General features: G+C 35.6%; 1 protein-coding gene across 4 annotated transcripts; it reads left to right on the top strand.

The window, feature by feature from the left end:
• Positions 1-22,438: 22,438 nt before the first annotated feature.
• Positions 22,439-45,476, top strand: LOC131167313 (uncharacterized protein At2g39795, mitochondrial). Of its 4 annotated transcripts, XR_009140092.1 has the most exons (5): positions 22,439-22,651; positions 24,503-24,834; positions 37,475-37,671; positions 37,743-37,857; positions 45,254-45,476. XR_009140092.1 is itself a non-coding variant. In XM_058126073.1 (4 exons), exons 1-3 carry the CDS (start codon positions 22,538-22,540, stop codon positions 37,638-37,640), a joined length of 612 nt encoding a protein of 203 aa, XP_057982056.1. In that variant the 5' UTR covers positions 22,448-22,537; the 3' UTR covers positions 37,641-37,671; positions 37,743-37,980. The 4 variants fall into 4 exon arrangements, 2 of the variants coding, with proteins under 2 accessions (XP_057982056.1, XP_057982055.1); XM_058126073.1 differs by lacking the exon at positions 45,254-45,476 and having other exon boundaries at positions 22,448-22,651; positions 37,743-37,980; XR_009140091.1 differs by having other exon boundaries at positions 22,486-22,651; positions 37,475-37,857.
• The last annotated feature ends 26,613 nt before the right edge of the window (positions 45,477-72,089 follow it).

The raw sequence follows: 72,089 nt of genomic DNA, 5'->3' as shown, positions 1-72,089 counted from the left end.
TAATTTCTTAAAGCAAAATATCATCTTACACGCCAAGCACCGCTAATTTTCATATGTTTTAATCCTCAGAAATCTTGTAAAGCTGGTTTGGAACTTGGAAAATATATATAAAAAAAAAAAGGAAAGAAAAATATAAAGGAATCTAATTTTTTCATGTTTAATTGTCGGCAAAAATAAGGACTAAAATAAAATACATAACAAGTGGAAGAATAAAATTTTGATTTTACACATGAATTACATTTTATTTTTCTTAAATTTTAAACTTACTAGGACAATTTTTCATTTTTAATTAATACTATTTGATGTAAAAAGAAAATACAACAAAAAAATGCATTTTCAAAAATTTATCTTTCCTTTTCTTTCCCCTAACTAACTCTTTAAACCAAACATACCCTTAGAAACTAACCAAATTGTAGAGAAGTTTGGTTTGTGGAATGAAATTGAAGTAGGAAAGGAATCAGGTGAGGAATGGAATTAAGGTAAGAATGAAATTGTTTTTAAGAAAATGTAATTATTTTGTTTGTTTAGTAATATGGAATGATTATAATAATCTAATTTCAATTTCCTTCCAACATTTGGTATTTTTTATTGACTTCTATAATGGAATGAAAAATAAGTTATTTTTTAATTAAATTCATAATAACTATGAATTACGGTATTATCCCAAGAGTGGGGTAAATTGGGTATTTTTAAAAATTAAATCCTTCAAGTTATAATTTTGAAAACTATCAATTACAAACTTACAATCTACTTGATAACTAGCTCAATGTTTCACAATTAATCAATTTAATGTGTCTTTGTCAAACATACAATTTTACTCAATTACTCACAAACTTTTCAAATGCCTAACTCATACACAATAATAGATAATTTAAATGCAAGCGGAAATTAAAAGGAGTTAAGGGAAGAGAGAAGACAAACACAATTTTTACAAGGTTCGGCCTACCCCAGCTTATGTCCTCATCTTGAGCAACCCATTCAAGGATTCCGCTAAAAATCCGCTCATTTAATTGGGACAGAGTTTCCCTTACAATCCGACGTTTACAAAAGGCGTAACTTCCTCCTCAATCCCGGTTCACAGCCCGAACTGTGAATACAATAAAAAAATGCAATTTCTGCAAAACTCAAATTGTTTTTAGTCAAACTAGTGAGTACAATATAAATTCTAGTACATATATGATAAAAAAATGTTTTGGAGAAAGTTAGAGTTGGATTTTAAAGTACTTTATGCAAGAATATAAACTAAGATCATTTTTAAAAATAATCTTGAATAATACGCAAATCTATGTTCTTGCCATCAAATAATTAGTAAACTTAAATCTTTGAATAAAAATATAACTTTAATTCTTGCAAAGATTTAAACAAACTACTTAAAAGATACTCCAAAAAATATGTATTTTAGAAGCTCTAAAAATTTAATCAAATAGTTTCTACAATAACAAAATATTGAGTCTTTGAATGAAAATAAAAACTTGAATATCACAAATATTCAACCTTTAGCAAAATCTTTTCTCAAATAAAATTTTCAAGTAATAACACACGGATTTTTCTTCTCAATAAAAATAGTAGATCTATGAGTATGAAAAACAACTTTTGAGGTATATATATATTGTAATCACAAACCAACCACTTATTTTTCAAACCTCAATCACCAAGGAATGCTTGCAAGATTTGTAAATGAAATTCCTTTGAAAAGCTGAGATGATTTGTCCAAAGAGTATAGATGCAGTAGGGTATTGGCAAATTCTTTAGAGTGGAGGCACACTTAGCACAAGATCACAAGATTAATCTCTAAAGTGTTCTTCTTCTTGTGTCTCTAGGGTTTAGGGTGTGTTTAAATAGTGTTCTCACTCTCATATTAAATCTTGGCCGTCAGATCATTTAAAAATAAAGATTTTATGTCCATGTCCGCGTTGAAACATCATTCTGCATTGCGACCTTTGTCGATAAATGGGTACGTTCGTCGACGAGTGTACAACACTCATTTATCTACGAGGCCATGAGTTCCTCGACGAGAGCAATGTTTGAACTTTTTGGGCTCTCGATATTTTTTCGTTGACGAAACAACATTGTTCATCGTTGAGTGACCTTCATACGTTCGTCGTCTCGTCGACGAGGCCGTCAAAATTTGCCTCGAAAAATTTATTTAACCTAGAACTAATGTAAATAAATATGTCACGCCCCAAATCCGGAAATGGGATCCAAGGGTGAAAATGTAACCTAACCTGTCCCTGTATCATACAAACCTTCCACAGATACAGTACAAAGGATAAGGGTCCGACCCCGTGGAGTTCCCAGGCACCCAAAACACATCCAAACACAACAGAATGTACGCAGCGGAAAAAGGTCGTTATATATATAAATACAGTACCATACCAGAGTCTATACAAGAGCAGAACAGACTCTATCATACAACATACAACTCGGTGCCCAACACATCCCAAAATGGTAACCCATCAAAACACAGTCCTAACACTTACCCAAGCGCTAACTGCAGTACACCGGCCACTACGCTCCCCACACAAGGACACTCGTTCCGGTTACTCGAAGGACCTATAAAAATGTACGTACAGTAGGGGTGAGACACCTCTCAGTAAGGAAGAACACATGTTATAATGGTGTGTGACATTTGAGTATTATCGTGATACAACATACACGCAGTTAAATGCAGTTCCAGTACTAATTTCACAACAGTGCATACACGCACACACACATGATTAGCAATCCCGGTGTCGTCACACCCATTGGCCCGTAGCCGGCCTGCGACATACGGCGTTGGCCGGTAACCAACCCACAAACATGGCGCCACCGACACATGGCTAGTCCCCAACCCCCATGCCATCGTACCGGCGCTAAACTGGTGGATCCACACCCTTCGGCTCGATCTACCGGAATAGGCTCATGCCCTCGGATATAGAGCCAGACCTCTGACAATCTATGTCCAGCGATTTCATACGCCCTCGGATATAAAGTCAGACACTCTCAGTACTTGGATCAATTCAGAACCGCATTCCTACTAGCATTTAAACCAATCACACACACATGCATGCTCATATAACCAAACAAACTACACTCATTTGGTAATTTAAAATCATGGTTTTTCCAAACGCATTCAGTTTAAACAAGTAAAGGCATGACCATCCTTATAACACAATATAAATCAACATATACGTTCGGTTTTCAACAAAACCAGGGATGCAGCCCGTCGCCCCCTTTTTCCCAAAACTATAATCATGAAAAACCCATAGTTTTCCCCATTAGATCCCCCCAAATGAGTAGTCAAAACACACACAGGACCGTGGACCATAGTTCCACCAAGTCCGATTTCAAAAATAACCGATATAAACATAATTCTCCTTACCTTTTCCCAAATAGCAAATCCTGAACTCTAAGGTCCCTAAACAGCGAACCGAGTTCCAAAACCTACAAATCACAGTACAGAAGATACTTATAACACTGTTCTCTACAAAACTACCGGATCAAAATTGAAAACCGAGTCTTACCTCAATTTTACGCCAAAACCTGAAAATCTCCGAAACGAGATTTTGATCCGTAGAACTTGTAGAGAATCCTTCCACAATCCTCATGGTAACTTCAGATTCATGATTCCAGAGACAAACAGTGAAGAAATCTAGAGAGATAGAGAGTAGGGAGAGTTATAGAGAGAGAGATATGATTTTGTTTTCTTAATGGTTAAGTAATGAGAAATGATATTTATGGCCCTTTGACTCAGGCAAACTTGTTGACGAAATGGTGTCCTCGTTGACGAGGCTCTATAGTCTTCTCCTCGACGAGACGGTGAATTCGTCGAAGAATCTTGATATCACCGTTTTCCCGAAACTCCTCGGCTTCTCCTTGTCAACGAGCCTCTGACTTTCATCGATAAGAGATGCATGGTCTTCATCGACGAACTCTGGCTTCGTCGATGAAGCATGTTCAAATACCATTTCTACCCCTCTCTTATATATTTAAACTCATTTATCACGGTTCAGGTTTTTACAGAATATTTCATGAAATGCATGAGTCCTAGGGTTAGTCTATGGAATGTTTGAGTTTTGAAGTATATCATATAAAATATATAAATACATTCAATTCTAAATACTCATTCCCATTGAAGGTCTTGAACTTAAAGCTTACTTTTTCATCCTTTTATTCTTCTAGTTCTATGAATTGAGTCAAGTGATATGTACATTAAGTTCCTCGTGGCTTCTTATCAAGCTTACTGTCCGTGCCTTTTAAATCACGATCCTATTCACAAACTCAATTGCACAGGTCAAATATCAAAGTGATTTGTCATTATCAAAACAAGATTGGACTTATAGAGTCAACAATAACTAATTATTTAATTTTTTATTTTTATTTTTATTTGATAACAATGCTTTTGTTTGTGTTAATATTGTTTTTTAATTGTTGTTGTTGTTGTTATTATTATTATTATTATTATTATTATTATTATTATTTTCTATACTGATTATCATACTTTAAATAATAACTACTTTTTTCCATTTTATTATTATTTTTTTAGAGTGAGAATTATTATTAGTTCTTATTTTTATTTTTATAATACTTATTGTCTTGAAAGTAATAATATTATTTTTATTTTTCTTGTTATTATTTTAATAGTAGTAAATGTTATTATCAGTTGTTATTATTTTTATTGTAGTTGTTATTGCTTTTATAATAATAATAACAATTGAATAAGATGTAATATAAAATTATTTTAAAAATTATTTAAATCCATTCAAATTCAAATCCAAGATCTAAAATTCATGCCCCCAAAAGCAGCATTAGTGCAAATTTTTTTTTTTTAAAAAAATTCAATATAATTTTAAGTTAGTCATTATTTACTATTTTTTTTTTAAATTCATAATCATTTATTATGGATAAAATTGATGATTTAATTTATAAAAGTTAATTCTGAATATTAGATGATGGCCTTATAATCTTGTGATGGTTATAGGACCATGACGTTAAACAATTTCCTCGAGTACTGCACACAAATTTTTTCCGCCCAGATCATGGTGAGTTAGGTGGTGTGACCTAATTGCATGAGCCCTTATAAATAGCCAAAAACAAAGGACATTTCAGCAATTAAAGTTTGAAATTTGCATACTAAATGTTTTATATTTATGTTTTTGGGAGCAAAAATAGGTATAGAACGAGAGACAAATTAATTATTGTTATATAGCTCAAACCTATTGCTGACACAAGATTTTGTCTAGGAATCAATTCATAAAAAACGTGGACACTTCCTAAGCTCCCCTCTTTCTCAATTTATCTTCGACGTATTAGAGCATTTTCATTCTTTTTAACCAATTTTGACAATTTTAGGTAATTCACAAAGGTTCAAAATAATTAAGATGTGTCTAGTGATGTTTCGAGTTTTGCGCATGAAAATCGCGGCCAAAATTGAGCTTCTATGTTTTTATAACATTTTCATGCGTTCTTTTTTGACGATATTGAGGATTCTCTGCCTTAATTCTAGGAAGATATTGTGTATATACTTTCCTTTTATCTATCATTCTGTTATCTCTCTTTTGAATTAAAAAAAAACACCGTTTTATCTTACCTTTTTATTGTCATATCCTTTATTATATAGTACATGTCAAATTGCAAAGAATCACCGTTTGACTTATACTTGTAATGAACATCGATTATCCAAAGTGTTAGATCTTATTCATTGTGATATATGAGGTCCTTCTCCTGTAAAATCAAATTTAGATTTTGCATACTATGTTTTATTTGTTAATGATTTTTCCCGTTTCACTTGGCTTTACCCATTGAAATTAAAATCTGATTTCTATAATACTTTTCTTCAATTTCAAAAGTTTGTGGAAAATCAACATTCTGCCCGTATAAAAATATTTTAAAGTGATGGTGGTGCAGAATAACAACTGCTTTAAAGCACACCTTCGTACTTTTGACATTCATTATCAACTCTCTTGCCTATATGCACTTGCCCAAAATGGTCGCGCCAAAAGGAAACACTATCATGTGACTGCGACAGGCTGACCCTCTTTTTTCATTCTCACACTCCTACTCACTTATGGGTTGACACTTTTAGCACTGCTACTTACATAATTAACCGTTTGCCCACACTGCTTCTCGGAGGTAAGTCTCCTTTTGAGTTTGTGTATGGTTCCTCTACTAAAATGCAAACTTTCTTCCATTTAGTTGTCGTGTTTATCCTTGTTTACGTGATTATAAGACTAACAAACTTTTCCCTCGTAGCATTCCTTGTATTTTTATGGGTTACAGTTCATCTTGCAAAGGGTTTCGTTGTCTTGATCCCACCACCTTTATACTTTATATCACCCGACATGCTCAATTTGATGAGAACCACTTTCCTTTGTAACATACTTCCTAGGCTCAACCCATATCCTCCCTCCCCATATCCAAATTTCTAGAACCCAATCTTCCCTATACAGATATGCCCCTACCTTCTCTAGCACCACCTTCTTGACTTATTCCTCAATCTCAATTTACCCCTTGTATTATTTGTTTTGATTCAGTGGACGAGTCTTTGCAGACAGCTAATTCTCATGCAGGTCCATCTATGCCGCACTCAGATCTCTGACTTGCTCCTCCTAAGCCTAACACTGGGTTGCCTATCATTGCCCGCACTCCTATTGAAACTGCCTTATTGGGCTCCCATCTTATGCTCACTCAAGCCAAAGCCGACATTTTTAATACTCGTCACTCGGCACATCTCGGCCTTGTGAAATCCTCTAGAATTCTTTTATGCTCTTCTTGCATCCACTAAGCCAAAAGGCTTCAAATCAGCTGCTAAGAATCCTGCTTAGATTTCCACTATAGACGAAGAAGTTCAAGCCCTGCAAAATAATCGTACCTGGGTTTTGGTTCCTTGACCCGCCGACACCAACATTGTGGGTTTCAAATGGGTATTTCAGACCAAATACGTGACGCCTAGGTTTTGTACCAATTTTTTTTAATAATAAATAATAATGAAATACTCACTCGCCATCAACAACATCCATAAATCGGCCACGTCAACAACCCTATTACCATTCATATGACCCAACCCGCATTGGGTACTGGGTAAAAAGTTATTTCATTTATACAACCTAACAGCGAAAGACAGTATATGCATAACAGTCAGAATACAATACCTATAGTATCAACATACATATATGTACATATCCATCACATACCCCAAAAATAACTCAATTCTAGGGAAATTACATCTCCCTAGTCCAAGAACTCACCGTGTGTGTTAGGGTACCGGCTCCCTATGATCACGGAACTCTATCACCTGGCCTATTCCTGTTCCCTGAAAAATTTAGATAATTTGAGTGAGACACATTTCAGTAAGAAGGAATAAATTATTTACAGTGTATGGCCATATGAGTTTAGTTATAACACACTTTACTTTTTAAATCAACATTTCATCTGAGAAATATACACTGATAAACATACTCTCATAATCGTATAGATATACAATACAAGCTTTTATAAGCTTTAAAATCATCTCTCAAATGCAATCATTTCAACACATTTTTACCTTCGAAGTTCCTGAGAATAGGGAAGATTGCCCGCCCATATAGGTAGCTTCCCTCTACCTTAACACGTTATACAGTCAAGTATGACCACATCTGATACCCATAAGAGCATTCACCGTACTTGGTAAGCCCTCAGGCAGAGAATTTCGCTTCGCCTCAGTTTTTTATATTATTAACTCACACGGTTCCATTTCTTAATTTTATCATTTCTTATTTCTCAATTTCCATTCTTTCTTTCATTTATCATTTTAGCCAATTTTATCATTCTTTCACTTTCCATTTCCATTTTATTTTCCGACTCATGGGTATCCTTGGTATCAAATACCAACATCGCGTCTGTAACTCATGGCTACCCTGAGGATCTCTCTTTCCGCGCCATGCTTCCCCCATGGTCAAGATTGTGCGGCCCGAAAGGCTGGATCAAACCGCGATTGGCTGACCCGGTTAGATCAAAATATCATATCACATATTGCGTCTGTAGTACGACTACCCGGCCTATAGACCTGATCTGGACTCAGGGGGCCCAACAACCCTACAAAATGGCTCAGTCGACTGTCACGCCACACGCTCCAAGAGTTCGTGTGGTTGCACTACACCACTAGCAATAGTACCGTGCTCAATATCATAACCATCCATTAGGGTTCACTACCATATACCCGCAATCATTAGGCGGTATTGGCATTTCATCAATCATATTTCAATTCCATATTGCAGTATTCATATTTCCCATTTCTACATTTTAGTATGTTCATATCAATATACAACACTAATCACATATCAATATATCTCAATTCATTTCAATATAAATGTTCTCATCATTTTCTGTGCACATTCCATCATCTCATAATAGTATATATCATATTTCACGTATTTCCATATTTCCCAAAATACTCATATCAGTAATTTGTAAAAACTCATTTTTCATGCAAATAATTTCAACTCACGTATAAATGCCACACTGCATTATTTTCTACTAATCACACCAACTATTCTCATTTCAATATTTTCTCAGAAAACACCCATCGTTATATTTCATATTTTTCAACACATGTTATGTGCCACACAGTTTTCATCTAATATTCATAATATATTAATTTCACACTTCAAAACATCATAATTTAATATTACTCAAATGCCACACAATTTATCTAATATTTATATCACAATAACTTTCAGGAAAAATACCATATGCTCATTTTCACATATTAATTTAAATAGTAATTTTAAAAATGCTGCTATAATTTTTTCCACTTCCCTGACTTACTGAGAGTCTCGTTAGGACCCAAATCCTACCCTTGGCACCCAAAATTCAAATCTTGCAATTTGTATTTTTTCTAGATTAATTAACTCATTTCCCAAAAATAATACTCAACTAACCCTCCCTAGACTCCATATATCCCAAATTATCATTTAAACTATTATTTAACGCCCTCACTTAATTTTCTAAATTATGTCTGCGGGTCCCAAAATTATACCCGCAGCACTCACCTAGGCCCTAAATTCTAAAAATCCTACTTCAACCTCAGATGCTTAATATACTAGTATTTCCAAATCAACACAAATTAATTAAAAATTAGTCCCTTAATAACCCCCTTATCCCAAATTTGGGGTTATGCTCATGACGACCCCATGAGAAATCTGCTCCGCTAGACTTATAGAGAATCATCCTTAGATCCTCATGGTGGTGTCCGATCGTCAATCGAGCTTATAATTTGTAAGAAATTGAGATAAAAGTAGAAATTAGTTTACCTCAAGAGATACACCTATGCCGCTCATACCACGAATTTGCTCCGGTAGAAATGATGGCAGTGGAGAATGGAGTCCAACAGTATCTTTTGATTTTTGATCGGGCGAGAATCCGTCACGGAATTGGGGAGAGAGAACGAGAGGAGAGAGAGAGAATTTCAGTGGGAGGGGCTCTGGAATTCTGAATTCGCTTGAAGCTTAAAGAAGCTCAGGTGAATTGTTATAATAATAATAATAATAATAATAATAATAATAATAATAATAATATATTTAATTAATATTAATAATAATATATTTTATTAAAAAAAATAAAAATAAATTTTATTTATTTTTTTATAAATTTAATTAATTAATTAATTAATTTTAATTATTAATTTTATTTATTTTTTTGGGAATCACTCCGCTAATCTTGTATAGCTATTTTTGGGGTTATTACAAAATACTTACCAAATGGATCTATCGAGCGCCTTAAAGCTCGTCTTGTTGCCAAGGGCTACACACAGGTACCTGATACATCTTGACTACACTGACACCTTTAGTCCTGTCATCAAGGCTACAACTGTCCGTGTTGTTCTCTCTCTTGTTGTGACAAATAAATGGCCTCTTCGCCAACTTGATGTCAAAAATGCGTTTCTCAATGGACATCTCATTGAACATGTTTATATGGAACAATCTCTTGGGTATAGTGACCCTCGCTTCCCCAATCATGTTTGTCGAATGAAGAAAGCTCTCTATGACTTAAAGCAAGCCCCTCGCTCATGGTTTCAGCGTTTCAACTCTTTTCTCACTAAACTATGTGACAACCCGAAAAATTTCACTGCTGTGATACCACCTGTAATAAAATTTTCATACAGCGGAAGACCTCAAATTCAAATTATGAGAGTACTAATCTACCTCACCATGACAATAATATTTTCTAGTAACACAATTAATATTCCTAAAATTCTGAACTCATTAAAATATAATTTATTTAATACCTATTCTAAATAGAACCTTCTATCCCACCCACGCTTCCGCTACGCTACTCTGACTTCGACTAATCTTCTCATGGCTGAAAAATGTTATATAATCATGGGGTGAGACACCTCTCAGTAAGAAAAATAAATTATTGTCAGTGTGTGGTAAATGAGTTTTACATATTTAAGCATAGCTATTATTAAACTGTAACTGAAAAAAGCATATGTATAACAATTGTAACTCACACCTATACATTTCAAGGTACATATTTTCTACTCAAACATATTTTAACGTAGTAGATAATTATGTTTTCATAAAACTGCATATATACATAAGATACTTCCTTTTTTTTTTTTTTTCCCTTGATGGTTCTAGTATAACATCATGAATTAACCCCACATGATTGGGTTGTGTGGCCCAAGGGCTGGTCTTAACCATGGCAGGCCTACCAGGTTAAGTCAAACATAACATAACTACGCATGATTGCCCACCTAACCTGGTCCGCACATCCTACGCTTCTCAACACTTCTTGGATCGGCACACAGTGGGTATCCTACGCTTCTCAACACTTTGGGTCTAATCAGCTCCGACAGTGATACTCTCTGAATAGTATGACAACACTGTCAGCTATACACTCAACCTGGTCCGCCCATCCTACTATTCTCAACACTTCTCAGGTTAGCACACAGGGGGGATTACACTGTCTGATCTTGCTAGCTAGTTACAGTATCGTGCTCTGAACATACCTAGTTGATCAGGGTTTTGATATCATATATGTCACACCCCGAACCCGCCAAGTGGGGCTCGAGGTGTGATGAGACAATTCATGTGTGTCTCTAATACCATTCATGCAGCGAAAATAATTAAACATACTTCAAATAAAATATTAGAGTACTATACAACCCAAAAATGAGTATCCATTCACATATAATACATAACCAGAAATTCTAAAACATAAACTGTTCTTTTAACCGCTCAATATTACCAAAATTCTAAACCTTGCCCCTAAAGCTTTCTAAGCTTGATCACCCGAAGGACCTAAAAAGATAATAATACGCCGGAGCGAGACACCTCTCAGTAAGAAAGAAGTAAACTATAATAGTGTGTGGTAAAAGGGTTTTTTGTAGATACAAAATATATTCATTAATTAATCAATAACAACTAGCAAGACACATACAGACTGTAGTCATACAAACATAACCAATATTTATAGCGAAAGTTCCCGAGGATTGGGGAGTTTACATGCCCATACATGTAACGCCCCTTTGTTCTGATACCGTATGTAACCTTACCCTTTAATCTGGGTGTGACTATAACTGATACTGATCAAGACACTCGTCTTACTCAGTAAGCCCTCAAGCAGAGAGTTTTACTTTACTATAAATATTCATGCTATTTACTTCACACACATACAATATTAATCATTCCACTGAGATTTATGTATACACATAATCATAACACATCCACACAGGATACCACGCATTTCATTCACACCCACATAAGGTCCATATCCACACAGGATTCACAACTACACAGGTTACTACACAAGCTTCACAACCACACAGGTTACCATTACACACACACAACCCTGGTCATAGTAAATCGATAAAACAAACTCCTCATTTCATTGCCAACGTTTTACCCCCTTAATATAAATGATCATATAATGACCTCCTCATGCCACTACCAACGTTATATGGTAATTTATATCAGGAATGATATAACGACCTCCTCATACCATTGCCAACGCTATATCACAATTTACATGAAACACATTACACATCCAATGCATTTACAACATTATTCACTACCAGACAATATTTACAACTAGACAAAATCCACAACCAGGCAGTATTCTCAATCAAGAAGTATCCACGAACAACTAGTATTCACAAGTGAACAGTTCCCATAAGCAGACAGTATTCTCAACCAACAGTATTCACAACCAGTTAATTATAAAGGATTATTCTCATACCACACAGTTTTTCCCAAATATATATTATAATCAAAACCTTTATTTTCAATTGCCTAAACCATTTAGAAAATCATACTATAAATATACGACTTTTTATACTCAAAGGTAACCAGTTCAAATTAAAATAAATCCTGGTATAATTTATTTCCCTTTACCTAGTTCTTCGAAATTCTGCCTTACCGAACGAAAAATGAGACCTTGTATACCAAAAATCCTATCTTAATCAGTTTTAGCCCCAGAATGCCTAATATCCTAACATTTTCAACTTTATACTGTTAAATAATTAATAAATATAAAAAATAACTCCCTTACCCTAGTTTTGGGGTGGTACCCAAGAACTCCAAATCACGATCCTGCTCCAATTAACTTGAAGAGAATCACCCCAGGAACCTCGTGGTGGTTTCTGATCTTCGAATCGGGCTGAATCCGGGCCAGAATCAAAAAGAGAAGGGGAAGGGGCCATAGCCCTAGAGAGAGAGTGAGAAAGGAGAGAGAATTTTATGCTGAAATGGATCCAGGGCCTATTTATAGGCTGGCGTTCATCGACAAGTCTAAAAGGTTCGTCGTCAAACCCAAGAAGGACACTCATCAATGAGAACATCGGGTTCGTCGATGAATCGTTTAAAAACCTTAACTTTCCCTGCTATTGGGATCTCCTCGTCGACAAGCACAGGGCACTCATCGACGAGGCCCTACTGTGTTGCCCTCCAAATTTTCTTTCTTTTCATTTCTTTTTCTTATCTTTTCTTTTATTTATTTTTCTTTCTTTTATTTTTCTAGATTTGGGTTACTACATTCTCCCCCCCTTATAAAATTTCATCCTCGAAATTCGTTAACCAATATACTTTAAAACACATTTCACACATTCAATCTATTCCAACATGCAAACAATAGTATCATCAGAATTAAATGAAATGATCGCTTATCCAAACATAAACATGTTACTTGCGCCTCTAGCAGTGTCTGTCTCAGTTGGGGCAAGTGTATAGACACGCACTGGTCCGCCGCAAGGCACCAAATTATTCCTCTTATTCTGATAAGAAGCGGATGCATTGTTTGGTAGTCCCCGATACTCCTAGGCTATATGGTTGTATCTGCTGCACCTATAACACACAACACCCCTGCCCCGACATTCACCCCAATGCCTCTGATTGCACCGAGCATAATTGGGGCATGACGAATCGCCCTGACGTCCTCAATCCTCCCTATCTAGCCTCTGACCCATATTATCTCTGTCTCCCCTCCATTAACACTGTCTTTATCTGCATGGGAACTGGGAGGCATGGGTCTCTTCCTCCGCTCTGATGTTTTTGCACCTCTCTGCAGGCTCAACTCCTCTATGGTGGTTTTATCCACCAGTTTTGAGAAATCCTGTATTTGCAAAACTGCCACATGCTCGTGGATCCTCTGGTTCAAACCTTTTTCAAACCTTCTCACCTTTTGATATTTATCTGGGACCATAAAAGGAGCGAAGCAAGAAAGTTCCATGAACCTAGTAGCGTATTGCAGTACTGTGAGGTGCCCCTGAGTCAGGTTGAAAAATTGGCTTCACCTTCGCTTTCCTGGTGGTGGTGGGGAAATACCGATTGTAAAAGACCTCCTTGAAATGCCTCCATGTCATAATAGTAGGTACCACCCGCTGCTCGTCCAGCAACTTCACCGCTAGCCACCATCGTTCAACCTCTCCTATCAGCTTAAAGGTGGCGAAAACTCTCATTCACATTCTTTACTCTACACAAATTTCTTCCCTTTCCTTTTCAGCTCATTTAGTGGCATAGACATTCTAGAAAAATTCCGCACATACTTGCAATAATACCCTGCCAACCCAGAAAACTATGAATTTAAGCCACATTTTTTGGGGTTTCCCAACTCAACATAACATTATCATTAGAAGAATCAATAGACAACCATTCTTTGATTATGACATGGCCAAAAAATTTGGACCAGTTGTCTAGAACTCATATCTCCCGTTTAGCGTATAATTAATGCTCCCACAATGTTTGTAAAATTAATCACAAATGTTGTTCATGCTCTTCTTGAGTCTTCGAATATATCAAGAATCATCTATACAAACTCTAATAAATTGATCCAATTATGGTTGAATAACTTGATTCAACATATCCATGAAAGTGTAAGATGCATTGGTAACCCCAAATAGTAACACAAGAAACTTATAATGATCATACTATGTACAAATTTTTGTTTTTGGGATGTTTAATTCACAAAACTCGATTGGTGATAACTTGATTGAAAATCAATCTTAAAAAATTTTGGGATTTTGCCAATTGATCAAATAATCCACCAATTCCTTGAAGTCGATACCAATTCTTGATGTAAGTCGTTTCAACTTTCAATAATCAACACATAGCCTCAAGGACCCATTATGCCTCTTAGTAAATAACACAGGTGCAGCCCATGGTGATACTCTTGATCGAGTAAATTCCTTTTCGAGGAGATCTTCTAGTTGCACTATAGGTTGCCTTAGTTCAGCTAATGCCATTCTACATAAACCAATCGATATAGGCTCCGTTCCTAGCACCAAATCAATATTAAATTCAATCTCCTTTTGGAGGTAGTCTTGATAAATCATCTAAAAAAATATCTAAAAACTCATCACCTATAGGTAAAGAAGTTTGGGTTTCAGGAAACCCCAAAAGATGTTTGTGACGCTCACTCGGATCCTAAATCAAAAACCCTAATTTAATCAGATAAATCCCGAATTATCTACTATTTCTACATTTCTCAACCTATAAATCTTAAATAAACCTTTAGAACCCTAAATCTAAGAATCTTAACGCTTACCACAATTTAGGAGCATTCCCCAAAAAACTCAGTTTAGAAAATTGTTCCTCTAGATGTGTAGAGAATCTTCCCTAAAACACTATAACAGTCTCCGATCGTCGATTCGGATTGAATCTGGGCCAAAAAGTTAGAGAGAAGGCAGATGAGGCAATTTCTAGAGAGAGAAAATGGAGGAAAATGTTTTCTTTACGAGGAAGCTTCCCAGGTTCCTTTTATACTCGATTTTGCCACGTGGCCTCGTCAACGAGTAGACAAGATTCGTCAACAAGTCACCGAAGGAACTTCGTTGACGAGGAGATTCATTTGTCAACGAGTTTTCAAATTTGAAATTTGTTCATTCGGGATCTTCTCGTCGATGAGGAATTGAATTTCGTCGATGATCTTTAGTAGAACATTCGTCGACGTGGACATGAAACTCGTTGACGAGGTCTGTTATTCCCTTATTTCAAAATTTTTTCTTTTCCCTTTATTTCTTATTTATCTATTCCATTTATCATTTTCCTAATTATTTAACCATTAAAATTTTCTGGGTCGTTACACGTTCAATATACTAAATCTCTAACAAGCACTCGTATCTTTGTTTTAGTTCCTTTAAACAAGTGACTTAGGATTACTCGACTTGTCAAATCAAACATAGCATATTATCAATGCTCAATTTGTAATCCTATGACTAGAAACATTGAGTAATGAAGTGTTGAGAAGTATGAAGCTTCTTTTTTAAACCCTACTAAGAACTTATCTTTTAACTTATGACTTCTTCACATGATAGAAATAATATTTGTATGACATAAATAATTATGTTGTCTTTATTAGTTATACTATGAAAAAAAAATTTGAAATAAAAACATGCATAAAAATTTGTCTAACTTCTAAGTTGTGCAATTAACATATGCCAATTTGAGGGAGATTACTAAGTCAACTCCCACTAACCAGTATAAGGAAAAAATTGAAGAGTTGAGTCTTTAATCAGGAGGCAACTAAGTATTTTATGAGAAGAAACCTAACTTTATGACCTCTTTATATATAGTAATAACCCAAAAATAGACAATGCACGCAATAGCATGTCTAACTTTTTCAGTGGTTGGACCATTGAGGTCAGATAAGACCATTGATAAGCATGCTAGGCGGTGTTATAAAGAGTTTGGTGCTTATAATTCACAAAAAAAGGTAATTACAAATAGAGCTACCTTCTCATGTATTGACATTTGCAAAAAACCTAAGAAAACAAAATAATATGTACATATTGGGAAGTAATGCCTAGTGGGATTGGGGTTTTCCTAAGGGCATTAAGCATGATTTGGATGCTTATATTGCGAAGTTTTCATCCAGGTCATGCGCATTCAATAGTTATGACCTACTAAGTTATGTGCACAAGTTGATTATATTTCAAAGTGTTTCTTAAGGGTACTATGCAAATACCACTTATTTAAATATCTATCGGCACTAATCAAATTCATTAAAGTGTGGAAAGTGTGTGGGAAAAGACAACTAGTGATCTATTCCACCCTTTTCTAATTCAAAACAAAAAAAGGGAGGCCATTGATGCACACATGTTAAATGCATTAAACATACAAAATTTTTTATGCAAGGTTGGCATAAAAATGCATTGTTCAAGAATGAAAAAAACAAAAAAGGATCGGAATAAACTCAATTGTGAGTAGTCCATGCTTCCAAGTAGTAGCTAAGATGTCAATACCAACCGTACAAAAAGGTGGACAACAATCCGAAACAAGAAAACCAAAGCTCTTGATAAGAAGTGAGGGTCAAAACCATGGAAAAACATAGAAGAAAACGATAATTGCTCAAGGAGTGCTCAAAGGGCCATTATTGTGCATCGCAAACTTAAGGTGTAGAAGCAGGAACTCGAACTAGTGTATGACTAGCTAGTTACGCATGTCATAAAATGCAATGATGCGTTTAACTATCATTTTTTTTTTTTTTTTTGTAATGGTGCTAATGCATTTATTTTATTTTTGTAATATCATCAAATTTGGATAATGCTATGGGATGATGTGATGTGCACATGGTTTTACAATATTCAATGAGTTTGGTGTAAATGAATGCAAGTAATGCTAAATGAGATCATTTTGTATAAGTACGACAATTACAACATTGTACAACAAATACATATTGCAATTAAAATAAAACAACTCAAACCATTGACATACACAAACCTTTATTGCATTGCATATTTTCTTTGTATTGCATATCCAATTAACAAGAGAGAATCACAAAGAATTGGCAATGGGGTGAGTTCTTTTTACCACTAAGACCAAGACAACGAAGGCAATTAACTACATAACAATCAGAGACATTGGCACCTTCTAACTAATATGCATTTATCGCCTTCACCAACCACCCATACTTCACATTCACTTTCTTAACCTTTACCTTCAATCTCTTAATTTATTTCTTCGACCACTTTACTTAATTGAGTAAAGGATTAGGTTAATTGAGTTATTCTCCTTTAAAAGTTCGATTTTTCCTCATAAGCACAAGGATACCATTCTTCACTCTATCATGAAACTACTCAACAAACCATAGGTGGCATTCACACCCTTTAGATTGCTTCTCGAGCATAAAAATAACAAACTTATTGATTAGGTTGTGTATTACCAAAGAAAGGAACATCATTATTCATAGCTTGCGCGAACAATCATTCACAGAAATGTAGTCGTTGTTGAGGGAGTTAGAGTTACATGACACCATTTTAGCTCCTAATAGGCCACAAACTATTCTTAATTGATCAATTAGGTTGGGATTGGTTTGCACTCAAGAAATTTTGTTTGCAATAGGATTGATCTTACCAATCAGGAAATGACTTCTTAGTTCTCAAACACTTTCACATTTAGCCATAAAACCCTCCCATCACATGCACAACCCCTCCTCACAATAAAAGAAATTATTTAATTCATATTTAAAAAGTTTGCATTAGATATGCATATATAAGACCATGCATAATAGTGACCCACATTGAAATGACACAAATAAGAGGTGAACTAATGAGTTGAAAAAAAGAACAAAAAGATAAAACTTAGAATGCTCTAAAAGTTCAGTGATTCTAAATGTCAGAAATTGTAAAGAAGATAAGAGAAAATAAATGGTCTTAGCTACATATCTAGTTTGATTAGCATAAAATGGAAAAAAGAGGAGGAGAGGTGGAAAAGAGAAAAAAACTAGGAGTTGTTGTTTACTGTTCACAAATAAAAAAAATAGAGAAAATGAAAAAAATTATATAAACAAATTAAAATATGTTCAAGTTGAGTTAGTAAATATGAAATTTAGGTTTTGAATTTGGATTTGTACAAATTATTAAAAACATTGCTATAAATTTAAATTACATTTTACTTAAATCCACATAAATTTGAATTTAATATATGAATTTGATGGGGATCGGCATGCGTTACCCCTTCCTTTTACAGATGTTTTGACATGTGGACAACCTTCAGATGTCTACGTTCTTCACCGACATGATGACCACCTTTCGTTCGCCGACATGGTGACACGTGGATGGCCCCTGGATGTCCACAATGCTTACTAACCATTGCAGGAGCTTATGGAGACACTTAAAGACCCTATGGAGACACTTGAAGACCCTATGGAGACACTTGAATACTTTTCAGAATAAAGTAAGCTCGAGTGTGATTTTTGCAATTCTGAGCTCAAGACCCTTGTGGGCCCCACACGGCTACTCTCGGCCCCACATAGCTTGAGCCTCCCTTTTGACTTTATTTTATTTAATTAATTGCATTATAAGTTGTTAGGTATTTAATTTATGAGAGGATTGAGTGATTAATAGATTTTAATTGTGAACATTAAAGTGAGTCATCCCCCCATGCCTGTATGGGGATGTTTCAGTTGTTTATTATTTATGTAGAGACTCGGGAAAATAAAATAATAAAAGAAATGGGAAAAAGAAGTTTTTGGGTCGGTTAAGGGGAAAATCGGCGACGGTTTTCTGGAGGAGACAGAAAATTGGCGACAGTTTGGAGTTATCGTTGAACGATAACAGGTAAATGGTAAAAACTGTGCCACTTAAATGGAAAACCGGCAACAGTTTTCTGAGGGTCAAAGAAAATCAGTGGCGATTTTCTCTGCAGTGGGCACTATAAGGGAAACCGAGAGTATCATTTTATTTATCAAATCTCTCTCTCTCTCTCTCTCTCTCTCTCTCTCTCTCTCTCTCTTTCTCTCTCTCTCCTCCAAACCAATGACTTTCTCTCCCTTCTCTCTTCGATTCCGGCTCCGATAAAGCCTGAATTGACAATCAGGAACCACCACGGGGTTCCTGGGAAGATTCTCTGCAACCTACGTTGAGCAGATTTTCAGTTTGAGGTTCCGGGAGCACCATCCCAGGGTAAGTAGGGTATTTTAAGTTTTATTATTAATATGGAGTATATAGGGCCTAGTGAATGATAAAATAGCGTTTTATTGAGATTTGAGTTGATAAACTCGGGTTTTTGATTTAGGGATCGAGTGAGTGTCGCGGACATTGTATGGGGTCTTTGTGGGCGTAATCTAGGAAATCAGGTAAGGGGAATTAATTATAGTAGGTTTTTATTAAATTTTAAACTGGCTAATTCGAGTATACAAACATATATATATATATATATATATATATATATATATATATATATAGGTATGATTTATCTGAACACTTAGGCATTTGGAAAAATAACAACTTTTGATATATAATATATATATGGAAAAGAAATTGTGTGGTAGGAATACAACTTTCATAATTTAAATGACTAGTTGTGGATACAGTTTACTTATGAATATAGATTGGTTGAGAATACTGGCTATGTGTGAATGTTGTGATGAATAAAGTAATGTGTGTGAATGGGTTGTTTGGTGTGGTTATTCGTGTGTATCACAATATAACGTTGGCAGACGTGAGGAGTTCGTTATATTGCCTAGATATAATCACGATATACGTTAGCAGGCTCGAGGAGTTTGTATATTGTCATTATATATATTGGGGTAGAGCATTGGTAGGTCTGAGGAGGTTGTTCTACTGATATACTACGGGCAGGTCATGGGGATTGGTACTGGTGATTAGTGGTGTCTGTGTGAGCCACGTGTTGCAAAAGCTGGAGTGGTGCTTGTGTGAGCCACGTTATATCCCGTGTGGATGTGAGTCTTGTGTGGACCGTGTATCATGTGTGGATGTGAGTCCTGTGTGGACCGTGTATCCTATATGGATGCGAATCCTGTGTGGACCATGTATTTCTTGTGTGGATATGGACCCTGTATGGGTGTGAATGAAGTGTGTGTGTGTATCCTGTGTGGATTAGTTATGATATGCGTATATACATGGATCTTTGTGAAATGATTAGCATTGGATGCATATAGATTTAATTACAAAGGTATTTATGGCAAAGTAAAGTTCTCCACCCGAGGGCTTATTGAGAAAGGTGAGTGCCCTAGTAATTTTTAATGGGTACCAGAGTAGAGGGAAACTACTTGTATGGTGTGGTAATCTTGCCTATTCTCAGAGATTTTGCCTGGATACATAACCCAAGGACTTACTGAGTAAGGTGAGTGCCCTGATATTAGTATTAGAGCAGAGGGAAGCTACTTGTATGGGCGAGTAATCTTCCCTATTCTCATAAATTATCACTAAAAATAATTATGTATGTGTGTATGATATTAGATGTTAGTGTTTTTATTAATGATGCATTTTCTCGGCTGCCATTGATAGTGAATTACAAATGAATACATATTTTGTATTATTTAAACTCTCTGCCACACACTGCTATGATTTATTTTTCCTTACTGAGATGTGTCTCACCCTAGAAAATGATTATATTTTCAGGCCTATCAGGTGATCGAGCTTAGAGTACTGGGCAGGGTAGAAATTTTGGTAAATTTTTAGGTGAATGTAGGAATAGTTTATGCATAATTTATGCTTTTAAATACTGGGATGTAATATAAATAGATGGATGCAGTTATTTTTTTCAGGGTTTATAGATAGACTCTGGTATTTAAATTGAGGTTGTATATTTATTTTCACCACATGATTGTGGTGTATGGTATTAGAAACAGGTGAATGAAACATGTAACCTTCGGGCCCCACTTGGTGGGTTCGGGGCGTTACAATTTAGGTCTTTATTTTTCCTATATATGTTACTATTGTAAATGCTAGGGAGCGAAGTATTATTCTTGATTGAATAAAAGTTCTTCCTTTGAAAGCTCAGAACTTTGTTCCGATCCTTGCGGTTGAGTGGCGAGAGGCTATGATGTTCTCCTTGTAGATCAGTTGGTGTGAGACCGACAACCTATCCACATTCTCCACAGAGATTAGTTGGTATGAGACCAACACATCTATCCATTATATCGTCACCATCTTATATCCCCACACCATTCGTATTTGTCAACAACATCAACACCCGCACCGGTTCATCGCGATCTCGAATTTCTTGGTTTGATTCACGTTTGTGATCATTGGTAAGCTATTCAGAGGATCCACATGGTAAAACACATCCCAATCCATCCATAACTTTGTTTACCATCTTTGTTTAAGATCTCATAAGCCCCTGTTTCGCAAAAACCCCTAAAAATCCCATTTTGTCCCGAACCTTCTAAGTTCCAACATCTTCATTGTCCATCTTCTGAATTGATGTGCGATTTTCACTGTCAAAACCTTCCCATATTAAAAAATTTAAACACAAAAGTTGTAGGAAATTTTCTTAGCTTTCTTTTGACACCAGGATTGCCTTATTTGGAGTTTTGTAGCAAAAGTTATGCCTCAGATACCAAAGGGTATCTGCGGTTGAAAATTCATTAGCAACTCTCGGTTTCTCACCCAGAAATTCAATCAGTCACCTAACCCTTTTGGCCCAATCGACTGATTCTTGTTCCCTCTCAGTTTCTCACCTAGAAATGAAATCAGTCGCTTGACCTTCCCACCCCAATCCCCTGAGAACCCCCAAAACTTAAAATTTTTCATTCTTTAGGCACTTATGTGTTTGTCAACTGTGAGATATGATTATGATTATATTGAATTATTTTCTTGAATAATTGAATGACATTTTTATGACATGCAACTTGATTCTTTTGTGAAAGAATCACCTGGATTGAATTTGAATAAATCGTATACCTTTAAAAAATCCTTGAATTGTATGATAAAACATGATTTATTTTACTTATGTTTGATTGATTGAATTATTATTTTAAAGTGTTTTCTCATGTATGTGATTGAGGGTTGAAACCCGTAGGACTAAATCACCCATCCTTGTCCTACATCAGAATTCTAAACTCTCAAACACAACTTAAACAATTTCATTCTACTAAAAATATCGTTAATTTTATAATTATAAAATTTACAATGGATATATAAATACTGTAGTAATATTTTTTTTTGGAATTTAAAAATTATAACATTTTCATTTTCAATAGTTTTTTATTATTCCCTAAAAACTCACACGATCAGTTATAGTAACTTGTAAATGCAAATTATTAACTCGTTTCCACGATATTAAACCAGCCGAAGGGTTTTTGATAGCATGAACCGGCCTTGTCAAGGTCGTGAAGAATGCCTCGTGCGACGCCCGTCCTGCGCCAGATTCGCAAAGCCATTGCAGATCGCGATTTGCTCAAGGTCCTGACTTCCGAGATCAAGCACGAACTTTCGTCAAATCGCTTTCAGGTACCAGCCAAGCACTCGCGCGCGCACACACATACATGTATCGGTGTCTTTGTAATTGGAAAATAATGTTGAGCTGATTTTAATTTTTCGTCAATTTGGTGATTGTTTGATTATCTTCATTGGACTCGTGGAATTTTGATTATGTTAATTTTTGTTGTTGCTATCTGGCTGCTGAGATTACATGATTTTAAATAACGGCGGCGACGGTTTTTTTTGTTACGGAAATCGGTAGGAAGAAAAGTCATGGTTGTACCGACCGTTACTTAAAGGCTGCTACGACAGTTACATTACCGCTACACTGTTATGCCCAAAAAATTATTTTATTTTTAACTTTTGCTCTCTCTTTCATAAATCATTCTCAATATACCATATGACAAGAAGGGAAAAAGATTATAATAAGGCTGAGAATGATACAAAACTTACTATGTATATATATTTTTAAATACTATACTAACTTGTTAGGAAAATATTTTATTTTGATAATATTAGTAATTTGATATTTATGTTTTGTATTTTTATAATTAGTTTATAATTGTATTATTATTATGTCTTATGTGTCTAATAGATTAATGAAGTGTATAATGCATTTTGTTTTATTAATTAATTTAGCACACATAAGAATTTATCACACAGAAAAATGAAAAGTATAAATACACACGTAATTTTTCTATCAATTGTGGTTTAAAACAAATGTAAACTTTTTACATTTATCAAATAACTTACTTAGTTGAATTAAAGGATCCAAAATACTCTAAAACTCTTTCTAAGAAGAGTTAAAAACTTAAAACATGCAAGTATGATAATATGCACAAGGTAGTGTGCGTTTGAAAAAAATTCATAGCTGTTACACTTGCTTCCCATTATGTAACATCCGCTATTCCCGCTTCCTGTTATACCTGTTACAGTTATGTTACGCTACCCGCTACCGTGATTTAAACCATGGCTGAGAAACCTAAAGAAAGATTAATAATAGAAACCTAGAGAAAGATTAATAAGACTAGAACTTTGTTGATTGGTGATAGTGAATATAGTTTTGGTTGCTTTGGTTTCCAAGGAAAGGAAAAACAAATAACTTCTTAACGAAGTCATGAGTCATAACATGATTTGAGCTAGGCTGATTTTGTACTACATTGTCGCTGGTTCGTGTGGACGTCCAAGGGATTTGAATGTTACATTAGGTTTGAATATAATGACAGTTTTGGAACCAAAGATGTATCAACCAGATTTCTCCTATGAAATAGGGGTGGAATTTGTATGTAAAATTGGGTATTTTGTTGATAGGGCCATGTTTCAATTTCTTTTTATGACTTTTGATATGACTGGCATTCTTTAGAGTGGCCCAATTTGTGAGGATGCAGTTCTGCTTTTGAACCCATGTAAAGACAATGTAGCCGTTCAATTTTTTGCTGAACATTGCATACATTTAAAAAAAAAAAAAATTTTACATAATTCCAGACATCTCTTATGTTATTCATTATTTGAGACTTTTTTTTTCAGATAAGAATTACTTGAGCCAGTAAAACTGCCTTCATTGTTTTACATAATTTAAGCATGCGTGACGTAATCCAAGATAGCATTTGGCCCAATTATGGGTTACTGTCTGTCTAAATCTGTTGATCTGGTTTTTACATTGCCATTTGCCATCACTTCTGCGGTTCTGCCCATATGCATGATAGATACTAAGGTTAACGGTAAATACTATATCCATTCTGATTATCCTGTTGCTCTTCTAGGACTTCTGTTTTTTCAATAATAAAAAAAAGTGTGTGCTAGCTGTACGACCATCCTGCAAAAATGAAGACAATGACAGTTTTGTCTTTTGACTTGAATGTGTTGTGCCAATGGAGATAGGATTCTCAAAGTGGTTCTTTGGGAGATTTTGTGTTGATCTGGGATGCACCGAAGTCCCTGGACGTGTTTTTGCGGAGGAAATATGATACTGGAGAGGAGGTTGCTGTTTCAGCTTTTCTAGATCCACAAACTTATAGTTCAGATGATATGCTTCCTAGGGAGGCTCTGATGAAAGTTTGCATTAAAAAGCCTGGCCTCTGCTCCAATTTACAGTTTGACTGCAGAGTTTTCAGTGGAGGCAACTGCCGGTTTGAATTTGACATCCACAATGCTTATTATCTCCGGTCATCAACTTGTCTGAGCCCTTCAGTCTATAGGGGTCCCTTATTCAGGTGAAACCATGTGTCATTGGCATCAATTGTTGATATTCTTGTGTCATCTAATAGAAAAAAATCCTCAAGTTCGATGTTTGTCAACATGATTCAAGTTTATGTTTGTCCATTTTAGATGGTACCATACTCAAACCTGTTAGTTCAGAACTTGTCTTGACATAGAAAATAAAAGTTACACAAATCACTTATTAAGTAATTTGACTAGATAGTCATAAGCTTTCCATGTTTGTATAAAAAAGTTTTAGGCTGAGTGTAATATGTGTTTTGTTAATCCTGTACTAATCAACCATACACCGACATTTGTGCATCAATAAATTTTTTTGTATCTTATTTAATTAATGCCTTTGCTCTTTCTCTCTCTCTGTAAAGTTCATCCTGTTTTTCAAACAAATGGTTCCCAAAGTGAGAATTGAGAATTTTTTTGATGTGGAGGTTTAATAGATTCGTTATGCCAACCCCGTCAAAGGTTTTGGGATAAATACCCTAGTTCAGTAGGGATGCTCTAATGAGATAGAGATTGGGAGAGTCGTAGAAGTTGTAGGAAGGAGGGAGAAGTGGGAGGTGAAAGGATTTAGATTAGCAGAGGGGGGAAAAAGGGATATGGGGGATTAGATCATAGATAGAGGAAGTTGAGAGAGAGAAGGGGAGGGCGGGGGGGTAAAGAGGCAATTTTAGCATTGAGCTTTTGTACTGTTGTATGAAATTGGTTTAAGATCCTCTACAAGATAGAATTACACATATGTATACTTCTTTCCAAGTCAAACTTGGAATTATAATTGATCCCTTATTGTGCCTAAAACATAGCTACTCTTAATTTGTCTAAGAATTGGCAGACTTTAATTCTATTCATAGATTCAGTCTGTTTCTAAACATCAATCATAACCATAAATTTGTTCAATTTCTAAGAAGAAGGCCTAATTATTATAGTTGAAAAAACTTTCATGCTTGCTCGATGCTTGTCTGCCTTGTCGCTTGATGACTGGGCAGCCTCTCGGATGAGTGAGCAGCCTTTGTCGCTGATGATTGCATGACCTTTATCACCTTGCTGACTGCTTATAATTAGTTGGACAGATGAGCGATAAATGATTTGCCTAGTTTTGGCGACTGCCATGTGCCTAGGCGATGTTCATTATGTGTATCACCTAGGGTTGTGTAATTAGTCAGTTCGGTCGGATCAGAGCAAGATTTTCAACCAAACTGATTTTTTTTGGTATAGCAGAAAGCACCTCTAAACCAGCCAAACTTCACCCCAAAACTGACCAACAAACCGACTGAATTATTCAGTCTAGAAACTTCAAAACTGAGCCAATCGAACATGATATGCACGGCGTAAACCATGTTTAATGCACTTGTCTCATTGAAAAAAAAAACCATATGGAAAGACATTGAATCAAACCATGGGCGAGGAATGAAAATTGAAAGGGAGAAGTTATAAAATAGGAAGATAATTAAACAGATTTGTTCATAGTTCATGTCCGTCATAAAATTTTAAAAATCCATGATAAAAATCAACAAATCTTGTAATTTAGGGTTTCTAATCAAACCTGATGAAGAGAAGAGTTGGGTTTGAGATCAACTTGTTAAAAAATTCACAGAAGTTGAGAAGAAGAATATCCAGAGTCAGGTTAAGAGCTGGGATCTGAGAGAGTGTCAATAATAATAGAGAACCTGTGCAGGGAACCAGCACAATGAGTGATTAGGGTCAGGATAGGAGCTTTGATGGATCGAAGCACTAGCTAAACGGCTGACAGCAGTTGATAGGAGCAGTGCTGGCTGTGCCACAGCAGCATGTTGGTGTAGGTGAGTAGCAACTAGTGATGCACAAGGTCAGGACCAGGTGAGTATGAGGTGACGACTAGTCTAGCAAGCAATCAGGAGTAAGGAAAGAGGAATAACCAAGAAGTATAGAGTCTGTTTTTAAATCACATATACTTTGGTTTTTGGTTCATCGTTATTTTTTACATACAAAACTGAGATCGAACTGAATTATATTCCATTAAACTTATAAAAACCAAGCTGAACCATTCTCTATTTGTAACTGAAGTGTTTAAATTAAGCTACTTTGGTCTGGTTGGTTTCATAGGTTCAAAACTGATGTTTGCACAACCTTAGCCTTGCCTAGGCAACTTCTCTTTTAGCCTCCGCTTGGAAGCACTTAAAAAATAGCACTTATCATTGAAAGTGAGCACATTTAGAAAAAAAGTGGTTGTTGACTTGTAATGCAACAAGAACTTACTGCAAAAAGTGCTTTTCTGGAACCACTTTTTTGAGAGCTATTTAAGTGAGTTTTGAGAAACAATCTAAAATAGCTTTTTGGCCACTTATAAGTGACATTGTTCATAGGCGCAGTTAATATTATAAACATAAGAAATTTAGTGACTATTTTGTAATTTAAAAAATATATTAGAAGATAAATATAACATGTTAATTATTGATGAAACATAATTAATAATAGTAATCTAATATAAATTAATATGATAATCATATGTTATTGATATACATTGAGAACAAGATTATTGTTAATCAAGAAACACTATTATATTATTTTTTAGTTAATAAAAATATTCAAATGTTAATTAAAAATAACAATTAACATGATTTTTAATTAAATTGTGAATTAAAAATATTATATTTTTAATTTAAAATATATTAGGAAATAATCATGTTGTTGTGATATGGATCGAATAAATAGAATGCACAACGGAATAAACAACAAGAAAATGCAAACACAACTAGAATAAGAACAACAATAGATTTTACGTGGTTCGGCAAAGTCTACATCCACGGAAGTAATGATACACAAATTTCACTATGAAATCACAATGTACAAAATACACTTCTCAAAATGATCACTCTCTTTTTCAATATATGCCCAGAATAACATATATAGAAGTTCCTCGGAAGTTTCCCCCTGTTTGCCACTAGGCCTTTACACCCATTGGATACCTCAAAAAGATGTAACGATGAGACTGCGGGTCAAGTTTAGACCTCTCCTCACTAGACACGTAGACATAAGTTGGACACTCAAATACTTTCAATTCGGAATAGTCTACTGCATTTTCCGTCCATACCTCTTCCGCCACTTTCCCTTTAGTGACGCTCTTGGTGATCTGTTTACCAAAAAACAAAGTATAAAAGCCACAAACAACACATATATTATTTTATTGTGCTTTTTAACATATTAATTATTAATAAAATATAATTTAGTTTTGAAATATATAAAAAAATCATCTATAAATTTAAATTAATATTAAATAAATTAAAAAATTTAATTTAATTATTAATACTATTTTAAACATAAATTATGTTATAAATATACATTAATAAAAAAATTATTTTTAATTAAAAATAATATATTGCATTTTTTTAATTAATAGAAAATATTTAAATTTTATTTAGAAAAGTAAATATCATTATGAATTAAATTTAAATTATAAAAATATTAATATTTTATTTATAATGTATTAGAAATAATTATATATTATTTTACTACGTATTACATATTAGTTATAATGAAATATATTCAATTTTGGATTCCACAAGAACTATCTATTAATTTAAATAAACATTAAATAAATTAAAAATTCTAATTAAAATAAAAATTTTATTTTTATCATAAATTAATGTGATATTAATATGTTATAAATATATGTTGTGCAAGAATACCAATGCGCAGTGGAAACACAAATCGATCAGATCGTGCAATGCACCAACCAAGGATGAATAATACGGAAACACAATCACATAGATAATAAAGGAAAGCAAATAAATAATGATACAAAGAGATTACGTGGTTTGACAATGTGCCTACGTCTACGGGAGCAAACTGTTGAATTTTCACTATCAATCCATCAAACCAAGTTTACAATATTGTTTATATACTAACCCTACACGTACAAAGGATTTAAGAAGTTCCTAAAATACCCCTGTAGCAATCCTCGGAGGTTTTGCCTTCGAATCCCCAATTTATTGATTTTCCTGATTCAAAATTCGAAATTAGCGCCTAACAAGACTGTTGACGATTGTCGATGATTTTAGCGCTGAAGCCGTCGATGGATTAATACCCATATTGAAATGCACTGAAATCGTCGACGGTTTAATACCCAGATTGAAACTGTCGACGGTTTTCTCCTGAGGGTAAACCGTCGATGTAACCGTTGACCAAACTATCAACGGTTTCTTCTTGAAGCTCAACTTCTGTGTTCATTGTGCATGTATTGCACTCAATATGAGTTACATAGTCCAACAATCTCCACCTTGGCGAATGTTCACCCCTTAGGAGAAATACGAAAGCATAACCTACAACTTCATATGGGACAGTAGGTTGGGATGCCTCCCATCTAGCAACTGAAGACATTAATCATGTCCATGATAACAGGCTTTGTCAACATATCTGCTGCATTGTCAAGTCCTTAACCCTCCTCTGCCAAAGTCCGAAATTTCCCGGTTTGTTGAACTTGACAATATTGAACTTCGTAGAAGAAATCCCAGCCATTGTTAACCTACCTCTGATACCAATTTGTTGTGCAAAAATATTAAAGTAGCGGAAATACAAATCGACCGGATCGTGCAATGCAACAACCAATGATGAATAATAGGGAAACACAATCACACACAGATAATAAAGGAAAACAAATAAACAAGGACACAAGAGATTACGTGGTTCAGCAATGTGCCTACGTCCACAGGAGCAAATGGCGGAATTTTCACTATCAATCCATTAGGCCAGGTTTACAATATTGTTTATATACTAATCCTACATGTATAAAGGACTTAGGAAGTTCCTAAAATACCCCTGTAGCAATCCCTGGAGGTTTTGCCTCCGAATCCCCAACTTACTGATCTTTCCGAGTCGAAATTCAAAATTAGCGCTGAACAAGATCGTCGACGGTTTTTAATACAAAGATTGAAATGCACAGACTGAACTGTCGATGATTTCAGGCAAACTGTCGACGGTTTCTTCCTGCAGCCCAGCTTCCTTGTTCTTGCTCACCATGCTTTCCCTATGCATGCATTTAACTCAATATGAGCCACATACTCCAACAATATACATTAATAACAAGATTAGTATAAATTTAAACTAAAAATCTTATATTGTTTTATTTAATAGAAAAATTTAATTTAAATTTAAAATAATTAAAAAATAATTAAAAAAATTAAAATACTTATTTATGAAATTGCTAATTAAATATATTACTATTTTAGTTTAAAAAATATTTTAAGATAATCATATAGTACCCTATAATAAAAGTATGTATTCAAAGACCACTTATTTTAAGTACAACCAAACATCATCTATAAGTTTCAGCACTTTTCCAATTCAACACTTATTATCAGTATTTATTAAATTGAGCCCTTTTTTTTTCGAAAAGCACATTTGCATAAGTGGTTCCCAATGATCCCAGGCCTAAGGCGACGTCGTGATAAATTATTCACCTTACCTGGGTATCTGCTATAGTGCCATACTGCCATGTGCCTGGCCAAGTCTGCTATGTGCTTTGCCTGGGCGATTTCCTATGTAATTCTTCAAGCATCTGTCTTGGCCACATGACCATCACCGTATTCTATAGGGTGCACAAAGATGGCACAAAAACATCCCTATGATTTTGTGATTGCTTTTTATCATTTGGGAATTGTCTTGAAAATTATAGTGGATAGATTGTTAAGTTCTTAGGTTGGGAATAACAATATGTCATTTAGGTTTCTTGATTTGGGCATTTTGACATGTAAGATACTGCAGTAAATATTTAAATTTATTTTTTTCCTCATCCCATTCTGATTGATTACATTTCCTGGAATTTGGTTTGAAGACCTGGAATTGTCTTTTCCTTGCTAGGATGAGTTAGCTTTATTGTTATCATTCTACATGTTAATCAACTTAAGTTGAAGGATAAACCTCTGTATTCAATCTTCTTGTTGTGTACTTGTGCATGCCCTCTTTTCGAATTTAACTTCCTTGAATTGTGATGGATGGCACAGAGATCATCTGAACTTAAATTGTGCTACAAATTAAGGTTGATTGCTGCAATTGGAAGTGGATCATTTTGAGGACTTGGATTCAGTTTTGCTGTCATATTCTCAAGTTTATTTAAATTTATAATTTGGACCTGATGGTTTGGAGGATTTGAAATATATCAGAATAAATGATTAATTCCAAATTAGGAAATTTTTTTCCATCATGTGGATATGTAAATGTATAGTGTGTTGCCCAAATTTTTATAGCAATCAGTGTCTTGTACAGGACGAAAATTTAGTGATGTTTGGAGGACAAGAATACTGACTTTGTACTGTTCATAGATTTGCAAATTTCTGGTCTATCCTGCTTTCATGCTTTATTGATAGAACCATTACTCTTATGTCAATTCCTTCCTCTCACAACTTGTCTAGTTTTATCTGCTTTGGAATTTGGATGCTTTCCTTGTTACTGGAAATTTATGCCCTTTTAGAAAGACTTCATTTAGCAGTCATAATGGTCTCTCTCAGATAGTTTATGCTTCCTTGGAAAACTAGAAATTGCTGTCGGTCTATTTACCTCCAGTGAAGAGGCATAGTAGAAGATGTTTGCCTGCTAGATTTTTTTAATAGAAAAATAAATTTATTGAGAGAGAAGAATAGACAAGGAGGATGAAAAATCCTTCAAATGATGAAGGAGAAGAAAAAAAGCAGGAAGACAATACTATTAGAAAGCAAATTTATGCTAATGAAGCCAATTTCACTGTATATCTGAAAAGAGTCGAAAGACCATATTGCCAAAACACCCTGTAGAGAAAACCCACATGGAAGTCAAAAAACAGAATTATGTCCCATATCAAGATATGAGATGTAATCTCCAAAAATGTAAGAATTTTCTCAAGCCAAGTGCTCATATGACAGCAGAAACTGCAATCTGCACAAATCCTTACATTTCTTTTGCCTCCTAAACCATCTAAACCAATACAAAAAAAACTTCCAAAGAATGAGGATAAACCTAACACTCTCCCGACAATCCAAAGAATTTGTTCCATAAGCATCAAATTTCAGAAGTCAAAACGACGAAGAAATAAATGAGCATGATGCTCACTACTAGTTTAACGCATAACACATACGTATGGATAAATGACTAAGTAAGGTCATCTAACTTGCATTAGATTGTTCGTGTTTACTCTATTAAGAATGGCCCTGCCCTCCATACAAATGCCTTTACCTTTGAAGGTGTTTAGCTTTCCACCCTTGATCAGAAAAAGGAAATGAATGAGAAGTTTGGCCATAGTTTTAAATCGTGGTAGCGGGTAGCGTAATGTAACTTTAATGGGTGTAGTGGGAAGCGGGAGTAGCAAATGTTACATAACAGGAAGCTGGTGTAATGGCTGTGAATTTTTTTGAAGCACGCGCAACCTTGTGCATATTAGCGTACTTGCATGTTTTAAGCTTTTAGCCCTTCTTAGAAAGAGTCTTAGTGTATTTTGGATCCTTTTCGTGTAACTAAGTTATTGGCAAGGGTAACAAGTTTACATTTGTTTTAAACCACCATTGATAGAAAAATTATGTGTGTATGTGTATTTATGCTTCTCATTGTTCTTATCTGTGATAAATTCTTATGTGTGCTAAATTAATTAATAAAACAAAATACTTTATACACTCCATTAATCTATTAGAAACATAAGACATTCGAATAATACAAATATAAAATAGCTAGAAAAGAAAGAAGCTTGAAGTTGAAAAATATAGAACATAAATATCACATTACTAATATTATCAAAACAAAATATTTTCCTAACAAGTTAGTATTTTCAAATTGTTAATTAATGCATCTATTGTGAGTATTTAAAGAAATAGTAAATTTTGTGTCATTGTCATCCTCATTATAATCTTTTCCTCCTCTTGCCACTAGGTATGTTGAGAATGATATATGAAAGAGAGGGAAAAAGTGAGAAGAAAAAGTAAAAAATAAAATAATTTTTTAGTGTAATAGTCTTGTAGTGGTTACGTAATGGCCGTAGCGGTCTTCACGTAACGGTCACAGTCTGTAACGGCTGCTATGGCAGTGATTTTTCTTTCCACCAATTTCGCGGTGTGTAATGGTATTGGCAACCCAAAAAACCGTTACATAACAACGGTTGCTGCCTTTATTTAAAACCATGAGTCTGGCTAACATTAGAAGAGAAATATTTACAACGAAGAAGCTTACTCTGTGTTTGAGAGCTTGAAGTTCGGGCCTTGAATTTAGATTTGTGTGGATTTAAACAAAATAGAATATAAAATTGTATCCAGTTTTGTCCAAATCAAAGAAATCTAAATCCATAATCTGAAATCCATGCTTCCAAACACAACCTTAGGGAAATACAACCACCAAATCCTAACATCACTAACAAGAATCCGAAAAACATTGGAGTAAAGAAAGCTCATCTATCTCCCTACTGCTTAGATTCCTATGACATTGAAAATCCCAAGAAACAATAATAAGAAGAAACATTTGCCTTAGGATATGAAGCAAGACAAAAAATAGAAGGAACAACTGCTGGAAAACATACTTCCCCAAGCCAAAGGCCCTTCCAAAAGCAAACCTGCAGCCATCTCCTGCTTTATACCTGAGGCACGAACAAAAGAAGCAATTTATCTATGAATGGATCTTCCATGGGCTTTCGTGAGAAACTCTAGCTGCAATATTAGCATCCCACTCCTTCTCTTGTAAACTGAATAGGGGTGCGTTTGGTTTGTGGATATGCCATGCTAAGGACTTTTAGCCTATATTTGGTGCAACACACCAGCAGGTTTGGATTGGCCAGGAAGAGGATCTTTATCCCTTTTATATAGGATAAGGTTGGTTAGCCCTCCCCCACTAGCCAAACCTGGCTACGCAGCAAAAGTACTAGGATGCCTTCCTATGTTCGAATGAGAAAGTGTTCGAAGTTTCCTAAAGATTTAAGAATAGTACAGTGACGAAGACATGAAGGTACCAAAGGGCTTCAATATTCCCAATTTGCGAATCAGTTCTCTATGTGACTCTGTCTTAACATGTTCCAAGCAAATTTGAGAACATGTGGTTCTTGTGAAAATTGCCATGGTCTGATTCAACCTGGTGGTGTTTGTAGGATTAGTGTTGATGGTCTGCCTATTCGGGCCCTAATTTCGATGGCTTCAAATCAACTGATTCAGGTTTTGTGTAATTAAAAGCCCCTTAAGTGGACAAAATCTCATCAAACAGTGAAATCCCAAAAATCATTGGATTTTTGAGCTTAGAAGATATATCGGTTCGAGTAATGGCCATGGAGTGTGTTCTTGAAATTGGGTATTTCGGCTGAAAAAAAGCAATCAAAGCGATGCTCGAAGAAGGGCTGATTGAGAAGCTTGTGGAGTTGCAAAGATCGGAGAATGGAGGTGATTTGGTTTGAGAATGATGGCTGCAAGGGCAGGGATTGAAAGGGCGTGTGTAGATGTATGGAGGAGGAGGAGGAGGAGGAGAGTGAGCATCCATTTGCAAGCTGCATTGCAAATTTTGTTGTGCAAATGGAGATGGTAAAAGGGCTGAGGCTGCGAGATAGAAAAGCATTTAAATTGGAAATATTGAAGAGTTAATTTTCTACGTAATTGACAAGGAAATTTTATAGAAAAATGTCATTATCCACTTACCTACCAAAGCCATGTTTTTAGACACCAATTACTGTGACCCAATCCCTCCTCTTCCTTAGATCTATAGGCAATTTATCAACTCACAAGATGATCCCTCCTCTCACCAACCACCTGAGAATTATTTATTTTAAATTTTTAAAAGATAAAATTATTCTTTTACATGTTCATATTTGGAAGTTGATATCACTGAACTGAAAAAACTTTTAGAATGTTTGATTGATATACTGCATCTTTGACAATGAATTCTCACACTTAAATTAAAATTGAGGACTTATTAACATGCGACTGGTTATCCAAGCAGCCCATTCATCCTTGTTGCCTGTACCAGTTATCTTTTATTCTCTTCTACAGTGGAGTCATTTACAGATAACAACAGCCTATTCACTTCTAGGATCTTCTAAGTAGCCTATCATTGTTATGTTGCACATACAAGTCAGGTCCATGAGAGCTTCTGTCTGTTGGATGCTTCTGTCAGTTTCACTTTTTAGCATGCTCTTCACTGTTATTGTGTTGGATTTTACATTTCAAATCCCTGATGCTGAAAGAATGCTCACATTTTAAGTCAATCATTGTGAAATCAAGTCTGTGAATAGTGTAGTGACTTAGTTGTCTGTTCATAGTCAAACTTACACTCATTTTCCAGTTCCATGGATGTCAATGGGAAAGGTTATGTTCAAAACAGGTCTTCATGCTCTCTTTATCTCTCTCTCTCTCTCTCTCTCTCACACACACACACACACACATGAGCACAGAGCATAAGCACCCATTTGTTCCAGCATTGTCCTCTGATATGTTGGAATAGGTCTTTCTTGTCTATCAGGGTACACAAGCACACTGGTTGCATATTCATGCTGTATCTGCTCTCTTGTTTAGCTTCGGACCTTCAGCTGGCCTATTATATGCATGGATTGTGCATGTCATCCCTAATTTTTGGCACAATTTGGCTTCATATTGCCTAGAACTCTGAGTCTAAAGGACAGGTCATGTGTGGGGCCAGTTAGGTCTCTGTACTCCTGGGGTTCCTTTCCTATTTGAAATGGAGAAGATACACATATTTGATACAAGATTTTAAGGCTTCCAAAGTGGCTTTTATTAGGTGATTTTAAAAGCTCATAGATGCCTACTAAAAAAGCCCAAGGATGTTTTTTTTGGGCTTAAGAATTTATAGTTTTGTTTAGCCAAACACTAAACAGCTGCTTTTGCTGCTTAGCATCAGTTTCTTTTCAACTAATAACACTATGTTTGGTTTGTAGAATTATGGTTGGAATGGAATCAAAATTCAGACTTCAATTCCCATTTTGATGTTTGGCTTATGGAAATGAGGGTGGAACTGCATTCATGCCAAAAGCCAAAATGCTAATTCCTTGTTCATTGGAATGGTGATCGCATCTCTTATTGGTAGGAATTATAATTCCATTCCTGACTAGTTTTTGGAAGACAATTATAACCCCTACTAAATAATAAATTCCAAAAAAAAAACACAGATTACTGTCCCTTAACAACAATACCAATAACGACAAATAAGGGGAAAAGGTACTGATCTTGTCTGATGTTTGTTTAAAAGTTGCATAGCTTCATTGAGGTTTTAAAAATGTTATGGACCTCTTATGTAGTTTGGCAAAAAATGTGGACCTTCCTTGAGGTTTTGAAAATTACATAGACCTCGCTTAAGATTTGGCAATTAGACAAGAAGTGTCTCAAAAATCAAATGTCAAGAGAGGTTTGTGGGATTTTTGAAACTTGAGGAGGGGTCTGCATCTTTTTACAGAACTTTAGGAGAGTTGCAGGCTTGTAGCCACTGTTGATAATACTAAATGTTGGAAGTGATTTGAATTTGCGATTTGATAATCATTCTGTATGACTAACCAAACACAGTAATTGCATTCTAGTAATTCCTTTCTTGCCTTGATTCCATTTCCACTGATTTCTTTCCAACTTCATTTCCCTTCCATGAAGCATACGTAGCGTTACAGCCACCTTTCATTAACTGCTCCTCGTCAGCTACAAGCCTACAGCATGACTGACCCTTTTTTGCCCCCCAAATGAAGATAGAAACTTGCCAATATGCTGCACTAACATTCAAGTAAAATTTTGATGAAAGCATCATGTTCATAAAAATTCTTGTGCATATTTAACAAGGTCCAGTGGACACATTTCTATACAGGCTGTTGTTATTTTAATACATTGCTATCCCCCCCCCCCCCCATCCCTCAATCAACAAGTTTCAGATAGAAGCATGAATGATGTTTGTTGAGCAATTTGTAAAGTTTGAGTTAGAAAACTTAAGGCAAACTTTTTAAGTACAAACAGAAGAAATGAAGAACAGTGCAGCCCTGCTATACAACGAGGGCACAGCCAGTGTCTGCATCTTGTGTTGAAATCTAAAAAGAAGAAAATTGATTGCAAGAGTTCCCAAGTGGTGCTTGACAAACACCCTAGGAGATCAGGATTATTCCGTTGCTAAAATATCTAAAACGATGTCTAACATGATCTCTATACACTTAATTTTATATAAAAAATTATCGGTCCAGGATAGAGTTGCAATTACCTAGCAGTGTCTTTAACAAGACGTTAACTTTACTAAATTTTTAGTTTCTATACTTACGACTTATTTGCATCTTCTTCTATCTTGCCATCTCCTATTTTTCTTGGGGTTATTTCTGGAGTTTTGGTAGAGATTAGGTTCTGAACCATGTTTTGGCAATTTTTGAGTTTTACTAGAGTTCTTTTCTACTAACTTGGCAGAAAGAAACAAAGCAGCTTGTATAATTGTAAAAAATGCAAGTTCACTCCACTTTTAACATTTTCGATAAAAAATTGCATAAAGTGGAAGTTCTATTTGTTCTCTCCTTTAATATGGATGGACATGCTTGCTCTTTTTGTTTGTGTTACCTTTTCTAGTTTGAATAACAGGAGCATCCCCACTTTCTCTCTCTCTCTCCCTCATGCGCACTTGCACGCATCCCAAAGTTTTTCGAATGACTTATTACATGTCTAATGTCTATTTTGTTATATTTTGTTCCATTTGCAGCTCTTTGGATCCTCAGTTGCAAGAAGCACTCAAGGAATACCTAGTAGATAAGGGTGTTGGAGAAAGCTTGACCAACTTCCTTCTCCACCACCTACATAGAAAGGAGCAAGCTCAATATGTGCACTGGTTGCATGAGCTGGAAAAGTTTGTGGGAGAGGATGTCTGATTTAGACAACTGGCAGCAGCAAATGCTACTTGTATGCTTCTGTTATCTCATACCATTAGATCACTTCTTGTAGGAAGACACTATTGATTCATCTAATTTTAGGTCAATATTTTTTCTGATCGTTCGAGGAACATGAACAAGCAATTGTGAGTCACAAGGACAAACTTCGCAAAAGAAAAAAGGAAAAAAAGAAGGCGAAGCGCTGCTATCACACGAGGTGATGAAATTATGTGATTTTTTTAAAGCTAGTATGTACTTACGATTCATGGATTTTTTTGTTGGAATTAAAGATTATATGTCAAACATGTAAAAGTATAAAGACTAATTTCATTGCATTCTATTCTTCTGTGGCAAATAACTCATGATATAAACAAAGCTTATTAAACCGATATTGGAATTTTAAGCTGCAAATAATGTTAGAAAACATGCTGTGGCATCTCTTCTAGTGGCCAGGGCAAAGGAAGATTGTAATGAGACGTCCACTTTACCCTCAGACTACCCTAACAGGCCCACCACACAGCCATTTTCCAGGAATAACCTGATTTAAATAGAAAAAATTTAAGCCCACTTTTTAGTCATGGAAAATGAATATTTATTTTTTTGTTTTAATTTTTCAAAAAATAATTACAAGAAAGTCATTTATTTCCTAATTTCTTTCATTTGTATAGAAAAGTAGAGAGCTTGTTCAATTAAAGAGAAGAATTTTCATTTTTCTTTTCAGTTTTTGAAAAAATTGCAAAGCAAAGTGTAACATTTGTATAGGAAAGTTCTTTAGTTTTTTCATATAAATTCTAAAAAAATAAAAAAAGGTGATATGTTTTTGTAATTTTTTTAAAAATTGAAAATGAAAAATTTAAAAAATTTCGTGTAATTGTTGAACAGACTTTGAGAAATGTTTTTATTGATTTTCAGAATTCTTATTTAAAATAACATGTTATTTTTTAATAATTTTTGAAAACGAAAAAGAAAAAAATAAATATTTTTTTCCATTACGAAAAAAGCCCTTACCTTTTTTATAGTTGCAATTGCCCATGAATGTCTTGTATAAAATGGAATGAAAAGGGCTTATTATTTTATCACTAATTAATTTTTTTGTCTTTAGTTTTTAAAATAATTTATTAAAAAATTACCTTGCATTTTAGTTTCCAAAAAAGTTTCAGTATTTGTGTGAAAAACTTTAAAAAATTACTTCAATACCTTTCACATTTCTGTCAAATGTTCGAAACTTTTAGGTTACTCTAAAGACATCCCTTGAACTTTCTAAATATGACACTACAAAACTTGAGTTTTGGATGAATACTGCTAATAATGAGTCTTCACTGGATTATGAAAATTATTACTAACAAAATAAATTGTCTTTTTAAAAAATAATATATTAAAAATATTACTCAAAATAATTTTCTTTATTATTTTTTTCCTTAAGGCATATTTTATGAATAATTTGTTTCTTTTTAAAATATTTTATTAAATACTCATTATTGCATGCACCTGGCCTTTAATTTATTATAGAAATTGAATATATATTTTGTTAATTGAATGAAAAACAAAAATGTATATTTATTAATGATGTAAAATATTTTTTAGGGTTAGCTAATGGTTGACTAATTGTTAATTAATGAAAGGTTGTTTGTGTTAATAAATTATAATACGAGGGAGATTCCCTTATATAATGAGTGTAATATTTATAGGATATCTTTAAATATATAAAAAAATTTAAAGATAAAGAGATATATTTATAATTATCTTAAAAAATTAAATATAAACAATTAAAAGAGCCGTATGGTAGTGATCCAGCCCTTTACTTTTTTCGGCTGAGGAAGGGTGAGAATTAAAATACAATTTGAGTTCATGAGCTTTCAATTATATTAGTGTTATCTTTGCTTGTAATTTTTCCATTTAAGTGAAAAATCGTGTTTTCTATTTGGAAGATTTATATGTGGTATCTTGAGTATTTGATCATTGTTAATTTTTGTATGTAATAGAAAAACATATTTTTCATTAGAGGGATTTAATTGTGGAATGTTGGGTATTCTACCTTAGTTTGTGGGAGAAACGTCAACCAAATCCTCTGACTCTTTATAAAGGAGGTGATGAAGATCCCTTTGCTAACTAAGTTTAAAAAGCCAACCACTGAAGGATATGATGGGTCGTTAGATCCTTTGGACCACCCTGACACCTTCAGGGTATTGATGTAATTGTAAGGTGCGCCTAACACAATCATGTGCCAAGCATTTGCAGCAACTATGAAGTAGAATGCTAGGGCATGGTACCAAACTTTAAAGCCCGACTCACTCAGGTCCTTTTTCGAGATGGAACAACAATTTATAGGGCATTTCATCAGCAGTCGAAAAATGTAAAAACTTCAGCCCACCTGATGAGTCATGTGCAAGGAGAAAAAGAGACATTAAAGGAGTTCATGAGACGTTTTTTCAATGCAACTTTAGAAATTCGAAACCTAGATCACAGGGTAGTGGCAGTTGCTTTGAAAACTGCTTTACAACCAAGGGATTTCCTAAATTCGTTGGGAAAGAATGCCTAATCAAAATGGGTAAGCTAATGACACGAGCCCAAAAATATATCGAATTAGAAGAGGTTATCACCACAAGAAAGAGCAAGGTCGATTTGAAAAGAAAGAACCCAAGAGACATCGATGAAATAGTTAAAGGAAGTAAAAAATAGGAAATTAGCAAACCATCCAGCAGTCCAAAGAAGGTGGGGCTCACACCAAGATTCTAGTCCTATACTCCTCTGAACGTATCTTAAACTCTTATAATGATGCACATTAGAGAGAAAAATTATGTTTCCTGGCTAGAACCCATACAGACCCCATCGTATAAAAGAAACACTTCAAAGTTATGCAAGTTCCATAGAGACCATAGGCATGATACAGAGGAATAAGTTCATTTGAAAGATGATATTGAAACTCTTATAAGGCAAGGACACTTGTCAAATTTTTGTAAAAAAGAACGATCGTCAAGATAAGACACTCAATCATCAAAAACTAGAAGTTGCTAAAAATAGAGTAGGTTGTAGGAGAAATTGCTGTGATTTTTGGGGGACCAACTAGTGAAGGAGATAGTGGTTATAGGGGCAAAAATCAGAGCTTTCACATGCGTTAATACTAAATCTAAATGCACAATTTATTTAAAATGTCTTCTTTTGTGAATATGCTTGAGCTTTATTGTTTATATTTTAAATTATGCATATTCTTAGGGGAGCATTTTCAAGCTTAACCCATTTTGATTTTATGTGTTTGTCATCATCAAAAAGGGGGATATTGTTGACTTTTTGAGTCTGATCCCTATTTTGATGCTGACAAACCACATGTATCTTATGCGCGTATTGAGTACTTGAACAGATTATAATTTAACACACACATAAGGTGTAGTGATCCAAAAAATAAAAAAAATAAATAAAAAATTAAAATTAAAATTTAATTTAATTAATTTTTAGTTTTAAATAATAATAATTATTAAAAGTATGGTATTAGAGCCATGTTCTTTCCTGGAGACCAGGAGAGTTAAGATCATAGAAGTGATTTTTAGAAGAACGAGGTACAAATAGTTCAAGGGGAAACTTGCAAACCATGGATACACCATCAATTGACAATCGTCTTTCTTCTTCCATCTCTCTTCCTCCTTCCATTAAAAGAACTACTTCTTCCAAGATTACCAACCTAGTGAATACTCTTATATTCCTGATTCTGCTCAGATCCAGGAAACCTCCCTTCCTCTTGTAAATCCCTACAATATTTTCAGAAAAAAGAAATCCTTAGCCTACCAAGTCGGTACTCTTCTTATATCCTATAACAGATCCCAAGTCAAAGAATTTGTTCAGACTACAGTCCTTGATAAGTGTCTTATCCCAGCCTTTTCCAGAGAACAGTATATTGATTTAGAGCTTGACCAGGATCTGATCAACAGGCAACTCAAGAGTGAGCACCAATTCCAAAATGACCCATTTGATGAGTATTGCTCATGAGGCTTGAAGAGATGCCCACTTAATGAGCATAGCTCATAAGGCAACTCAAGAGTGAGCACAACTCTCCAAAATGGTCCATTTGATGTGCATTGCTCATAAGATCTGCAAACATGCCCATTTGATAAGCACAACTTATGAGGTAACTCAAGAGTGAGTATGACTCACCAAAATAACTCATTTGATGAGAACCTCTTATGAAACTAGAAGACATGCTCACTTGATGAGCACCAATCAAGAGGCAACCTAAAATGGCTAATTTGATGAGCACTGCTCATGAGGCCCGAAGACATGCCTACTTAATGAGCACAACTCATGAGGCAACCCAGGAGTGAACACGACTCACCAAAATGACCTATATGATGATCACCATTTATAGGGCCTGAAGACATGTCCACTTTAATGAGCACAACTCATGAGGCAACCCAGAAGTGAGCACCACTCACCGAAATGGTCCATCTGATCATGAGCACTGCTTATGAGGTCTAATGGCATGCCCATGTGATGAGGACAAGTTATAAGGAAATCCAAGAGTGAACAAGACTCACCAAATGTTGGACCTGAAATGTTGCAAATTAAAATGGCTAGAAAAAGCCAAATATTGTTGAAGTGAAGGAAATAGGCAGTTTAAGTCTTTGTTGAAATGGATTAGAGGATCCGATCTTATAAAAGTGGCTAGGATGAGCCAATATTACACTTAAACGTCTCGAAATTAGACAAAATTCAGTCTAGCAGCTTAGCTAACTATTGATCAGCTCAAGTGAGCTGACATCATCAGCAAACGACTCATTTAAGCTAGAATGTTTCATAACTCGGAGAGGTAGTAGATGGCTCAGACGAGCTGACGTCATCTGCACGCAGCTTGGTTAAGCTAGAATGCCTTACAACTCGGAGAAGTAGCAGATGACTTGGATGAATCGATGTCATCTGCATGCGGCTCGATTGAGCCAGAGCTCCCCGTGACTCGAAGAAGCTATGATGGCTTTAATGAGCTAACGTCATCTGCACACAGCTCACAGAAGTTGTTGGTGACTCAGATATGTTGTACGTGGCTTGGAGAAGCTATAGATGACTCAGATTGTGATGTAGGACGGGAACGCTTGGCCTAGTCCTACGGTTCAACCCTCACACAAGCACATACATTCAAATACTTTGATTTAAGAATTTAATTAACCGAACATAAAAACTATAAATTATGTGACATTTCACATGATGTTAGATTTTTAAAAAGATGTATGATGTTGTCTAGAAAAAGAGTCCCAAGAGTTCCTTATCAAGGAATTAAGTTTTATGAGGAAAGATGTTAATTTCAAAGCCAAGATTACAAGTTCTAGTTTAACAAACTAATATTCTCACAATTGATTTTAGCTAGCAAGTGTCAATTTGCAATCTATAGATTCAATCGGGTTATTCGAATGTGGGATTTTAAACTACTAGCAATGGTTCACAAAATAAAATAAGGATTCAAAAAAGTACCGAATAAACCAAGAGATTCATTTGGATGACTTGACATTATTCCCCACGTATTTAGATCTCACTGTAGGTCCTTTGAACAAGCGTTAAAGCACATAGACTAACGCAACAATGGAATGTAGGAAAGGTAGTTGTGGGGGTGTATGATGTGATGGCCGTGTGGATGCATTAGAGGGGAGGCCGTGTGGGTTAGAGAGAGGAGGTGGAGATGGTGATGGAATCGTTGGATAGAGTGGTCTCTCACCACTTGATCTTTGGAGAGAATCCCGTAGCCTCATATTACACAATCAAGAGATTGGACAAAGCTTTCACCCTTCAACAATGGAATTCTTTCAATATATTCAAAAAATAAGCTCATTTTTATCTTTGTTCTTACAATGAGAAGGATATAAATAGACTTAGCATGGGGGACAAAGCATGGGAAACAAAACATGAGGGGACAAAGCATGGCATGAGGGGGGCAAGCATGGAAAACAAAGCATGGGAAACAAAGTCTAACGAACCGAAGAATATTGATATTTAAATAATAAAGAGGGAGGGAAATGGAAACAGAAATAGAAGAAGACAGTACGCGTTCGTCGACAACATTGCATTTTGGATATAATAACCCAAGAAATTTTCCAAGTACTCGTCAACGAACACAGGAGTTTCGTCGACGAGAAGATATCGAGAGAGGATTTTTGGGAAGTCTGAAATTTGTCGACGAGGGTGCAGATTCATCGACAAACTTTCTACAGGACTCGTCGACGAGGTGATGTGGCTCGTTGACGAATCCCGCAGTATAAATAGCCTTAAACTCAGTTTAATCATAGAAAAATCAACTCAACTTTCCTCTCTTTCTCTTTCTCTCTCTCTCTCTCTCTCTCCTACAACCTCTCCTCCATCTCTTTTTGATTTCAGCCCCATTAGTCGCCGGATCGACGATCTGAAGCCACCACAATGCTCCTGGTAAAGTTCTCTCCAAGTTTACCGAAGCAGATCGTCGGTAGGAACGAGTTGAATTTCTTCCCAGAATCAAGGTAAGACTTTTTATTCAGTTTTTGGCCGTCTGGCAATTGTAAAAAATAATGGAGGCAAAGAAATAATGATATTCTGTTCTTTCAAATGTTGTTTTCAGGGTATTGAGCTGGAAGCCCTGCGGGTGTTAGACCAGTATACCATAGGGGCTTTGTAGTAGTTAGGTAAGGGAAACATGCTATGCTAGGCAACCATAAATGATTTTAGTACAAATTATATGCTTGTATTAACTTACTATTCAAACTATATATACAGTTTTCAGAGCCTAGCAATATTAATATTTATTTGTGTGGCTTGAGTTGATAACAGAAATAATACTATATTTATAGAATTTTTGAATACCAAGTTTATAGTTATTAACAGAAATACCATGATATTTGCAGGTTTATAAAATGACGAATTTTTCAGTGTTCAATATACTTAGAAGTATGCATTTTCAGTAATTACAGAATAACAATTTTATCAGTACCATAACGCCCCAATAAACAAATATTCAGATAGCAGTTCAATTATACAGAAAATAGATATCTAGTCAGTCTATTTAGAATTTTAGATAAATTCTATGGAGTTATGGTTATTTTAGAAATCACAGAAAAAACAGTATATTATAGATATCAGCTACTTATATAGTATCAGACCCTAATGGATCATACAGCAGAGTACAGTACCGTAACTATAGATATTCAATTCAGAGTGCAACCACTTTACTCAGATAGTAAGTGGTATGAGGTCGATCGTGCCCACGTCGGGACAGACTCTCCATCAGATATGGATTGAGGGAGCCGATCAGACTGTCGGAGTTCAGTTGACTTACCCTAATCGGCCAGCTAGGATAGGTCCCGCCTTCAGGCCGCACAACCCTATCATGAGGGGTTAAATCATGACATACAACCATCCAGGAAAAAATTTCCTCAGATATTATAAGTATAAGTAGATTTCCACAAATAGTAGTAGTATTATGAAAAGTAAATTTATATAGTTTTAATATATGTTGTCTATACTAGTATTTAAAATTTCAGTTATCCATGATATTATTTCTAAATCAGATTATAAATACAGAAATATAACTCAGCAACCACACACTAGTAATAGCATGTTTCGTCTTACTAAGCATTGGCTCATCCTAGTGTTGAATGGTTTTTCAGGTGAACCAGCTAGGCGAGCGGAGCAAGCTCGCAGGTAGAGGGGCTGTAGTACTGCCCTTGTTGAGAGTGAATATTATTTTTGAGTGGCATGTTTTGTAAACCCTTAGTAACTGTAAGGGTAGTTTTCGAGGAACAACAATGTTTGTATATCGTGGGATGATTTGACACTCTGGTATTGTATTATGTGTGGTTTTATTTTATATGATTGACCTTCTGCTGTTTATGTTAATGATTGAATTTAAAATTAGGGAAAAATATTTTATTTTATTAGCAGGTCGTTTCACAAAGCATGAGGGACAAAGCATGGGGGACAAAGCACTAAGTCCAAATATAATAATAAAGGCTATCACAACTTAGTAAACACACATGCAGGCTTAGTTGTCTTTCTTTATTACAAATTACAGTTAAGACTCAAGCATGTGCCAAAAGGAAGCCCAAAATCGTGTAGGGCCCATGGAGCATAATCGTGTGGGCTCCATATGATCGTGTGGGGCCCACATGGGTCTTGAACTTGATCTTGCTTCAATATATTGACTTGGGTCTGTATGCACCTAAAGTCTTCAAAAATAAAAAAAACTAAGTCTTCTAAAGACTAAGTCTTCTCAAGTCTTCAAGTAGTACATGAGTACCTACAAAGCAAATTTAATGACAATGGACATCAGGTGGTCGTCCATGTGTTACCATATCGGCAAATGAGACAGTCAAGGTATGTCGATCCCCATTAGATTGAGCTAGAGAACATTGGGCGGCTTGGAGCATTAGCAGATGGCTTGAGAAGCCAATCTCCCCCACGTGCAGCTTACAAAGAGCTGGAGTGTTAGCTTTGGTGTATACCCAAGAGGGGGGGGGGGTGAATTGGGTAATTAAAATTTCCTAGGTTGATTTCATTTCCATAATCAGTAATTCCCAACCTAGGGTTTGTCTCAGCACATACCAATATCCCAACAGAATAATACTGGGCAGATATATAAAACAGATGCAGCAGACTCAGTATTTTCAAATCATTCAAATTATTTAAAGCATGCACAACATTCATATAACTATTCAAATATAAACATACATGTGCATAGATTAAATTATAGAAATATAAAGAGTATAGGGAAAGAGAGAGCCGACACAAAATATGTTATCGGGGTTTGGCCAACTGTGCCTACGTCCCCGCCTTAGCTCACCAGTACAATGATTTCACTAATACTCACTTAACGGGTGGAGCGGTACCGGTTACAATCAGGTCAATTAGTGGGGCTGACCTCAACCTACACCTTACCAAGATGGTGCACCTAACTTTTCTAACCAGGTCTAAGCCAATCCGGGACTATTCATAGGGCTAGTCTCCCTCTTCTGACCATACGTCGGGAATACAACAGATATGAATAATTTGTGTACAATCAAATGTGCTTCTTACGTTAAGCAGATGTGTACAACAATACAGCTTAAGATACACTCACGTATGATGTGAAGATAAGCTTAGTGTGAGTATGTGATTTTCTTGCTAAAAATAATCCTTAATTAAAAATATATATGATGGATGCTCAAGGATTTAAATCCTAACAGAATATTTCTCCAAATATTATTTTCCCAAATAAAGTGTAGAGAATCTAGGGTTTTTGTTTGCTTTCAAATGAACTTGCAAAATCGTATGTGTGAGTGTAAGTACGATTGCAATAAGACTTTCCTAGCACAAGTTATGTGTGGTCAAGTCTTTCAAAAATAACTAATATAAATTTTCTCCTAATGATGCTCATCAATAAAATATATGAGAGATCCAAGCAGCTAACTCTCAAAAATAAATTTTCACAAACAAAGAACAAGTGAGAGTATAAGCTTTGAAGAAAATAAATGCCCAAGGTTTTAAGTGCTTTATTTCAAATGATTTTTCAAAGATATGTAAAAGAGAGAGGAAGTATGAGTAATATACTTTGAAAAAGATTGAAAGGATATGACCAAAATGAATATAAAAATTTGAGAGAAAATTTTCTTAATGATTTTGCTAATCTCACCCTAATTAAGATAAATGAAGGGGCATATATAGACTTGGGGAAAAATATGACCGTTGGAGACACTAAGGTCATTTTAGAAAAAGATTAATGATATTTAATTAAAATTAACCTCATTTAAACTCGATAAAAAGCTTGGGCAACCTGAGAGGGTCAGTCGACCATCTTGATGGTTCGATCGACCGTGGTGCCCAGTTTGGTTAACCAGGTAAAAATTGAACTGAGAAGATGATCGACCATTTTGAGGGTTTGAAGGCGATATCCCAAATCTACGCAGTTCGGTCGATCAGGCAGTTAGGGCTTCTCCCGAGGGTGTTCGATCGACCAGAGCGTTAGAGTCCAATTTCTGGTCGATTGACCGAAGAGTCAACTAGTTGACCCTAGGGAGGTACGGTCGACCAGGGCATTGGAGTACATTCCTGGTCGGTTGACCGGCTTGTCAAAATTTTGACCTTTGGGAACTTCGGTCGACTGAAGTTCTCTGTGTGTTGGGGTTTGGTCGATGGACACACCAAAGTTGTGCAATTTGGCTTTATTCTTCTTATGAAGTCACCCCTATTCACATGATAATTGATTCTAAGATTATGGGGACTTTTCATGTGATAATTTAGGACCTAAAGTCAGTCTATAATCTTTTAGTTTTTTAATTTGTCCCAAAAATTTGTCGGTCGATTGAAGTTTTTGTAATACTTCATTTTAGCCCTAATCTTTAACCCAAACCAATTAGTTATATAAGAAATGAGTTTCTGTGTAAAGTGTTGGTCTTTAGGATTTGCCTATGGTTGTTCTGAGCTATCCATTCACATCATGCATGCAATGCATTATTACAGACCAGAATATAAAAACAAATGCAATTACAATAGAAAGTGTACGTCTTCTTCTGTTTTGCTCTTTAGTTTCATGGAATGCGCTAGATTGATGTGAGCTTTAAGTTCCTGCTAGCTTTTATTTTTTGGTATCTTATGTCTGTGCTGAAATGAAATTCTATTCACGCACTAAATGCACACATAAAATACTGGTAGTTTGTTAGCATCAAAATAGAGATCGGACCCAAAAAGTCAACATGGAGCTTTGGAAGATTGACTCAGATGAGCTGTTCAGTCCCCAAACAACTCAGATTGAGTCGAAGCCTCCCTAATCAACTCGGATTAAGCAGGAGCTACAAGCAGATTGGTTTGGATGAGCCAATCAGTCCCTAAATAGCTCGGATTGAGCCAAATCCCCTCTAATCGACCCATATTGATCTACGAAGCCCTCAACTAGCATGAATGGAGGCCAACTTAGTAGCCCAGATTGAGCTAGAACCCTCAAGGTCCAAAATAATATGCATGGTCCAAGTAAAGATGATTGGGCCTTGATTTTCTCAAATAATGTCCACCAAAAAAAAAAAAAAAAGGAAAAGGAAAAAAACTCTTGAGTTTTTGAGCTTAAATTCTTTGAGTCAAGAGCAAAGGTGTTGGGGGGGGGGCAAAGGAGGGCACAAATCCCTGTGGCGGGAATCTCAAGAATTTTCATTTACAAAAAGGATTGCGTCTCGAGGGAGAAAAAGGACACAGAAAGTCTCTGACAAATGCACAGACGCGGCTTCCCAAGGACAAACGTTACCTCGGAAACACCAAGTCGCCTCGGACACAACGTTAGACGGATGATCATAAATAAGAGCTTTCCTCCAACCCACTTCCCAAGGTAGAACGCATTTAAAACCTGCTTTTATGTATCTCTCGCAGGATAGAAGCGTGCAACGACGCCTCGGGAAGGTGAAACAGTCAAAAGACGAGCACGACTCGCATGGCCAAACGGCCCAACAAAGGAGCACGGCTCAACAGACGCAAAGGCCAAACTGATGAGCACGACTCATCCGGCGGATGGCCCAAACTGACGAGCACGACCCGTGAGGCCAGAACAACACAACAGATGAGCATGACTCATCAGGAAGATGGCCTAAACTGAGGAGCACGACTCGTAAGGCCAAAACAACCCAACAAATGAGCACGACTCATCAGGCAGAGGGCCCAAACTGATGAGCATGACTCGTGAGGCCAGAACAACCCAACAGATGAGCACGACTTATCAGGCGGATGGCCCAAACTGACGAGCACGACTCGTGAGGCCAGAACAACCCAACAGATGAGCACGACTCATCAGGCAGATGGCCCAAACTAACAAGCATGACTCGTAAGGCCAGAAATGCTCAGTAGAGGAGCACGACTCAATAGACGCAAAGGCCCAGATAACGAGCATGACTTGACAGGCCAAACAGCCGAGTAGGTCGGGTAGCTCAGCCAATTTCCCTCCATGGGACAGGACGGACTAATTCCCTTGAGGAGTCAAACAGCTCGGCCCAAGCCTCTCTTCAAAGAGTTCGGTAGAAACAGCTCGGCATAAGCCTTTCTTCCAAGAGCTCGGACAAAACAGTTCGGCCTGAGCCTTTCTTCCAAGAACTCGGACAAAATAGTTCAGCCTGAGTGATTCTTCAAAGAGCTCGGACAAAACAGTTCGGCCTGAGTGATTCTTCAAAGAGTTCGGAAGAAACAGTTCAGCACAAACAGCTCGGCCTGAGTGATTCTTCAAAGAGCTCAGACAAAACAGTTCGGCCTGAGTGATTCTTCAAAGAGTTCGGAAGAAACAACTCAGCACAAACAGCTCGGCCTGAGTGATTCTTCAAAGAGCTCGGACAAAACAGTTCGGCCTGAGTGATTCTTCAAAGAGCTCGGAAGAAACAGCTCAGCACAAACAGCTCGGCCTGAAGGATTCTTCGAAGAGCTCGGAAGAAACAGCTCGGCACAAACAGCTCGGACTAAACAGCTCGGCACAAACGGTTCGGCACAAGCTGCTCAACTATTCTGCCCCAAAAAAAAAAGAAAAAAAAAAGAAAGAGAAAGAGAGGAACACGATGGAGTGTTAAAACCTCTAAAGGGAAAGATGCAAACACAAACAATTATTCAAAATTCTATCTAGAAATTTGAAACTGAGGGGGGCACAACTGATATGCCCATAATAAATCACACTAATAAGGGCAGGTCAACGCCTGTCTCGCACTTTATCCGGGTCTGACATTCTTACGAGTGATTAGCTCTGACCTAATAAAAAGGAGGAGAGATGCACGCCAACGCCCTTAATAATCAAATAGGCGCACGCACTTATGGCTGGAGAGCGATTCACGCCCTCGTGCAATAAATCCGAGCCAACCGGCGGTCAACTCAAGCCCCTATAAGAAGGGATTTGGAGTATAGGCAAAGGTAAGTGACAAAACACTACTCTACTGTTGCATTTAGCCTCCTTAAAAGCCTTCCTCTTACTTAGGCATCGGAGAGATCCCCCGGAGTACACCCCGGGTCCTCCAAGCCTTTCTTCTCTTCCTCTTTCAGCTCAACGAGAGTCGAAGGAGCATCCCCACTATTTTTACCCCGCAACAGTGACCATGGTGATTTTGGTTGATGAAAATGGAAGTGGTGGGGGTGGTGGTGATGGAGGTGATAGTGATTTTCTTTCTCTCATGTATGTCCTTTTATACATGTTGAGTGATGGGAAACAACGAGGGCTGATGAGTGATGATACCTCATCTCATAATCCATGACGTACCACTTGCTTTATTTGCCCATTCTCGGTTATGTTTGACCTGTGAAATGTAATGAGTGGAACAAATATGGAAAGTAAAAATTGATAATATTGGTAATATAAGGATATTTAGTTAGTAGCCCCAAATTAAATTTAGTGTAAACGCAACTTGTTATTTTGGTAATCTCAAGGTCACCAGTTTGATTTTCTCTTAAGACTTTATCCAGTGAATTACTAGGAATGTATCAATGAGCGGACAACTTTCATCCCTCTGGATTTCGTGTCGCACCATAGTGTTCAAAGTGACGCGATGGTGATTAAAGTCCACGACTTATAAAAAAAAAAAAAAAAAAAAAAAACTTTGTTAGTAAGTTTCATTAACTTTCCTTCTATAATTAATACTAGTCATTAGCATGTAGTTATAAATGTAAATAATTTTCAAGGCAACATATATGGATCTTCCTTAAAATTTGACAAAAAGACATCACAGGGACTTATCTTTAGGTTTCAAAACTCCCATACACACCACATATTCTAAATTTTTAAAATTTGTTTGGTTTACTCATCCTAAGTAAGATTTCGAATTGAATTCATTTGGTTCATACATATGCTCCTTATTTGTACATCCTCCCTCCTACCTCCCTTTTCTTTTGTTATAGTTTCTTCTCCTGACTTTGTTATTTTCATTCATTTAGAGTTGGTAATTCATTTTAAATTCAAAGAATATGCAAGATATTGAAGAGTAATTATTTTTTTAAAAGTAATATCTTAGTATGTATCTATTATTATACTTAAGTTTTAATTAATTATGATAATGGAATATGCCCATTTTATGTGAAGATGTTTTTGTTTTAATCTTAATTTCTTCTACTTTTATCTAGTGATGATAATGGATCTTATTCAATGGATTTAACTGGTTGATAATGATATATCTTCCACAAAGAAATCACAAAGAGCAATTTTTTAAAGGGCATGTTATTTTATGAGTAATCTTTTGAAAAAAAAAAATATTTTAGTGAATACTCATTATTGCATACCCTTGGTTTTTAATTTAATACAGAAAGTTAATATATATTTCGTTCATTGAATGAAAGAACAAAAATGTATATTTATTAATGATGTAAATTATTTTTCTAAGGTTAGTTGACTATTGACTAATGATTAATTAATGAAAGATGCTCTTGTTTTTGAAAAAAAAAGGTAAATTCATTAGAAAGGGAATAGACAAGCCGGGAGCTTGAAACTTTTGAGAAGTCAAAGCAACAAAAGACTTGCTTGAAGCCCAGTTAAATGGAATCAAGCTTAAAAAAGAAAAGAAGACTCCTTCCAATTTAACGAATTAGATTTTTTGATTATTTTTCTCCACTGATACTAGTTTGGCAAATATCCGTGTGACACCAATGACATGTTGGAATATTTCACTTTGAAAATTCTCCCATTTTTTTCCTTCCATATTTTCCAATAAATGGCTTTCAGAATTGCAAGTTAATTTGAAACTTCTGAGAAACCCTTTAAGTGTTGAGAAGTCCTATGTATAGAACAATGAAGTCAACTCATTTGACATAACATAATGAAGGTACAAGCTTTGCCACACTATAACCTAAATCTTCTTGGCAAAAGAACAATGTAGGAAGAGATGATCCGCTCCTTCATTGTCCTTTTTGCAAAGAGAACACATTGAGGCTAGCGTCCACCCTCTTTTTTTTTTGTTGCAAATTATTAGTCGTAAGAATTTTGTTTTGAACCACCAACTAGTAGAAGAACTTGATCGTTAATGGGATGAAGATATTCCATAATATTTTTGTAGGCACCCTTAATTTAACACATGCAGCCTTGTGAGTGAAGTGTTTGTAAAGACTAGCCACCAATAAACTTTGAGAGCTGGTAAGACCCCATGAGCAGGAATCAGACTCCTCTCTATTAATGTGTGTATCATATATTAAGTTAAAAAATTCAATCATTTGATTAACTTCCTTGCCTCTAACCTGTCTTACAAATGATAAATCCCAAAACAGGTTGTTGTTGGAGATGGTTTATGTTACGCCTCAAACTCGGTAATGGGACCCAAGGGTGATTTAATAACCTAACTTGTCCCTGTATCATACAAATCCAACGACAGAGTACAAATAATGAGGGTACGACCCCGTGGGGTTCCTAGACATCCTATACATGTCCATATACATAACGTAAAAAAGTCATTCTATACATAATCTGTACCATACTAGAGTCTATACAAAAGGATCCAGAGCTCCATAATACAAAATACAAATCCCGGGTGTCAACCCAAAACCACAAAAGACAACCCAACACAATCCTAGTACTTACCCAAGTACTGTCTGCGGTACATCGACCACTACGCTCCCACACAAGGATGCTAGTTCCGGTTACTTGAAAGACCTGAAAAATATGTACGTAAAGAAGGGGTGAGACACCTCTTAGTAAGGGCAGATACAAGCTATATCGGTGTGTGGCATTCGAGTGTTATCATGTTACACAACAGATACATAGTTAAATTCTCACTTAACGGGTGGAGCGGCACCAGTTACAATCAGGTCAATTAGCGGGACTGACCTCAACCTAAACCTTATCAAGATGGTGCACCTAACTTTCCTAACCGGGTGTAAGCCAATCCGGGACTATTCATAGGGCTAGTCTCCTTCTTTCGACCATACGTTGGGAATACAACATATATGAATAATTTGTGTACATTCAAATGTTCTTCTTACGTTAAGCAGATGTGTACAACAATACAGCTCAAGATACACTCACGTATGAAGTGAAGATAAGCCCAGTGTGAGTATGTGATTTTCTTGCTAAAAATAATCCTTAATTAAAAATATATATGATGGATGCTCAAGGATTTAAATCCTAACATAATATTTCTCCAAATATGTTTTTCCCAAATAAAGTGCAGGAGAATTTAGGGTTTTTGTTTGCTTACAAATGAACTTGCAAAATAGTATGTGTGAGTGTAAGTACGATTGCAATAAGCCTTTCCTAGTACAAGTTATGTGTGCTCAAGTCTTTCAAAAATAACTAATATAAATTTTCTCCCAATGATGTTCATCAATAAAATATATGAGAGATCCAAGCAGATAACTCTCAAAAATAAATTTTCACAAACAAAGAACAAGTGAGAGTATAAGCTTTGAAGAAAATAAATGCCCAAGGTTTTAAGTGCTCTATTTCAAAATGATTTTTCAAAGATATGTAAAAGAGAGAAGAAGTAGGAGTAGTATACTTTGAAAAAGATTGAAAGGATATGACCAAAATGAATATAAAAATTTGAGAGAAAATTTTCTTAATGATTTTGCTAATCTCACCCTAATTAAGACAAATGAAGGGGTATATATAGACTTGGGGAAAAATATGACCGTTGGGGACACTAAGGTCATTTTAGAAAAAAATTAATGATGTTTAATTAAAATTTAATCTCATTTAAACTCGATAAAAAGTTGGGCAACCCGAGAGGGTTGGTCGACCATCTTGATGGTTCGGTCGACCATAGTGCCCAGTCCGGTTGACCAGGTAAAAATTGAACTGAGAAGATGATCGACCATTTTGAGGGTTTGAAGGCGATATCCCAAATCTACGCAGTTCGGTTGACTGGGCAGTTGGGGCTTCTCCCGAGGGTGTTCGATCGACCAGAGCGTTAGAGTCCAATTTCTGGTCGGTTGACCGAAGAGTCAACTTGTTGACCCTAGGGAGGTTCGGTCGACCACGGCATTGGAGTACATTCCTGGTCGGTTGACCGGCTTGTCAAACTTTTGACCTTTGGGAACTTCGGTCGACTGAAGTTCTCTATGTGTTGGGGTTTGGTCAATGGACACACCAAAGTTGTGCAATTCGGCCCTATTCTTCTTATGCAGTCACCCCTATTCACATGATAATTGATTCTAAGATTATGGGGACTTTTCATGTGATAATTTGGGACCTAAAGTCAGTGTATAATATTTTAGCTTTTTAATTTGTCCCAAAAGTCTGTCGGTCGACCGAAGTTTTTGTAATACTTCATTTTAGCCCTAATCTTTAACCAAAACCAGTTAGTTATATAAGAAATGAGTTTCTGTGTAAAGTGTTGGTCTCTAGGAGTTGTCTATGGTCATTCTGAGCTATCCATTCACATCATGCATGCAATGCATTATTACAGACCAAAATATAAAAACAAATGCAATTACAATCGAAAGTGTACGTCTTCTTCTGTCTTGCTCTTCAATTTCATGGAATGCGCTAGATTGATGTGAGCTTTAAGTTCCTGCTAGCTTCTATTTTTTGGTATCTTATGTCTGTATTGAAATGAAATTCTGTTCACGCACTAAATGCACACATAAAATACTGGTAGTTTGTTAGCATCAAAATAGAGATCGGACCAAAAAAGTCAACTTGGAGCTTTGGAAGATTGACTCAGATGAGCTGTTCAGTCCCCAAACTACTCAGATTGAGCCGAAGCCTCCCTAATCAACTCGGATTAAGCAGGAGCTACAACCAAATTGGTTTAGATGAGCTGATCAATCCCTAAATAGCTCGGATTGAGCCAAATCCCCTCTAATCGACTGATATTGATCTACGAAGCCCTCAACTAACATGAATGGAGGCCAACATAGTAGCCCAGATTGAGCTAGAACCCTCAAGGTCCAAAATAATATGCATGGTCCAAGTAAAGATGACTGGGCCTTGATTTTCTCAAATAATGTCCACCAAAAAAAAAAGAAAAAAAAGAAAAGGAGAAAACTCTTGAGTTTTTGAGCTTAACTTCTTTGAGTCACGAGCAAAGGTGTTGGGGGGGGGGGGGAAATTGATATGATATAAAAACAAGATTGGAAAGGCAAAGTTAATGAGAGGCAAAAATCAAGGACTTGCAATTAACTTCCAATTATTGCCATTAAACCAAAATAAAACCTCGCCTATCAAAATAACTCACAAATAAATGCTAAAATTAGTAGAGGCATGCCATTTTCAACTATAAAAGGGACACCCAAAGAAGGAGGTAGGTATCTCATTCTCATCCACTCTTTCTTACTGTTACAATCTTATCCTCTTATATTCCCCGACTTAGGCATCAAAGTGATCTCTCGAAGGACACCTCGGATCCTCTAAGCCTCTATAGTTTGAACAAAATATAAGATATGAGATTTTGTTTTTGAAGTTGAAAACGTCCGCACTTGCATAAAATAAGGTAATAGGGCACGAGTAGCGCTATATATATATATGCAAAAATTATTAGGTACATCAAACCAATCCTCTCCTTTGCCACATTAAGGAATCTAGTCCTCTTGATTTGGTATTCAAGTATTTATTTTTGATTAACTTGGTGTACTAGTCAACTGGTATACCCCGATGCACCTAATATGTATGTGTATATATGTGTGCATGCATATTAATATATATCAAATTTTAGAAAATTAAGAAAGGAATCTAGCAAAATAAATTGTTCAATAAATCCTTGATTTCAAACATAAATAACATAAAATATATATGAGACCAAATCTTTAAGGCTAATAAGAAATGAGTGCGTTAACAGGCAACGACTCCCCGCTCCTCATTAACACAAGACCTTAATTCCACTCATGACTGAACTTATTGTATATATATGCATGCAATTAAACACTGTCCACCTCACAATTGCTTCCAAGTAGTAATCTTGACCCAAGCAGAATTATCATAGCTCCCATAGATCCCATCATTCTTGATCAGGAAATATTTCCCGGCGTGGTCTTTGCCGTCGCCGTCATCGGGATCGTACGCCTTCCATAACGCCAGAAGCTTGGGCAGAGTCCCCCAGCAGTCGTATCTTTCATTGGGTAGCCCAACGCTCCATTCAAACTTCTCCCCCACCGTCAAGTTCTTCTGGTGCAGATCCACACCGTAGGCCGAAGTGCGGCACTGCACCAGGATAGGCTCGGCGCTCGCCGGAGTTCCGGCATCGGTGATGTGGACAGTGAACGCAGGAGGACCGGCGGCGCTTGATGGAAGGGCCGAGAAGGATGAAATCCACAGTGAGAGGAGGAGGATGAAGGGAAGTTTGCTCAGAGCGACCATGGTGATTTTGGTTGATGAAAATGGAAGTGGTGGGGGCGGTGGTGATGGCGGTGATAGTGATTTTCTTCCTCTCATGTATGTCCTTTTATACATGTTGAGTGACGGGAAACAATGAGGGCTGATGATACCTCATCTCATAATCCATGACGTACCACTTGCTTTATTTGCCCATTCTCGGTTATGTTTGACCTGTGAAAAGTAATGAGTGGAACAAATATGGAAAATAAAAATTGATAATACTGGTAATATAAGGATATTTAGTTAGTAGCCCCAGATTAAATTAAGTGTAAATGCGACTTATTATTTTGGTAATCTCAAGATCATCAGTTTGATTTTCTTTTAAGACTTTATCCGGTGAATTACTAGGAATGCTTCAATGAGTGGACAACTTTCACCCTCCGAATTTGGTGTCGCACCATAGTGTTCAAAGTGACGTGATGGTAATTAGAGTCCATGAGTTATCAAAAAAAAAGAAAAGAAAAAACTTTGTTAGTAAGTTTCATTAACTTTCCTTCTATAATTAATACTAGTCATTAGCATGTAGTTATAAATGTAAATAATTTTCAAGGCAACATATATGGATCTTCTTTAAAATTTGACAAAAAGATATGGCAGGGACTTATCTTTGGGTTTCAAAACTCCCATAGACACCACATATTCTAAATTTTAAAAATTTGTTTGGTTTACTCATCCTAAGTAAGATGTTGAATTGAATTCGTTTGGTTCATACATATGCTCCTTATTTGTACATACGCCCTCCTACCTCCCTTTTCTTTTGTTATAGTTTCTTCTCCTGACTTTGTTATTTTCATTCATTCAGAGTTGGTAAATCATTTTAAATTCAAAGAATATGCAAGATATTGAAGAGTAATTATTTTTTCTAAAAGTAATATCTTAGTATGTATCTATTACTATACTTAAGTTTTAATTAATTATGATAATGGAATATGCCCATTTTATGTGAAGATGTTTTTGTTTTAATCTTAATTTCTTCTTCTTTTATCTAGTGACGATAATGGATTTTATTCAATGGATTTAAATGGTTGATAATGAAATATGTTCCACAAAGAAATCACAAAGGGCATTTTTTTTTAGAAGGACATGTTATTTTCTGAGTAATCTTTTTTGTAAAAAAATATTTTAGTGAATACTCTTTATTGCACGCATTTGGTTTTTAATTTAATACAGAAAGTAAATATATATTTCGTTCATTGAATGAAAGAACAAAAACGTATATTTATTAATGATGTAAATTATTTTTTTAAGGTTAGCTTGCTATTGACTAATGATTAATTAGTGAAAGATGCTCTTGTTTTCGAAAAAAAAAAGTAATTTCATTAGAAAGGGAATAGACAAGCCGGGAGCTTGAAACTTCAAGAAGTCAACGCAACAAAAGACTAGCTTGAAGCCCAATAAAATGGAATCAAGCTTACAAAAGAAAAGAAGAGCACAACTATTATCCCCCAAGTCTAGTAAAATTTAAATGAACTCCTCCCAATTTAACGAATTAGATTTTTTGTTTATTTTCATCCATTGATACTAGTTTGACAAATATCCATGTGACACCAATGACATGTTGGAATATTTTTCCCTGAAAATTCTCCCGTTCCTTTCCTTCCATATTTCCTAATAAATGGCTTTCGGAATTGCAAGTTAATTTAAAAACTTCTGAGAAACCCTTTTAAGTGTTGAGAAGTCCTATGTATAGAACAATGAAGTCAACTCATTTGACATAACATAATGAAGGTACAAGCTTTGCCACACTATAACCAAAATCTTCCTGGCCAAAGAACAATGCAGGAAGAGATTATCTGCTCCTCCATTGTCCTTTTTGCAAAGAGAACACATTAAGGCTAGCGTCCACCCTCTTATTTTTTTTTTTTGCAAATTATCAATCGTAAGAATTTTGTTTTGAACCACCAACTAGTAGAAGAACCTGATCGTTAATGGGCTGAAGGTATTCCATAATATTTTTGTAGGCACCTTTAATTTAACACATGCAGCCTTGTGGGTGAAGTGTTTGTAAAGACTAGCCACCAAGAAATTTTGAGAGCTGGTAAGACCCCATGAGCAAGAATCAGACTCCTCTCTATTAATGTGTGTATCATATATTAAGTTAAAAAATTCAATCATTTGATTAACTTCCTTGCCTCTAACCTGTCTTACAAATGATAAATCCCAAAACAGGTTGTTGTTGGAGATGGTTTATGTCACGCCCCGAACTCGGTAATGGGACCCAAGGGTGATTTAGTAACCTAACCTGTCCCTGTATCATACAAATCCAACGACATAGTACAAATAATGAGGGTACGACCCCCGTGGGGTTCCCAGGCACCCTATACACATCCATATAAACAAGGGAAAAAGGTTATTCTATACATAATATGTACCATACTAGAGTCTATACAAAAGGAGCCAGAGCTCCATAATACAAAATACAAATCTCGGGTGTCAACCCAAAACCACAAAAGACAACCCAACATAATCCTAGTACTTACCCAAGCACTGTACGCAGTACACCGACCACTACGCTCCCACAAAAGGATGCTAGCTCCGGTTACTCGAAAGACCTGAAAAATATGTACGTACAGAAGGGGTGAGACACCTCTTAGTAAGGGCAGATATATGTTATATAGGTGTGTGGCATTCGAGTGTTATCATGATACACAATAGATACACAGTTAAATGCAATTCTAGTATTTTCACAAAACAGTTCTAGTACAGTGCATACACGCACACACATATGATTAAGCAACCCGGTGTCGTCACACCCTTCGGTCCGAAACCTGCCCGCATTACACGGCGTCCCCGGCACATGGCTAGCCCCAGGCTCCCATGGCATCGTACCGATACAAGTGGTAGATCCACACCTTTTGGTGATCAGCCGGTAAGGCTCACGCCCTCGGATATAAAGCTGGACACTTTTGCCAAACATGGGCAGCGATTTCATACGCCCTCGGATATAAAGTCGGACACTCTTTCAGTACCCGGAACAAGTCGGAACCCAGTTCCAATTGTATATCCACAAAACAACCATGAATGCTCATATAACCAAACATACTACACCCATTTGGTAATCTAAAATCATGATTTTCTAAACATATACAGTTTAACCAAGTCAAGGCACGACCATCCCTAAAACACAATATATATCATAATATATCTAAGGTTTTCCAACAAAACCAAGGATGCAGCCCGTCGCCCCCTTTTCCCAAAACCGTAACATGAAAAACCCATAATTTTTACCTGTTAGATTCCCCCAAATGAGTAACCAAAATGCACGCAGGACCGTGAACCACAATTCTACTGAGTTCGATTTAAAAAATAACTGACATAAACTGACCTTTCCCCAAATGACAAATCCTGAACTTCAAGGCCCCTAACTAGAGAACCGAGTTCCAAAACCTACATACCATAGTACAGAAGTTACTCACAACCCCGTTACCTACAAGACTACCGCATCAGAATTGAAAATCGAGCCTTACCTCTATTTCGAGTCAAAACCAAAAGTACCCGGAATGAAGATCCGATCCGTAAAAGTTGTAGGGAATCCTTCCTTGATCCTCATGGTAACGTTGAATCAACGATTCTCGCAATGTACAACTAAGAAATCTAGAGAGAGATAGAGAGAGTAGTTTGAGTTTCTAGAGAGATACAGAGAGGATTTGAGTTTTCTTAGCTGAGAAGTAATGAAAATATTTATTTGTAGCCCTTTGACTTGGTTGATCCTCGTTGACGAATGGCGTCTTCGTCGACGAGCCCATATAGACATCTCATCAACGAAGCGGTGACCTCATCGACGAGGCTGAGATCTTCGATTTCCCAAAATCCCTCGATTTCTCCTCATCGACGAGACCTTGCACTTCGTCGCCGAGAACAACAAAGCCTTCGTCGACGAACTCTAGCTTCGTCGACGAAGCCTGCTCAATTACCAATTTACCCTTATATTTAATTAGTTAAATTCATATATCACGGTTCAGGTTCTCACAGTTTAAACTTTAACCATTGTACCCTTTTAACTAGACATAAGAAAAAGATTTGAGTAAAGCTCTTGGAGCGATAAATTTGTAACCCACTTGTCTAGCCAAAATTTGTTTTTCTCCTGTTTTCGATCTTGATCGTGATGTGATCCCAAATAGTTGCGTTCAATTTAACAAAAAAATTCCATAAACCCCATCCAGGTAGCCTAACGGTAGGGCTGCAAATGTCGAACCAAGCCGTTGAAAAATCAGCATAGGAGCTTGGCTCGGTAAGGGCTCATTTGGACTTGTTTATTATCTAAATGAGTGAGTTACAAGCCTAACTTTTAGACTCGATTTGTAAACAAACCAAGTGTCAGCACAATCAGGCTTAACTTGTTTTGGCTTGTAAGCGACTCGATAATTGGCTTGAATGGACTTATTTATTAGGCTCGTTAAGGAGCTTGGTAATGAGCTTCGTTAAGCTGGCTCAATCATAATAGTTCAATACTAGCTCAATGACTTAAGGTGAAAGGCACAACTTTGGCCCAAATAAAATAGGTGGATGAAACTACATATTATTATTAGTTCATTTATCAAATTTCAGCATGGGCTTGAGCCCGAGCCCAAACCAAGCCTTCAAATGAACCGAGCTTGAGCTTGAGTTCAAGTCAATATTTTTAATCTTGAGCCGAGCTTGAGCCCAACTTTATGAGCTCGAATTGAGTCAAGCCTAAGCCTGAGCCAAGGTTTGACTCTACCAAGTCGAGCTTGAGCATGTTGAAGCTTGGCTCGACTCGGGTCATTTGCAGCCTTACCTGAGGGCATTGTTGTTAACCAATCAACTATATTGTACATGTATTTGATACAAATCACTAATTTCTAGAGATCCAAGTCTTTCATGATAAATCTCTATAGCCATTTCTGTAGAGACCCGAAAAAATGGTAATAATAAAAATAAGTAAGAAAATGAGGAATTGGTTTGGTGTAGGGCCAAACCATTGACTGTTTTGGTGGAGCTCAGAAAACCGTCGATGATTTTGAGTTACCGTGGCCAAGTAAGGGTAAAACAGTGAAAAAGGGTTTGGTTAAAAACCAAACAGTCGATGGTTTCATCCTAGTATAGCCAGCTATATATGGCATTGGAGGTCATTTTTTTTAAGGAAATTAAATCTCTGTAATGATCTGATTTTTCATGCATTTTTTCCTACTTAATATATAAAATATATAGCAAATCTCTGTGTATTATCTGCTAAAAACATCTCAAGCCCCAAGGGAGCATTGAGGAAACTCTGTCTAGATTACATTCCTAAGCAGTGGTAAATATAAAATTATAAACTTTATTTACAATGCCATAAATCTAAAAGTCCCAAAATATACATTACAAAACTCCCAGTGACATCCATCAAAGCCCTGGAATCTACCCAAACAACCAACACCCAAGAAACACACACTCTTCAAAAAAGGCAACGTAAGAACCTCTCTACCTGTGAGCCTGATCTGCTCGCCTATCCGGATCACCTGAAAAATGTAAGAACCCGAATCGTGATAACTGGGTTTAAATAAATAAGAGATGGGCAAATTGGGAATCTGGCATATTTCGTCGACGAACCCAGATTTCGTTGACGAAACCTTTGTTCTTCTTGTTGATGAAATTCAGAGACTCGTCGATGAGGAGAAGCCGAGGAGTCTCAGAAAAATCGGTGATCTTAGATTTGTTGACGAGGCCATTGATTCGTCAACAAAGTCAGTGAAAGATTCGTCGACGAGAACACCATTTCGTCGACAAATTGGGCCTGGTCAAAAGGGTTATAAATAGAATATTCTTTACTTCCAAGCTAAGAAACTTCAATCCTATCTCTCTTTCTCTCTAAAACTCTCCCTACTCTCTCTCTCTCTCTCTAGATTTCTTCGTCGATCGTTGATGGAATTGGAAATCTGAAGTTACCATGAGGATCATGGAAGGATTTTCTACAATTTTTACGGATCAGAATCTCGTTTCAGAGATTTTTGGGTTTTGGCAAAAAATCGAGGTAAGACTCGGTTTTCAATTCTGATCCGGTAGTTTTGTAGGAAATAGTCTTATGAGTATGTTCTGTACTGTGATTTGTAGGTTTTGGAACTCGGTTCGCTGTTTAGGGGCTTTGGAGTTCGAAATTTGCTATTTGGGGAAAAGGCAAGGGGAACTGTGCGTATATTGGTTATTTTTGAAATCGGACTCTGTGGAACTGTGGTTCACAGTCCTGTGTGTGTTTTGGCTACTCATTTGGGGGGGGGGGGGGATCTAACGGGGAAAACTATGGGTTTTTCATTATTACAGTTTTGGGAAAAAGGGGCGACGGGCTGCATCCCTAGTTTTGTTGAAAACCGTGGGTATATGTTGATTTATACTGGATTATTGGGATGGTTGTGCCTTGACTTGTTTAAACTGTATTTGTTTGAAAAACCATGATTTAGATTACCAAATGGGTGTGGTTTGTTTGGTTATATGAGCATGCATGTGTGTGTGATACGTTGAAATGCTAGTAGGAACACGGTTCCGAAATTGTTCCAGGTACTGAGAGTGTCCGGCTCTATATCCGAGGGCGTGTGTTTGTCGCTTGCCGCGTAGGCAAGAGTGTCCGGCTCTATATCTGAGGGCATGAGCCTATTCCGGTAGATCAGGCCGAAGTGTGTGGATCCACTAGTTTAGTGCTGGTACGATGCCATGGGAATCGGGGACTAGCCATATGCCGGTGGCGCCATGTTCGCGGGTTGGTTATGGGCCAACACCGTATGTCGCGGGCCGACTTCGGGCCGAAGGGTGTGACGACACCGAGATTGCTGATCATGTGTATGTGTATGTGTGCGTGTATGCACTGTGGAAATTAGTACTGGAATGCATTTAAATGAATGTATGTTGTATCATGATAACACTCAAATGTCACACACCGATATAACCTGTGTTCTTCCTTACTGAGAGGTGTCTCACCCCTGCTGTACGTACATTTTTACAGTCCTTCAAATAATTGGAACTAGCGTCCTGGTGTAGGGAGCGTAATGGCCGGTGTATTGCGTTTAGTGTTTGGGTAAGTGTTAGGACTGTATTTTTGATGGGTTGCCATTTTGAGATGTATTTGGGCACCCGATTGTACGTTTTGATGGAGCCATGTTCTGCTCTTGTATAGACTCTGGTATGGTACTGCATATGTATATATAGAATGACCTTTTTTCGCTGTGTATATGATTGTGTTTGGATGTGTTAGAGTGTCTGGGAACCCCATGGGGTTAGACCCTCATCCATTGTACTGTATCTTTGGATGTTTTTATCGGATACAAGTACAAGTTAGATTACATTTTCACCCTTAGGTCCCATTTCAGGGTTTGGGGCGTGACAAAAAATGTTAAGTCATTGGGATGAGACAACGCTCAGTAAGAGGAAATATGCTATCACTAGTGTGTGGCATCTGACTTATACATTTAATATACTGATATAATACTGGAATTGTAAAATGTTAGTCTAGTATACCATACAGATTACATTTATTATAGTTTAAAATACAACTGTACATCAGAGTTTTCTAGTTACACATAATTCTAGTATTATAATAAATCTGTTGTTGTACTGTAAATCTGTATATATAGAAACAACTGTGATAATATCCTGGGAATTGAATGTCATGATTTAACCCCTCATGACAGGGTTGTGCGGCTCGTAGGCGGGACTTAACTCTGGTTGGTCCACCAGGTAAGTCAATCTGAAACTCTACCATCATCAATTCGGCCCACTACAATCTCTTCGGGCACGATAACTAATCTCTACCTCGTCAAACCGACCTTCTCAACCCAGAATACTGGGGATACTGCAATCTTTCCATAGACATGGTTAACGGAATTCACATACTATATGAGATATGTGATTATATTCTGCTATGAAAATAGCAACGGTACCTTGCTCTACTGTCTGAATCTGACTGAATATTTCCTCAGGGTCTGATTGGTACGACCTGCTACTTACAAAACGTTTCTATTATTATTATTATTATTATTATTATTATTATTATTATTATTATTATTATTATTATTATTATTTTATATAGCATAAATACCATATGTCTGAAATACTACTGAAAATATCTTAGGCTCAAAGGAGCACTAAGGAAACTCTATACATCATACATATGTAAGCAGCGGTATCTATAAAACTATAAACATCTATATACAATACTAGGAAGCTATAAGTCCCCAAAGTATACACTCACATATCACAAAAATACCCATTGTCATCATTAAAAAAAAAGAAACTTGGGATCTACCCCAAACTACTGTATACCATAGAAACACCTACCCTTCCAGTAAGGACAGCGTCAACAGTCTTCTAGTCGCGATCCTGATCTGCTCGCCTAACTGGTTTTCCTGAAAGATAGCAAGTCACTGGGATGAGACAACAATTTTTAAAAACAATAATATTGATTTTCAAAACAATTTTTTATGTTAGTGGTGTTTTTTTTTTAAAAAAATATTAATTTAGTTATTTGTTCATTAGTTAATAATTTTATTTTGATTTTAAACTTGTAAAATATGAAATTTTTTTGTTGGATTTTTGACCTTGGACCTGCAATTAATAATTAAAATCTTTCCATAATGATCTCATGATATTAATAGCGAATTTGTGTCTAGCTTCTATTGCATAAGTTACTTAAAAATTCCTTAGATATTTAATTTAAACTTAGAGGGGCGCATATAATTAAAATCTTTCCATAATAATCTCATATCCATTGTATCTATCTCTATATACAACATCATGACCTTATACTGATGTATTATTGTTATATAATTAATTAATAATTTTAAGCAATAATATTGTTTAAAAACAAAAAATATGTTGTAGCTCATCTCATCATTCTAAATCAATTCACCAATAATTAGTGATTTTAAGCAACAATGTTCAACTAATGGTTTGTCTTTTTTTTTTTTCTTCTAATAAACCAAATATATGGATTAGATTAAGAGTTCAGTGTGTAACATAATCCAACATATAACCTAATTATTCATGTTTAAAAACAAAATAAAAATAAAAATAGGGGGTGAGGGGGAAGGACTAAAAAGGGTCAAAGTCGGGTTGAAAGAAAATAGAGGGTCGTGGAAGGTAACTTTATTATTTATTTTCTGTTTCAAGTAATTAAAACATTATTTGTTTTCTAATTTTCAATATTATTATAAGAATAATTTTTGAAAAATAATTTTTATTTATTTTTAAAATAATTACAATAACATTACCTTATATTACTCTTGAAAAAAAAAACTAAAATATGGAGATTTTGACTAGTTAATTCACACAAAAGCATTAGTCAAGGTTTGTCATTGGCGTAAATGCGGAAAGGAAAAGAAAAAAAATTAAAAATCCATTTAGTTGTGAAAAAAAAAATATTTTTCATTTTTGTTTTTCAAAAAATTAGAAAAAGCTAGCTAACAGTTCAACTTTATGACATTTTAATGAAATAAATAAGCAATTTTAACGACATCTACTTGTGGAAAGAGTTTTATTTTCAATTTTTAATTTTTTGAATAATTAAAAAAATATCACATTATTTTTCAATTTTTTAAAACTTATATATAAAAAAAGGTTAGAAAACATATTTTCATTATTTTTCGAGATTTCTAACTCTTACTTTATGTATGCAAGCATGGATCGAATTCATATATCAGACTTTAATTGTGTAGATTATGTATATAGTTTTTTCTAAACCAACACAAATCCAAATTCGATCAAATCCCAAAATCTATGATTCTAGATATTACTTTAGATAAATTTTGAAAAATTGAAAAATAAGTTGTTTTTTGTTTTTATCATATTGAAATAAAAAAAAATATATATAAAAATTATTTTGAATATTTAAACAAACTTTTTTCTTTTTAATGAGAATTTTAAAAAATAAAAAATAAGCTACTTTTTTAATAATTCTTTGGAGAACTAAAAATTAAAAAATGTAAAATATTTTTCATAGTTAAACGAGCCCTAATATGTTTTTTTAGGTAATAATGCCCCTTTTTTAATTAAGATTTTTTTAATAAATCAAGTGAAAAATTTTGAGAGTTAATTGAGAAAAGAGAAAGATAGAGGATTGAACAAAATGTTTTTTTTTTTCAAAAAAATAAATAAATATAATACTATTGTTATTGATAGGGAAGAGGTTGTAGTTGTTGGTGTAACTTTGTTATTAATGTTAAAGTCAATGCTAATGCATATTATTTTTGGGAGGGGATACAAATAATGCACAAATTTTGTGTTTAGCAAAGTAAAAATTGTTTTTAAAATTTAATATCTTTATATTTGGAGAGATTTTGAATTTAGAGTTGTATTGGATTGAAATAAAATATTTAAAAAATTTATTCAAATCCACCCAAATCCAAATTCAAGTTCTAAAATTCGTAGTCCCAAATAGATTTTTAGAAAATGATTTTGAGGTACTCCTTGTAGTTTTCGTATACAATATAAATAAGAGGTATCGTTTAAATTTTTCTCCATATTCTGAAGAGTTAATATGTTTGGAGCCATTTCAACCACATGTTGGTACGGTGCTATGAAAGCATGAGTTAGATCCTTCTAGGTACGAATCTTTGCTCGGTCCAATTGATTATACCATTTTATAGTTGCATCAGTCAAACTATCTTGGAAACAATGAATGATTTTGAGGTACTCCTTGTAGTTTTCGTATACAACATAAATAAGGGGCATCATTTAAATTTTTCTCCATATTCTAGAGAGTTCATATGTTTGGAGCCATTTCAACCACATGTTGGTACGGTGCCATTTCAACCCAACCTGGGTCTGCCAGGGAGCACTACGTCTCTCCTCCTCCACCTGGACTAGACAACAGGGGGTGGGCCTTATCAGACTAATAACTGGCCCCACAAACCAACACGTGTCATTTTCAGTGTGTTTTGTCCTTACTCACATACTTCTTGAGAAAACTTCCCAAGTGATTACCCATCCCAAGATTGCTCCAAGTCAAGCACTCTTAACTATGGAGTTCTTATGAGAAAGCTCCCGAAAAAAAAGGTGCATCTTGTTGATATAGATAGTAACATCTAATCCATTTAAGCCTTTCTTTCACGGGGTATCACAGAATGAGCAGTTTATTATTACCAGAATATGCAACCATTTTCTAAAATACATTTTCAAATGAGTTAATACACATTTGGACCCATTAAATTTCTCAATTTAGAGGTAGAACTACATCAGGCACCAAACATAGGTTGAATGCATCCACCGATCCGAACATGTTTGTTCCCCCATAGCTCGCATGTGTTCCTCCAATACCTCATATTTACGATCAACTTACGAGCTAGGAGTCTGTTCCTTGATTTACTTTTCTAGGAGTCTGACCCCTAAGAGTTGACCTTATCTGCTAAGGATTTAACTCAGCACCTAACATATATTTCCTGAGCTAAGAATTCTTTCATGTAGCCCTACCTTTCCCTACAACCATACTATTCCTATTGAGGCAAGACTTGGCAACAAAACCCATATGAAGAGTGGGAACTTCTTAAGGGCACAATGGTTGGAGATTTGGGAAGATTAATTCACTTACCAACTTGACCAGATTGCCCCTCATTTCCTTTCGTAGTCACCTCAATTCTTTTAATTTAACTACTTTTCTGATGACTTTGTTGGACTCCAAAATACCGTTGAACCTCTATTTCTTCTTTATTGTATTCCACTACCGAGTTGTTCATAGGGTAATTTGGGACTTTCCGTAATTTTGACCAAGTTGTGTGCATGTCTAAAATGGATGCAGAATGCAAGAAACAACACAAAGGAACTCAAAACTATATACAAAAGACTAGACTAAATTATGTGGAGAAGGATGAAGCTCCTGCCCCAACTCCAAGTGAATTTATCACTTATAGGTTTTCACCAAGGCTCTATCCTAAGGGAGGAAGCTAAAGTTAAATATGTGTGGTTCAAACTCTATTCCTTATTAACAAAATGTTTCCAGCATGTCTCCTATCCTCATCCAATGGGCTTGGACAAAATACAAATTGAGTGGAGTGGTTCATGTGCCCCCAAAAACCTTGTCTTATGAGAGCTAACGGTACTACACCCTTATCTATTCCTAAAGGATAAAACCCAGGTATGATGCTTGTGAAAATAAGTGTGTTCACATAATTAGCCTATTCCCATAATCCCCACATATCATCAAACCCTACACATGCTTATCCAATCATACACAACATGCATATAAGAGTCATATATATAGGTAAAATATTCACAAGTATGCAAAAATCATCCATATTTACAAATAAAGTATCATAGGGTAATCAAAAGACCATTAAATTCATATTTGGGATAATTCATAACTAATTAATGACTCAACTCTCTAATATTCCTAGTGGAGTCGCCAAGTTGTCATAACGTCCCAAAGAAGGGTCTGGAATGGCGAGGAATAATAATATTGAAAAGATGGAGTAGCTACTAAACTACTATTTATCTAGGTACGGTTAGATAGCCTAATTAATACTTATTTATTGGTATTCTAGACTAAACTAAGGCCAAAGAACTACTAGTCTCAGCCTGCTTTTACCAGATCGAGTTGGGATTGAGAAGGTATTAGCACCCCTTAAACATTCGTTCCACGAATGGTTCCTAATAATCATGAATTATCCTTAAATTGAATGTAATAACCTAACTCTTTTAAAATAAATAAATAATAGATAAATAAAAATTCCAAAGGAAAATGAAATCTACAATGTGATTTAGAAATGTCTAATAAGACCTCCAAATAAGGGGGTCTCGTTAGATAACCCCCCCTAGAACTAATATAGGTGAGGTCTGAAATACCTCTTTACCTTTTGTTAAATCATTGGTATGCAAACACACAAAAATCATCCAAATTTGAGCAAAAATAGGCTTTAAAACATTCCTAGATTTTTCCAAAATTTTATAGAAATTTTCTAAAAATTTTCAACATTTTTCTAAAATTTTTTGGGATTTTTAAAGACTTTTCCTCATTTTTTGGTATTTTTATTTTCTATTTTTAAAATTATTTGAATCAAAATAACTCAAATAATTTTTATTTATTTTTCTTGATTTTTAAAATATTTTTCCTAATTTTTAAAAATTATTTTTCCTATTTTCAAAAATTTAAAATTGATTTAAAAAACCAAAATAAAAAATAAAATAAATAAAACTAGTGGTTCAAAAATCAGTCCGGTTAGATCGGTCTAAACCAAGCTTAACTTGGTTGTGCTTAGTGGATTAATTGGGTTGGGCCCAATTTAATTTGGATATTGGGCTAAATGTTGGGTTAACGGTCAATGGACCTAGGTCCAATGGACCTTAGTTTTGGATCAATGGGTCGATTCAGTCCAATGGGTCATGAGTTATGGGTCAACAAGTCGGACCTTGGGTCAACGGGTCAAAATAACAAATCAATTTTAGAATAAAAATTTGTATTTCAAATCATTGGATCTTCCAAAATTTGTATAATTTAAAAGCAAAATTAAGGACAAAAATAAAAACGAAACCAACCTTCGTCCTCAACTCCTTCTGTCTTCAAGTTCAATGTCAGTCCTTCAATTCTGCTTTAATTCTAGTTCTCTATAGTCCTCAAATCTTCAAGTTCTGACTCATGAACTCTAATTGCCTTTGTTTGAGTTTCTCTGAATTCTTTCTTTTCCTTCACAGTATCTCCAATTTGCAAGCTCTATAGCTCACCCTCAATCAAAACTCTCTGATTTTCTCACAATTGCCTATACGATTTCTCTTTGTGATTGTATCTCTTTGTGAATATGGCTCTTATGAAGCCTCTATTTATAGGTTTGAGAGCATTGATCAATATTAAATTTGATTGATAAATCAAAATTAAATCTTGATTAATCAAATAAAAAACGAATCAATCAAATTAAATAAAAAAATAGATCAATCAATCTTTATTGCTGATTTCCTAACAACTTATTCTTTCATGTGTATCCTATCCCTCTAAAAAAAGCTTCCATTTATAAGCTTGGGAGCATTGATGAGCATAAATCAATATTTAAACTTTATCAATCATTTAACAAAAAACAAATAAATCAAATTAAGAAACAGGTCAATCAATATTTATTGTTGATTTCCTAATTGTTTATTCTTCCATGTGTATCCTATCCATCTCAAAAAGTGTTGTGTTTTTGTGGCTTTTATACTTGGTGGAGTGCATAAACAAAGGAAGAAAAACATATGTGAAGTCATTTGGTGCAGTGCAGTAGGCATTCGTTGACGAATGGACCCTAATCATCGATGAATGGACCCTATTCGTTGACGAATTGACTCAAGACTGCGAGGATGATTTCAAATTTTGAATATGAACGTTAAATGATTGGGTATTTGGAGGGAAGCCTCCTTGGAGTTGTTAAATATGCCATTTTGGGTATATTGAAGTAGAGGAAGATCATTGTAGTACCATTGTATTGTGTACTTTGTTTTTCATAGTGAAACCTTTGCCGATTGCTCCAGTGGATGTAGGATTTGTCAAACCACGTAAATATTTGCGTGGATTCTTGTTGCTTTTAGATATTTTGCGTGTGTGAATTATATTTTGGTTCTTCATTGTTTGCTGTGTTTATATTCCGTTGTGCAATCCCATATTCATTTTCACAATAATTGGTATCAGAGCATTGTTGTCATGGCATCAGGTACTTCTTCTGCAAGGTTTGACGTTGTCAAATTTAATGGAACCGAAAACTTCGGTTTGTGGCAAAGGAGAGTGAAGGATTTGCCTATGCAGTAAGCGATGGTGAAGACCTTGTATGGTGTTTAATCAGAAGGCATGAATGAGAAAAATTTGAGTGGATTGGAGGCAAAGGTTGTTTCCACAATACGTTTGTGTTTGGTCGATGAAGTGTTTTATCATGTGATGGAGGAGGATTCTCTAGCGGCTGTGTGGCAAAAGCTTGAAAGTCGGTACATGTCCAAAGCACTTTATAATAAACTATTCCTTAAGCAGAATCTTTATTGGCTTAAGATGGTTGATGGTTCGAACTTAAATCAACACATCAATGCATTTAATCAAATCATAAGTGATTTAATACGTGTTGATGTTAAGTTTGAAAAAGATGATAAAGCTTTGACGTTACTAAATTCCTTGCCAGCAACTCATACTTATGAAAATTTAGTAACCACTCTTACATGGGGGAAAAAGACTCTTAATTTAGAAGAGGTGACAAGTGCCTTGTTGGGTTTTCATCAAAGGATGAAAATCTACGATGAAAACTCACATGGAGAAGGACTTGTGGTGAAAGGTAACTATGAGCGTGGGAAAG

The sequence above is a fragment of the Malania oleifera genome, chromosome 11, assembly GCF_029873635.1.
Source record: "Malania oleifera isolate guangnan ecotype guangnan chromosome 11, ASM2987363v1, whole genome shotgun sequence".
Classification (NCBI taxonomy): Eukaryota; Viridiplantae; Streptophyta; class Magnoliopsida; order Santalales; family Ximeniaceae; genus Malania; species Malania oleifera.
Note: the sequence above shows the minus strand (reverse complement) of the source record. Positions and strands in the feature narration are given on the sequence as shown.

Coding starts and splice junctions, on each gene's coding strand:
- LOC131167313 (XM_058126073.1), top strand. CDS start 22,538: ATGCCTCGTGCGACGCCCGTCCTGCGCCAGATTCGCAAAGCCATTGCA. Junction 22,652..24,502: donor TTTCGTCAAATCGCTTTCAG/GTACCAGCCAAG, acceptor CAATGGAGATAG/GATTCTCAAAGTGGTTCTTT. Junction 24,835..37,474: donor TATAGGGGTCCCTTATTCAG/GTGAAACCATGT, acceptor TTCCATTTGCAG/CTCTTTGGATCCTCAGTTGC.